This window comes from Telmatherina bonti (assembly GCF_933228915.1).
Source record: "Telmatherina bonti genome assembly, chromosome: 23".
In the NCBI taxonomy this organism is placed as follows: Eukaryota; Metazoa; Chordata; class Actinopteri; order Atheriniformes; family Telmatherinidae; genus Telmatherina; species Telmatherina bonti.
Genome location: NC_136632.1, coordinates 3,507,685 through 3,579,773, shown reverse-complemented (window position 1 = coordinate 3,579,773; position 72,089 = coordinate 3,507,685). Strand labels below are relative to the sequence as shown.

Sequence of the window (72,089 nt, the reverse complement as noted above, 5' to 3'; positions counted from 1 at the left end):
GAGACTAGACGTAGTCAGAGAAACTAGACGTAGTCAGAGAGACTAGACGTAGTCAGAGAAACTAGACGTAGTCAGAGAAACTAGACGTAGTCAGAGAAACTAAACTAGACGTAGTCAGAGAAACTAGACGTAGTCAGAGAAACTAGACGTAGTCAGAGAAACTAGACGTAGTCAGAGAGACTAGGCGTAGTCAGAGAGACTAAACTAGACGTAGTCAGAGAAACTAGGCGTAGTCAGAGAGACTAGGCGTAGTCAGAGAAACTAGACGTAGTCAGAGAAACTAAACTAGACGTAGTCAGAGAAACTAGACGTAGTCAGAGAAACTAAACTAGGCGTCGTCAGAGAAACTAGGCGTCGTCAGAGAAACTAAACTAGACGTAGTCAGAGAAACTAGGCGTAGTCAGAGAGACTAGGCGTAGTCAGAGAAACTAGACGTAGTCAGAGAAACTAAACTAGACGTAGTCAGAGAAACTAGACGTAGTCAGAGAAACTAAACTAGGCGTCGTCAGAGAAACTAGGCGTCGTCAGAGAAACTAGGCGTAGTCAGAGAAACTAGACGTAGTCAGACAAACTAGGCGTAGTCAGAGAAACTAGGCGTAGTCAGAGAAACTAGACGTAGTCAGAAAAACTAGACGTAGTCAGACAAACTAGGCGTAGTCAGAGAAACTAGGCGTAGTCAGAGAAACTAAACTAGACGTAGTCAGAGAAACTAGGCGTAGTCAGAGAGACTAGACGTAGTCAGAGAAACTAGGCGTAGTCAGAGAAACTAGACGTAGTCAGAGAAACTAAACTAGACGTAGTCAGAGAAACTAGACGTAGTCAGAGAAACTAAACTAGGCGTCGTCAGAGAAACTAGGCGTCGTCAGAGAAACTAGGCGTAGTCAGAGAAACTAGACGTAGTCAGACAAACTAGGCGTAGTCAGAGAAACTAGGCGTAGTCAGAGAAACTAGACGTAGTCAGAGAAACTAGACGTAGTCAGACAAACTAGGCGTAGTCAGAGAAACTAGGCGTAGTCAGAGAAACTAGACGTAGTCAGAGAAACTAAACTAGACGTAGTCAGAGAAACTAGGCGTAGTCAGAGAAACTAGGCGTAGTCAGAGAAACTAGACGTAGTCAGAGAGACTAGACGTAGTCAGAGGAACTAGACGTAGTCAGAGAAACTAGGCGTAGTCAGAGAAACTAGGCGTAGTCAGAGAAACTAGACGTAGTCAGAGAGACTAGACGTAGTCAGAGGAACTAGGCGTAGTCAGACAAACTAAACTAGACGTAGTCAGAGAAACTAGGCGTAGTCAGAGAGACTAAACTAGACGTAGTCAGAGAAACTAGGCGTAGTCAGAGAGACTAGGCGTAGTCAGAGAAACTAGACGTAGTCAGAGAAACTAAACTAGACGTAGTCAGAGAAACTAGACGTAGTCAGAGAAACTAAACTAGGCGTCGTCAGAGAAACTAGGCGTCGTCAGAGAAACTAAACTAGACGTAGTCAGAGAAACTAGGCGTAGTCAGAGAGACTAGGCGTAGTCAGAGAAACTAGACGTAGTCAGAGAAACTAAACTAGACGTAGTCAGAGAAACTAGACGTAGTCAGAGAAACTAAACTAGGCGTCGTCAGAGAAACTAGGCGTCGTCAGAGAAACTAGGCGTAGTCAGAGAAACTAGACGTAGTCAGACAAACTAGGCGTAGTCAGAGAAACTAGGCGTAGTCAGAGAAACTAGACGTAGTCAGAAAAACTAGACGTAGTCAGACAAACTAGGCGTAGTCAGAGAAACTAGGCGTAGTCAGAGAAACTAAACTAGACGTAGTCAGAGAAACTAGGCGTAGTCAGAGAGACTAGACGTAGTCAGAGAAACTAGGCGTAGTCAGAGAAACTAGACGTAGTCAGAGAAACTAAACTAGACGTAGTCAGAGAAACTAGACGTAGTCAGAGAAACTAAACTAGGCGTCGTCAGAGAAACTAGGCGTCGTCAGAGAAACTAGGCGTAGTCAGAGAAACTAGACGTAGTCAGACAAACTAGGCGTAGTCAGAGAAACTAGGCGTAGTCAGAGAAACTAGACGTAGTCAGAGAAACTAGACGTAGTCAGACAAACTAGGCGTAGTCAGAGAAACTAGGCGTAGTCAGAGAAACTAGACGTAGTCAGAGAAACTAAACTAGACGTAGTCAGAGAAACTAGGCGTAGTCAGAGAAACTAGGCGTAGTCAGAGAAACTAGACGTAGTCAGAGAGACTAGACGTAGTCAGAGGAACTAGACGTAGTCAGAGAAACTAGGCGTAGTCAGAGAAACTAGGCGTAGTCAGAGAAACTAGACGTAGTCAGAGAGACTAGACGTAGTCAGAGGAACTAGGCGTAGTCAGACAAACTAAACTAGACGTAGTCAGAGAAACTAGGCGTAGTCAGAGAGACTAGACGTAGTCAGAGAAACTAGGCGTAGTCAGAGAAACTAGACGTAGTCAGAGAAACTAAACTAGACGTAGTCAGAGAAACTAGACGTAGTCAGAGAAACTAAACTAGGCGTCGTCAGAGAAACTAGGCGTCGTCAGAGAAACTAGGCGTAGTCAGAGAAACTAGACGTAGTCAGACAAACTAGGCGTAGTCAGAGAAACTAGGCGTAGTCAGAGAAACTAGACGTAGTCAGAGAAACTAGACGTAGTCAGACAAACTAGGCGTAGTCAGAGAGACTAGACGTAGTCAGAGGAACTAGGCGTAGTCAGAGAAACTAGACGTAGTCAGAGAAACTAAACTAGACGTAGTCAGAGAAACTAGGCGTCGTCAGAGAAACTAGGCGTCGTCAGAGAAACTAGGCGTAGTCAGACAAACTAGGCGTAGTCAGAGAAACTAGACATAGTCAGAGAAACTAGGCGTAGTCAGAGAAACTAGGCGTAGTCAGAGAAACTAGACGTAGTCAGAGAAACTAAACTAGACGTAGTCAGAGAAACTAGGCGTAGTCAGAGAAACTAGACGTAGTCAGAGAAACTAAACTAGACGTAGTCAGAGAAACTAGGCGTAGTCAGAGAGACTAGACGTAGTCAGAGAAACTAGACGTAGTCAGAGAAACTAGACGTAGTCAGAGAAACTAGGTGTAGTCAGAGAAACTAGGCGTAGTCAGAGAAACTAAACTAGACGTAGTCAGAGAAACTAGGCGTAGTCAGAGAGACTAGACGTAGTCAGAGAAACTAGACGTAGTCAGAGAAACTAGACGTAGTCAGAGAAACTAGGCGTAGTCAGAGAAACTAGGCGTAGTCAGAGAAACTAAACTAGACGTAGTCAGAGAAACTAGACGTAGACAGAGAGACTAGGCGTAGTCAGAGAAACTAAACTAGACGTAGTCAGAGAAACTAAACTAGACGTACTCAGAGAGACTAGACGTAGTCAGAGAAACTAGGCGTAGTCAGAGAAACTAGACGTAGTCAGAGAAACTAGGCGTAGTCAGAGAAACTAAACTAGACGTAGTCAGAGAAACTAGACGTAGTCAGAGCAACTAGGCGTAGTCAGAGAAACTAAACTAGGCGTAGTCAGAGAAACTAAACTAGACGTAGTCAGAGAAACTAGACGTAGTCAGAGAAACTAGGCGTAGTCAGAGAAACTAAACTAGACGTAGTCAGAGAGACTAGGCGTAGTCAGAGAAACTAGACGTAGTCAGAGAAACTAGGCGTAGTCAGAGAGACTAGACGTAGTCAGAGAAACTAGGCGTAGTCAGAGAAACTAAACTAGACGTAGTCAGAGAAACTAGGCGTAGTCAGAGAGACTAGACGTAGTCAGAGAAACTAGGCATAGTCAGAGAAACTAGACGTAGTCAGAGAGACTAGACGTAGTCAGAGAAACTAGACGTAGTCAGAGAAACTAGGCGTAGCCAGAGAAACTAGACGTAGTCAGAGAAAGTAGACGTTGTCAGAGAAACTAGACGTAGTCAGAGAAACTAGACGTAGTCAGAGAAACTAGGCGTAGTCAGAGAAACTAGACGTAGTCAGAGAAACTAGACGTAGTCAGAGAAACTAGGCGTAGTCAGAGAGACTAGGCGTGATCAGAGAAACTAGGCGTAGTCAGAGAAACTAGACGTAGTCAGAGAAACTAGACGTAGTCAGAGAAACTAGGCGTAGTCAGAGAAACTAAACTAGACGTAGTCAGAGAGACTAGACGTGGTCAGAGAAACTAGGCGTAGTCAGAGAAACTAAACTAGACGTAGTCAGAGAGACTAGACGTGGTCAGAGAAACTAGGCGTAGTCAGAGAAACTAGACGTAGTCAGAGAAACTAGACGTAGTCAGAGAAACTAAACTAGACGTAGTCAGAGAAACTAGGCGTAGTCAGAGAGACTAGACGTAGTCAGATAAACTAGACGTAGTCAGAGAAACTAGACGTAGTCAGAGAGACTAGACGTAGTCAGAGAAACTAGACGTAGTCAGAGAAACTAAACTAGACGTAGTCAGAGAAACTAGACGTAGTCAGAGAAACTAGACGTAGTCAGAGAAACTAGACGTAGTCAGAGAGACTAGGCGTAGTCAGAGAGACTAAACTAGACGTAGTCAGAGAAACTAGGCGTAGTCAGAGAGACTAGGCGTAGTCAGAGAAACTAGACGTAGTCAGAGAAACTAAACTAGACGTAGTCAGAGAAACTAGACGTAGTCAGAGAAACTAAACTAGGCGTCGTCAGAGAAACTAGGCGTCGTCAGAGAAACTAAACTAGACGTAGTCAGAGAAACTAGGCGTAGTCAGAGAGACTAGGCGTAGTCAGAGAAACTAGACGTAGTCAGAGAAACTAAACTAGACGTAGTCAGAGAAACTAGACGTAGTCAGAGAAACTAAACTAGGCGTCGTCAGAGAAACTAGGCGTCGTCAGAGAAACTAGGCGTAGTCAGAGAAACTAGACGTAGTCAGACAAACTAGGCGTAGTCAGAGAAACTAGGCGTAGTCAGAGAAACTAGACGTAGTCAGAAAAACTAGACGTAGTCAGACAAACTAGGCGTAGTCAGAGAAACTAGGCGTAGTCAGAGAAACTAAACTAGACGTAGTCAGAGAAACTAGGCGTAGTCAGAGAGACTAGGCGTAGTCAGAGAAACTAGACGTAGTCAGAGAAACTAAACTAGACGTAGTCAGAGAAACTAGACGTAGTCAGACAAACTAGGCGTAGTCAGAGAAACTAGGCGTAGTCAGAGAAACTAGACGTAGTCAGACAAACTAGGCGTAGTCAGAGAAACTAGGCGTAGTCAGAGAAACTAGACGTAGTCAGAGAAACTAGACGTAGTCAGACAAACTAGGCGTAGTCAGAGAAACTAGGCGTAGTCAGAGAAACTAGACGTAGTCAGAGAAACTAGACGTAGTCAGACAAACTAGGCGTAGTCAGAGAAACTAGGCGTAGTCAGAGAAACTAGACGTAGTCAGAGAAACTAAACTAGACGTAGTCAGACAAACTAGGCGTAGTCAGAGAAACTAGGCGTAGTCAGAGAAACTAGACGTAGTCAGAGAGACTAGACGTAGTCAGAGGAACTAGGCGTAGTCAGAGAAACTAGGCGTAGTCAGAGAAACTAGACGTAGTCAGAGAGACTAGACGTAGTCAGAGGAACTAGGCGTAGTCAGACAAACTAAACTAGACGTAGTCAGAGAAACTAGGCGTAGTCAGAGAGACTAGACGTAGTCAGAGAAACTAGGCGTAGTCAGAGAAACTAAACTAGACGTAGTCAGAGAGACTAGACGTGGTCAGAGAAACTAGGCGTAGTCAGAGAAACTAGACGTAGTCAGAGAAACTAGACGTAGTCAGAGAAACTAGACGTAGTCAGAGAAACTAAACTAGACGTAGTCAGAGAAACTAGGCGTAGTCAGAGAGACTAGACGTAGTCAGAGAAACTAGACGTAGTCAGAGAAACTAGACGTAGTCAGAGAGACTAGACGTAGTCAGAGAAACTAGACGTAGTCAGAGAAACTAGACGTAGTCAGAGAAACTAAACTAGACGTAGTCAGAGAAACTAGACGTAGTCAGAGAAACTAGACGTAGTCAGAGAAACTAGACGTAGTCAGAGAGACTAGGCGTAGTCAGAGAGACTAAACTAGACGTAGTCAGAGAAACTAGGCGTAGTCAGAGAGACTAGGCGTAGTCAGAGAAACTAGACGTAGTCAGAGAAACTAAACTAGACGTAGTCAGAGAAACTAGACGTAGTCAGAGAAACTAAACTAGGCGTCGTCAGAGAAACTAGGCGTCGTCAGAGAAACTAAACTAGACGTAGTCAGAGAAACTAGGCGTAGTCAGAGAGACTAGGCGTAGTCAGAGAAACTAGACGTAGTCAGAGAAACTAAACTAGACGTAGTCAGAGAAACTAGACGTAGTCAGAGAAACTAAACTAGGCGTCGTCAGAGAAACTAGGCGTCGTCAGAGAAACTAGGCGTAGTCAGATAAACTAGACGTAGTCAGACAAACTAGGCGTAGTCAGAGAAACTAGGCGTAGTCAGAGAAACTAGACGTAGTCAGAAAAACTAGACGTAGTCAGACAAACTAGGCGTAGTCAGAGAAACTAGGCGTAGTCAGAGAAACTAAACTAGACGTAGTCAGAGAAACTAGGCGTAGTCAGAGAGACTAGACGTAGTCAGAGAAACTAGGCGTAGTCAGAGAAACTAGACGTAGTCAGAGAAACTAAACTAGACGTAGTCAGAGAAACTAGACGTAGTCAGAGAAACTAAACTAGGCGTCGTCAGAGAAACTAGGCGTCGTCAGAGAAACTAGGCGTAGTCAGAGAAACTAGACGTAGTCAGACAAACTAGGCGTAGTCAGAGAAACTAGGCGTAGTCAGAGAAACTAGACGTAGTCAGAGAAACTAGACGTAGTCAGACAAACTAGGCGTAGTCAGAGAAACTAGGCGTAGTCAGAGAAACTAGACGTAGTCAGAGAAACTAAACTAGACGTAGTCAGAGAAACTAGGCGTAGTCAGAGAAACTAGGCGTAGTCAGAGAAACTAGACGTAGTCAGAGAGACTAGACGTAGTCAGAGGAACTAGACGTAGTCAGAGAAACTAGGCGTAGTCAGAGAAACTAGGCGTAGTCAGAGAAACTAGACGTAGTCAGAGAGACTAGACGTAGTCAGAGGAACTAGGCGTAGTCAGACAAACTAAACTAGACGTAGTCAGAGAAACTAGGCGTAGTCAGAGAGACTAGACGTAGTCAGAGGAACTAGGCGTAGTCAGAGAAACTAGACGTAGTCAGAGAAACTAAACTAGACGTAGTCAGAGAAACTAGGCGTCGTCAGAGAAACTAGGCGTCGTCAGAGAAACTAGGCGTAGTCAGACAAACTAGGCGTAGTCAGAGAAACTAGACATAGTCAGAGAAACTAGGCGTAGTCAGAGAAACTAGGCGTAGTCAGAGAAACTAGACGTAGTCAGAGAAACTAAACTAGACGTAGTCAGAGAAACTAGGCGTAGTCAGAGAAACTAGACGTAGTCAGAGAAACTAAACTAGACGTAGTCAGAGAAACTAGGCGTAGTCAGAGAGACTAGACGTAGTCAGAGAAACTAGACGTAGTCAGAGAAACTAGACGTAGTCAGAGAAACTAGGTGTAGTCAGAGAAACTAGGCGTAGTCAGAGAAACTAAACTAGACGTAGTCAGAGAAACTAGGCGTAGTCAGAGAGACTAGACGTAGTCAGAGAAACTAGACGTAGTCAGACAAACTAGACGTAGTCAGAGAAACTAGGCGTAGTCAGAGAAACTAGGCGTAGTCAGAGAAACTAAACTAGACGTAGTCAGAGAAACTAGACGTAGACAGAGAGACTAGGCGTAGTCAGAGAAACTAAACTAGACGTAGTCAGAGAAACTAAACTAGACGTACTCAGAGAGACTAGACGTAGTCAGAGAAACTAGGCGTAGTCAGAGAAACTAGACGTAGTCAGAGAAACTAGGCGTAGTCAGAGAAACTAAACTAGACGTAGTCAGAGAAACTAGACGTAGTCAGAGCAACTAGGCGTAGTCAGAGAAACTAAACTAGGCGTAGTCAGAGAAACTAAACTAGACGTAGTCAGAGAAACTAGACGTAGTCAGAGAAACTAGGCGTAGTCAGAGAAACTAAACTAGACGTAGTCAGAGAGACTAGGCGTAGTCAGAGAAACTAGACGTAGTCAGAGAAACTAGGCGTAGTCAGAGAGACTAGACGTAGTCAGAGAAACTAGGCGTAGTCAGAGAAACTAAACTAGACGTAGTCAGAGAAACTAGGCGTAGTCAGAGAGACTAGACGTAGTCAGAGAAACTAGGCATAGTCAGAGAAACTAGACGTAGTCAGAGAGACTAGACGTAGTCAGAGAAACTAGACGTAGTCAGAGAAACTAGGCGTAGTCAGAGAAACTAGACGTAGTCAGAGAAACTAGGCGTAGTCAGTGAAACTAGACGTAGTCAGAGAAACTAGGCTTAGTCAGAGAAACTAGACGTAGTCAGAGAAATTAGGCGTAGTCAGAGAAACTAGACGTAGTCAGAGAAACTAGACGTAGTCAGAGAAATTAGGCGTAGTCAGAGAGACTAGACGTAGTCAGAGAAAGTAGACGTAGTCAGAGAAACTAGACGTAGTCAGAGAAACTAGACGTAGTCAGAGAGACTAGACGTAGTCAGAGAAACTAGACGTAGTCAGAGAAACTAGACGTAGTCAGAGAGACTAGACGTAGTCAGAGAAAGTAGACGTAGTCAGAGAAACTAGACGTAGTCAGAGAGACTAGACGTAGTCAGAGAAACTAGGCGTAGTCAGAGAAACTAGACGTAGTCAGAGAAACTAGACGTAGTCAGAGAAAGTAGACGTAGTCAGAGAAACTAGACGTAGTCAGAAAAACTAGGCGTAGTCAGAGAAACTAAACTAGACGTAGTCAGAGAAAGTAGACGTAGTCAGAGAAACTAGACGTAGTCAGAAAAACTAGACGTAGTCAGAGAAACTAGGCGTAGTCAGAGAAACTAAACTAGATGTAGTCAGAGAGACTAGACGTAGTCAGAGAGACTAGACGTAGTCAGAGAAACTAGACGTAGTCATAGAGACTAGACGTAGTCAGAGAAACTAGACGTAGTCAGAGAGACTAGACGTAGTCAGAGAAACTAGGCGTAGTCAGAGAAACTAGGCGTAGTCAGAGAAACTAGACGTAGTCAGAGAAACTAAACTAGACGTAGTCAGAGAAACTAGACGTAGTCAGAGAAACTAAACTAGACGTAGTCAGAGAAACTAGACGTAGTCAGAGAAACTAGGCGTAGTCAGAGAAACTAGGCGTAGTCAGAGAGACTAAACTAGACGTAGTCAGAGAAACTAGGCGTAGTCAGAGAAACTAGACGTAGTCAGAGAAACTAAACTAGACGTAGTCAGAGAAACTAGGCGTAGTCAGAGAGACTAGACGTAGTCAGAGAAACTAGGCGTAGTCAGAGAAACTAAACTAGACGTAGTCAGAGAAACTAGGCGTAGTCAGAGAGACTAGACGTAGTCAGAGAAACTAGGCATAGTCAGAGAAACTAGACGTAGTCAGAGAGACTAGACGTAGTCAGAGAAACTAGACGTAGTCAGAGAAACTAGGCGTAGTCAGAGAAACTAGACGTAGTCAGAGAAACTAGGCGTAGTCAGTGAAACTAGACGTAGTCAGAGAAACTAGGCTTAGTCAGAGAAACTAGACGTAGTCAGAGAAATTAGGCGTAGTCAGAGAAACTAGACGTAGTCAGAGAAACTAGACGTAGTCAGAGAAATTAGGCGTAGTCAGAGAGACTAGACGTAGTCAGAGAAAGTAGACGTAGTCAGAGAAACTAGACGTAGTCAGAGAAACTAGACGTAGTCAGAGAGACTAGACGTAGTCAGAGAAACTAGACGTAGTCAGAGAAACTAGACGTAGTCAGAGAGACTAGACGTAGTCAGAGAAAGTAGACGTAGTCAGAGAAACTAGACGTAGTCAGAGAGACTAGACGTAGTCAGAGAAACTAGGCGTAGTCAGAGAAACTAGACGTAGTCAGAGAAACTAGACGTAGTCAGAGAAAGTAGACGTAGTCAGAGAAACTAGACGTAGTCAGAAAAACTAGGCGTAGTCAGAGAAACTAAACTAGACGTAGTCAGAGAAAGTAGACGTAGTCAGAGAAACTAGACGTAGTCAGAAAAACTAGACGTAGTCAGAGAAACTAGGCGTAGTCAGAGAAACTAAACTAGATGTAGTCAGAGAGACTAGACGTAGTCAGAGAGACTAGACGTAGTCAGAGAAACTAGACGTAGTCATAGAGACTAGACGTAGTCAGAGAAACTAGACGTAGTCAGAGAGACTAGACGTAGTCAGAGAAACTAGGCGTAGTCAGAGAAACTAGGCGTAGTCAGAGAAACTAGACGTAGTCAGAGAAACTAAACTAGACGTAGTCAGAGAAACTAGACGTAGTCAGAGAAACTAAACTAGACGTAGTCAGAGAAACTAGACGTAGTCAGAGAAACTAGGCGTAGTCAGAGAAACTAGGCGTAGTCAGAGAGACTAAACTAGACGTAGTCAGAGAAACTAGGCGTAGTCAGAGAAACTAGACGTAGTCAGAGAAACTAAACTAGACGTAGTCAGAGAAACTAGGCGTAGTCAGAGAGACTAGACGTAGTCAGAGAAACTAGACGTAGTCAGAGAAACTAGACGTAGTCAGAGAAACTAGGCGTAGTCAGAGAAACTAAACTAGACGTAGTCAGAGAAACTAGACGTAGACAGAGAGACTAGGCGTAGTCAGAGAAACTAGGCGTAGTCAGAGAGACTAGACGTAGTCAGAGAAACTAGGCGTAGTCAGAGAAACTAAACTAGACGTAGTCAGAGAAACTAGGCGTAGTCAGAGAGACTAGACGTAGTCAGAGAAACTAGGCATAGTCAGAGAAACTAGACGTAGTCAGAGAGACTAGACGTAGTCAGAGAAACTAGACGTAGTCAGAGAAACTAGGCGTAGTCAGAGAAACTAGACGTAGTCAGAGAAACTAGGCGTAGTCAGTGAAACTAGACGTAGTCAGAGAAACTAGGCTTAGTCAGAGAAACTAGACGTAGTCAGAGAAATTAGGCGTAGTCAGAGAAACTAGACGTAGTCAGAGAAACTAGACGTAGTCAGAGAAATTAGGCGTAGTCAGAGAGACTAGACGTAGTCAGAGAAAGTAGACGTAGTCAGAGAAACTAGACGTAGTCAGAGAGACTAGACGTAGTCAGAGAAACTAGACGTAGTCAGAGAAACTAGACGTAGTCAGAGAGACTAGACGTAGTCAGAGAAAGTAGACGTAGTCAGAGAAACTAGACGTAGTCAGAGAGACTAGACGTAGTCAGAGAAACTAGGCGTAGTCAGAGAAACTAGACGTAGTCAGAGAAACTAGACGTAGTCAGAGAAAGTAGACGTAGTCAGAGAAACTAGACGTAGTCAGAAAAACTAGGCGTAGTCAAAGAAACTAAACTAGACGTAGTCAGAGAGACTAGACGTAGTCAGAGAAACTAGGCGTAGTCAGAGAAACTAAACTAGATGTAGTCAGAGAGACTAGACGTAGTCAGAGAGACTAGACGTAGTCAGAGAAACTAGACGTAGTCATAGAGACTAGACGTAGTCAGAGAAACTAGACGTAGTCAGAGAGACTAGACGTAGTCAGAGAAACTAGGCGTAGTCAGAGAAACTAGGCGTAGTCAGAGAAACTAGACGTAGTCAGAGAAACTAAACTAGACGTAGTCAGAGAAACTAGGCGTAGTCAGAGAGACTAGACGTAGTCAGAGAAACTAGGCGTAGTCAGAGAAACTAGACGTAGTCAGAGAAACTAAACTAGACGTAGTCAGAGAAACTAGACGTAGTCAGAGAAACTAAACTAGGCGTCGTCAGAGAAACTAGGCGTCGTCAGAGAAACTAGGCGTAGTCAGAGAAACTAGACGTAGTCAGACAAACTAGGCGTAGTCAGAGAAACTAGGCGTAGTCAGAGAAACTAGACGTAGTCAGAGAAACTAGACGTAGTCAGACAAACTAGGCGTAGTCAGAGAAACTAGACGTAGTCAGAGAAACTAAACTAGACGTAGTCAGAGAAACTAGGCGTAGTCAGAGAAACTAGGCGTAGTCAGAGAAACTAGACGTAGTCAGAGAGACTAGACGTAGTCAGAGGAACTAGACGTAGTCAGAGAAACTAGGCGTAGTCAGAGAAACTAGGCGTAGTCAGAGAAACTAGACGTAGTCAGAGAGACTAGACGTAGTCAGAGGAACTAGGCGTAGTCAGACAAACTAAACTAGACGTAGTCAGAGAAACTAGGCGTAGTCAGAGAGACTAGACGTAGTCAGAGGAACTAGGCGTAGTCAGAGAAACTAGACGTAGTCAGAGAAACTAAACTAGACGTAGTCAGAGAAACTAGGCGTCGTCAGAGAAACTAGGCGTCGTCAGAGAAACTAGGCGTAGTCAGACAAACTAGGCGTAGTCAGAGAAACTAGACATAGTCAGAGAAACTAGGCGTAGTCAGAGAAACTAGGCGTAGTCAGAGAAACTAGACGTAGTCAGAGAAACTAGGCGTAGTCAGAGAAACTAGGCGTAGTCAGAGAAACTAGACGTAGTCAGAGAAACTAAACTAGACGTAGTCAGAGAAACTAGGCGTAGTCAGAGAAACTAGACGTAGTCAGAGAAACTAAACTAGACGTAGTCAGAGAAACTAGGCGTAGTCAGAGAGACTAGACGTAGTCAGAGAAACTAGACGTAGTCAGAGAAACTAGACGTAGTCAGAGAAACTAGGTGTAGTCAGAGAAACTAGACGTAGTCAGAGAAACTAAACTAGACGTAGTCAGAGAAACTAGGCGTAGTCAGAGAGACTAGACGTAGTCAGAGAAACTAGACGTAGTCAGAGAAACTAGACGTAGTCAGAGAAACTAGACGTAGTCAGAGAGACTAGACGTAGTCAGAGAAACTAGACGTAGTCAGAGAAACTAGACGTAGTCAGAGAAACTAAACTAGACGTAGTCAGAGAAACTAGACGTAGTCAGAGAAACTAGACGTAGTCAGAGAAACTAGACGTAGTCAGAGAGACTAGGCGTAGTCAGAGAGACTAAACTAGACGTAGTCAGAGAAACTAGGCGTAGTCAGAGAGACTAGGCGTAGTCAGAGAAACTAGACGTAGTCAGAGAAACTAAACTAGACGTAGTCAGAGAAACTAGACGTAGTCAGAGAAACTAAACTAGGCGTCGTCAGAGAAACTAGGCGTCGTCAGAGAAACTAAACTAGACGTAGTCAGAGAAACTAGGCGTAGTCAGAGAGACTAGGCGTAGTCAGAGAAACTAGACGTAGTCAGAGAAACTAAACTAGACGTAGTCAGAGAAACTAGACGTAGTCAGAGAAACTAAACTAGGCGTCGTCAGAGAAACTAGGCGTCGTCAGAGAAACTAGGCGTAGTCAGAGAAACTAGACGTAGTCAGACAAACTAGGCGTAGTCAGAGAAACTAGGCGTAGTCAGAGAAACTAGACGTAGTCAGAAAAACTAGACGTAGTCAGACAAACTAGGCGTAGTCAGAGAAACTAGGCGTAGTCAGAGAAACTAAACTAGACGTAGTCAGAGAAACTAGGCGTAGTCAGAGAGACTAGACGTAGTCAGAGAAACTAGGCGTAGTCAGAGAAACTAGACGTAGTCAGAGAAACTAAACTAGACGTAGTCAGAGAAACTAGACGTAGTCAGAGAAACTAAACTAGGCGTCGTCAGAGAAACTAGGCGTCGTCAGAGAAACTAGGCGTAGTCAGAGAAACTAGACGTAGTCAGACAAACTAGGCGTAGTCAGAGAAACTAGGCGTAGTCAGAGAAACTAGACGTAGTCAGAGAAACTAGACGTAGTCAGACAAACTAGGCGTAGTCAGAGAAACTAGGCGTAGTCAGAGAAACTAGACGTAGTCAGAGAAACTAAACTAGACGTAGTCAGAGAAACTAGGCGTAGTCAGAGAAACTAGGCGTAGTCAGAGAAACTAGACGTAGTCAGAGAGACTAGACGTAGTCAGAGGAACTAGACGTAGTCAGAGAAACTAGGCGTAGTCAGAGAAACTAGGCGTAGTCAGAGAAACTAGACGTAGTCAGAGAGACTAGACGTAGTCAGAGGAACTAGGCGTAGTCAGACAAACTAAACTAGACGTAGTCAGAGAAACTAGGCGTAGTCAGAGAGACTAGACGTAGTCAGAGGAACTAGGCGTAGTCAGAGAAACTAGACGTAGTCAGAGAAACTAAACTAGACGTAGTCAGAGAAACTAGGCGTCGTCAGAGAAACTAGGCGTCGTCAGAGAAACTAGGCGTAGTCAGACAAACTAGGCGTAGTCAGAGAAACTAGACATAGTCAGAGAAACTAGGCGTAGTCAGAGAAACTAGGCGTAGTCAGAGAAACTAGACGTAGTCAGAGAAACTAAACTAGACGTAGTCAGAGAAACTAGGCGTAGTCAGAGAAACTAGACGTAGTCAGAGAAACTAAACTAGACGTAGTCAGAGAAACTAGGCGTAGTCAGAGAGACTAGACGTAGTCAGAGAAACTAGACGTAGTCAGAGAAACTAGACGTAGTCAGAGAAACTAGGTGTAGTCAGAGAAACTAGGCGTAGTCAGAGAAACTAAACTAGACGTAGTCAGAGAAACTAGGCGTAGTCAGAGAGACTAGACGTAGTCAGAGAAACTAGACGTAGTCAGAGAAACTAGACGTAGTCAGAGAAACTAGGCGTAGTCAGAGAAACTAGGCGTAGTCAGAGAAACTAGACGTAGTCAGAGAGACTAGACGTAGTCAGAGGAACTAGGCGTAGTCAGACAAACTAAACTAGACGTAGTCAGAGAAACTAGGCGTAGTCAGAGAGACTAGACGTAGTCAGAGGAACTAGGCGTAGTCAGAGAAACTAGACGTAGTCAGAGAAACTAAACTAGACGTAGTCAGAGAAACTAGGCGTCGTCAGAGAAACTAGGCGTCGTCAGAGAAACTAGGCGTAGTCAGACAAACTAGGCGTAGTCAGAGAAACTAGACATAGTCAGAGAAACTAGGCGTAGTCAGAGAAACTAGGCGTAGTCAGAGAAACTAGACGTAGTCAGAGAAACTAAACTAGACGTAGTCAGAGAAACTAGGCGTAGTCAGAGAAACTAGACGTAGTCAGAGAAACTAAACTAGACGTAGTCAGAGAAACTAGGCGTAGTCAGAGAGACTAGACGTAGTCAGAGAAACTAGACGTAGTCAGAGAAACTAGACGTAGTCAGAGAAACTAGGTGTAGTCAGAGAAACTAGGCGTAGTCAGAGAAACTAAACTAGACGTAGTCAGAGAAACTAGGCGTAGTCAGAGAGACTAGACGTAGTCAGAGAAACTAGACGTAGTCAGAGAAACTAGACGTAGTCAGAGAAACTAGGCGTAGTCAGAGAAACTAGGCGTAGTCAGAGAAACTAAACTAGACGTAGTCAGAGAAACTAGACGTAGACAGAGAGACTAGGCGTAGTCAGAGAAACTAAACTAGACGTAGTCAGAGAAACTAAACTAGACGTACTCAGAGAGACTAGACGTAGTCAGAGAAACTAGGCGTAGTCAGAGAAACTAGACGTAGTCAGAGAAACTAGGCGTAGTCAGAGAAACTAAACTAGACGTAGTCAGAGAAACTAGACGTAGTCAGAGCAACTAGGCGTAGTCAGAGAAACTAAACTAGGCGTAGTCAGAGAAACTAAACTAGACGTAGTCAGAGAAACTAGACGTAGTCAGAGAAACTAGGCGTAGTCAGAGAAACTAAACTAGACGTAGTCAGAGAGACTAGGCGTAGTCAGAGAAACTAGACGTAGTCAGAGAAACTAGGCGTAGTCAGAGAGACTAGACGTAGTCAGAGAAACTAGGCGTAGTCAGAGAAACTAAACTAGACGTAGTCAGAGAAACTAGGCGTAGTCAGAGAGACTAGACGTAGTCAGAGAAACTAGGCATAGTCAGAGAAACTAGACGTAGTCAGAGAGACTAGACGTAGTCAGAGAAACTAGACGTAGTCAGAGAAACTAGGCGTAGTCAGAGAAACTAGACGTAGTCAGAGAAACTAGGCGTAGTCAGTGAAACTAGACGTAGTCAGAGAAACTAGGCTTAGTCAGAGAAACTAGACGTAGTCAGAGAAATTAGGCGTAGTCAGAGAAACTAGACGTAGTCAGAGAAACTAGACGTAGTCAGAGAAATTAGGCGTAGTCAGAGAGACTAGACGTAGTCAGAGAAAGTAGACGTAGTCAGAGAAACTAGACGTAGTCAGAGAAACTAGACGTAGTCAGAGAGACTAGACGTAGTCAGAGAAACTAGACGTAGTCAGAGAAACTAGACGTAGTCAGAGAGACTAGACGTAGTCAGAGAAAGTAGACGTAGTCAGAGAAACTAGACGTAGTCAGAGAGACTAGACGTAGTCAGAGAAACTAGGCGTAGTCAGAGAAACTAGACGTAGTCAGAGAAACTAGACGTAGTCAGAGAAAGTAGACGTAGTCAGAGAAACTAGACGTAGTCAGAAAAACTAGGCGTAGTCAGAGAAACTAAACTAGACGTAGTCAGAGAAAGTAGACGTAGTCAGAGAAACTAGACGTAGTCAGAAAAACTAGACGTAGTCAGAGAAACTAGGCGTAGTCAGAGAAACTAAACTAGATGTAGTCAGAGAGACTAGACGTAGTCAGAGAGACTAGACGTAGTCAGAGAAACTAGACGTAGTCATAGAGACTAGACGTAGTCAGAGAAACTAGACGTAGTCAGAGAGACTAGACGTAGTCAGAGAAACTAGGCGTAGTCAGAGAAACTAGGCGTAGTCAGAGAAACTAGACGTAGTCAGAGAAACTAAACTAGACGTAGTCAGAGAAACTAGACGTAGTCAGAGAAACTAAACTAGACGTAGTCAGAGAAACTAGACGTAGTCAGAGAAACTAGGCGTAGTCAGAGAAACTAGGCGTAGTCAGAGAGACTAAACTAGACGTAGTCAGAGAAACTAGGCGTAGTCAGAGAAACTAGACGTAGTCAGAGAAACTAAACTAGACGTAGTCAGAGAAACTAGGCGTAGTCAGAGAGACTAGACGTAGTCAGAGAAACTAGACGTAGTCAGAGAAACTAGACGTAGTCAGAGAAACTAGGCGTAGTCAGAGAAACTAAACTAGACGTAGTCAGAGAAACTAGACGTAGACAGAGAGACTAGGCGTAGTCAGAGAAACTAGGCGTAGTCAGAGAGACTAGACGTAGTCAGAGAAACTAGGCGTAGTCAGAGAAACTAAACTAGACGTAGTCAGAGAAACTAGGCGTAGTCAGAGAGACTAGACGTAGTCAGAGAAACTAGGCATAGTCAGAGAAACTAGACGTAGTCAGAGAGACTAGACGTAGTCAGAGAAACTAGACGTAGTCAGAGAAACTAGGCGTAGTCAGAGAAACTAGACGTAGTCAGAGAAACTAGGCGTAGTCAGTGAAACTAGACGTAGTCAGAGAAACTAGGCTTAGTCAGAGAAACTAGACGTAGTCAGAGAAATTAGGCGTAGTCAGAGAAACTAGACGTAGTCAGAGAAACTAGACGTAGTCAGAGAAATTAGGCGTAGTCAGAGAGACTAGACGTAGTCAGAGAAAGTAGACGTAGTCAGAGAAACTAGACGTAGTCAGAGAGACTAGACGTAGTCAGAGAAACTAGACGTAGTCAGAGAAACTAGACGTAGTCAGAGAGACCAGACGTAGTCAGAGAAAGTAGACGTAGTCAGAGAAACTAGACGTAGTCAGAGAGACTAGACGTAGTCAGAGAAACTAGGCGTAGTCAGAGAAACTAGACGTAGTCAGAGAAACTAGACGTAGTCAGAGAAAGTAGACGTAGTCAGAGAAACTAGACGTAGTCAGAAAAACTAGGCGTAGTCAAAGAAACTAAACTAGACGTAGTCAGAGAGACTAGACGTAGTCAGAGAAACTAGGCGTAGTCAGAGAAACTAAACTAGATGTAGTCAGAGAGACTAGACGTAGTCAGAGAGACTAGACGTAGTCAGAGAAACTAGACGTAGTCATAGAGACTAGACGTAGTCAGAGAAACTAAACGTAGTCAGAGAGACTAGACGTAGTCAGAGAAACTAGGCGTAGTCAGAGAAACTAGGCGTAGTCAGAGAAACTAGACGTAGTCAGAGAAACTAAACTAGACGTAGTCAGAGAAACTAGGCGTAGTCAGAGAGACTAGACGTAGTCAGAGAAACTAGGCGTAGTCAGAGAAACTAGACGTAGTCAGAGAAACTAAACTAGACGTAGTCAGAGAAACTAGACGTAGTCAGAGAAACTAAACTAGGCGTCGTCAGAGAAACTAGGCGTCGTCAGAGAAACTAGGCGTAGTCAGAGAAACTAGACGTAGTCAGACAAACTAGGCGTAGTCAGAGAAACTAGGCGTAGTCAGAGAAACTAGACGTAGTCAGAGAAACTAGACGTAGTCAGAGAAACTAGACGTAGTCAGAGAAACTAAACTAGACGTAGTCAGAGAAACTAGGCGTAGTCAGAGAAACTAGGCGTAGTCAGAGAAACTAGACGTAGTCAGAGAGACTAGACGTAGTCAGAGGAACTAGACGTAGTCAGAGAAACTAGACGTAGTCAGAGAAACTAGGCGTAGTCAGAGAAACTAGACGTAGTCAGAGAGACTAGACGTAGTCAGAGGAACTAGGCGTAGTCAGACAAACTAAACTAGACGTAGTCAGAGAAACTAGGCGTAGTCAGAGAGACTAGACGTAGTCAGAGGAACTAGGCGTAGTCAGAGAAACTAGACGTAGTCAGAGAAACTAAACTAGACGTAGTCAGAGAAACTAGGCGTCGTCAGAGAAACTAGGCGTCGTCAGAGAAACTAGGCGTAGTCAGACAAACTAGGCGTAGTCAGAGAAACTAGACATAGTCAGAGAAACTAGGCGTAGTCAGAGAAACTAGGCGTAGTCAGAGAAACTAGACGTAGTCAGAGAAACTAGGCGTAGTCAGAGAAACTAGGCGTAGTCAGAGAAACTAGACGTAGTCAGAGAAACTAAACTAGACGTAGTCAGAGAAACTAGGCGTAGTCAGAGAAACTAGACGTAGTCAGAGAAACTAAACTAGACGTAGTCAGAGAAACTAGGCGTAGTCAGAGAGACTAGACGTAGTCAGAGAAACTAGACGTAGTCAGAGAAACTAGACGTAGTCAGAGAGACTAGGTGTAGTCAGAGAAACTAGGCGTAGTCAGAGAAACTAAACTAGACGTAGTCAGAGAAACTAGGCGTAGTCAGAGAGACTAGACGTAGTCAGAGAAACTAGACGTAGTCAGAGAAACTAGGCGTAGTCAGAGAAACTAGGCGTAGTCAGAGAAACTAGGCGTAGTCAGAGAAACTAAACTAGACGTAGTCAGAGAAACTAGACGTAGACAGAGAGACTAGGCGTAGTCAGAGAAACTAAACTAGACGTAGTCAGAGAAACTAAACTAGACGTACTCAGAGAGACTAGACGTAGTCAGAGAAACTAGGCGTAGTCAGAGAAACTAGACGTAGTCAGAGAAACTAGGCGTAGTCAGAGAAACTAAACTAGACGTAGTCAGAGAAACTAGACGTAGTCAGAGCAACTAGGCGTAGTCAGAGAAACTAAACTAGGCGTAGTCAGAGAAACTAAACTAGACGTAGTCAGAGAAACTAGACGTAGTCAGAGAAACTAGGCGTAGTCAGAGAAACTAAACTAGACGTAGTCAGAGAGACTAGGCGTAGTCAGAGAAACTAGACGTAGTCAGAGAAACTAGGCGTAGTCAGAGAGACTAGACGTAGTCAGAGAAACTAGGCGTAGTCAGAGAAACTAAACTAGACGTAGTCAGAGAAACTAGGCGTAGTCAGAGAGACTAGACGTAGTCAGAGAAACTAGGCGTAGTCAGAGAAACTAGACGTAGTCAGAGAGACTAGACGTAGTCAGAGAAACTAGACGTAGTCAGAGAAACTAGGCGTAGTCAGAGAAACTAGACGTAGTCAGAGAAACTAGGCGTAGTCAGTGAAACTAGACGTAGTCAGAGAAACTAGGCTTAGTCAGAGAAACTAGACGTAGTCAGAGAAATTAGGCGTAGTCAGAGAAACTAGACGTAGTCAGAGAAACTAGACGTAGTCAGAGAAATTAGGCGTAGTCAGAGAGACTAGACGTAGTCAGAGAAAGTAGACGTAGTCAGAGAAACTAGACGTAGTCAGAGAAACTAGACGTAGTCAGAGAGACTAGACGTAGTCAGAGAAACTAGACGTAGTCAGAGAAACTAGACGTAGTCAGAGAGACTAGACGTAGTCAGAGAAAGTAGACGTAGTCAGAGAAACTAGACGTAGTCAGAGAGACTAGACGTAGTCAGAGAAACTAGGCGTAGTCAGAGAAACTAGACGTAGTCAGAGAAACTAGACGTAGTCAGAGAAAGTAGACGTAGTCAGAGAAACTAGACGTAGTCAGAAAAACTAGGCGTAGTCAGAGAAACTAAACTAGACGTAGTCAGAGAAAGTAGACGTAGTCAGAGAAACTAGATGTAGTCAGAAAAACTAGACGTAGTCAGAGAAACTAGGCGTAGTCAGAGAAACTAAACTAGATGTAGTCAGAGAGACTAGACGTAGTCAGAGAGACTAGACGTAGTCAGAGAAACTAGACGTAGTCATAGAGACTAGACGTAGTCAGAGAAACTAGACGTAGTCAGAGAGACTAGACGTAGTCAGAGAAACTAGGCGTAGTCAGAGAAACTAGGCGTAGTCAGAGAAACTAGACGTAGTCAGAGAAACTAAACTAGACGTAGTCAGAGAAACTAGACGTAGTCAGAGAAACTAAACTAGACGTAGTCAGAGAAACTAGACGTAGTCAGAGAAACTAGGCGTAGTCAGAGAAACTAGGCGTAGTCAGAGAAACTAGGCGTAGTCAGAGAGACTAAACTAGACGTAGTCAGAGAAACTAGGCGTAGTCAGAGAAACTAGACGTAGTCAGAGAAACTAAACTAGACGTAGTCAGAGAAACTAGGCGTAGTCAGAGAGACTAGACGTAGTCAGAGAAACTAGACGTAGTCAGAGAAACTAGACGTAGTCAGAGAAACTAGGCGTAGTCAGAGAAACTAAACTAGACGTAGTCAGACAAACTAGACGTAGACAGAGAGACTAGGCGTAGTCAGAGAAACTAAACTAGACGTAGTCAGAGAAACTAAACTAGACGTACTCAGAGAGACTAGACGTAGTCAGAGAAACTAGGCGTAGTCAGAGAAACTAGACGTAGTCAGAGAAACTAGGCGTAGTCAGAGAAACTAAACTAGACGTAGTCAGAGAAACTAGACGTAGTCAGAGCAACTAGGCGTAGTCAGAGAAACTAAACTAGGCGTAGTCAGAGAAACTAGGCGTAGTCAGAGAAACTAAACTAGACGTAGTCAGAGAGACTAGGCGTAGTCAGAGAAACTAGACGTAGTCAGAGAAACTAGGCGTAGTCAGAGAGACTAGACGTAGTCAGAGAAACTAGGCGTAGTCAGAGAAACTAAACTAGACGTAGTCAGAGACACTAGGCGTAGTCAGAGAGACTAGACGTAGTCAGAGAAACTAGGCATAGTCAGAGAAACTAGACGTAGTCAGAGAGACTAGACGTAGTCAGAGAAACTAGACGTAGTCAGAGAAACTAGGCGTAGTCAGAGAAACTAGACGTAGTCAGAGAAACTAGGCGTAGTCAGTGAAACTAGACGTAGTCAGAGAAACTAGGCTTAGTCAGAGAAACTAGACGTAGTCAGAGAAATTAGGCGTAGTCAGAGAAACTAGACGTAGTCAGAGAAACTAGACGTAGTCAGAGAAATTAGGCGTAGTCAGAGAGACTAGACGTAGTCAGAGAAAGTAGACGTAGTCAGAGAAACTAGACGTAGTCAGAGAGACTAGACGTAGTCAGAGAAACTAGACGTAGTCAGAGAAACTAGACGTAGTCAGAGAGACTAGACGTAGTCAGAGAAAGTAGACGTAGTCAGAGAAACTAGACGTAGTCAGAGAGACTAGACGTAGACAGAGAAACTAGGCGTAGTCAGAGAAACTAGACGTAGTCAGAAAAACTAGACGTAGTCAGAGAAAGTAGACGTAGTCAGAGAAACTAGACGTAGTCAGAAAAACTAGGCGTAGTCAAAGAAACTAAACTAGACGTAGTCAGAGAGACTAGACGTAGTCAGAGAAACTAGGCGTAGTCAGAGAAACTAAACTAGATGTAGTCAGAGAGACTAGACGTAGTCAGAGAGACTAGACGTAGTCAGAGAAACTAGACGTAGTCATAGAGACTAGACGTAGTCAGAGAAACTAGACGTAGTCAGAGAGACTAGACGTAGTCAGAGAAACTAGGCGTAGTCAGAGAAACTAGGCGTAGTCAGAGAAACTAGACGTAGTCAGAGAAACTAAACTAGACGTAGTCAGAGAAACTAGACGTAGTCAGAGAAACTAAACTAGACGTAGTCAGAGAAACTAGACGTAGTCAGAGAAACTAGGCGTAGTCAGAGAAACTAGACGTAGTCAGAGAAACTAGACGTAGTCAGAGAAACTAGACGTAGTCAGACAAACTAGGCGTAGTCAGAGAAACTAAACTAGACGTAGTCAGAGAAACTAGGCGTAGTCAGAGAAACTAGACGTAGTCAGAGAAACTAGGCGTAGTCAGAGAAACTAGACGTAGTCAGAGAAACTAGGCGTAGTCAGAGAAACTAGGCGTAGTCAGAGAGACTAGACGTAGTCAGAGAAACTAGACGTAGTCAGAGAAACTAGACGTAGTCAGAGAAACTAGGCGTAGTCAGAGAAACTAGACGTAGTCAGAGAAACTAGACGTAGTCAGAGAGACTAGGCGTAGTCAGAGAAACTAGACGTAGTCAGAGAAACTAGGCGTAGTCAGAGAAACTAGACGTAGTCAGAGAAACTAGGCGTAGTCAGAGAGACTAGGCGTAGTCAGAGAGACTAGGCGTAGTCAGAGAAACTAGGCGTAGTCAGAGAAACTAGGCGTAGTCAGAGAAACTAAACTAGACGTAGTCAGAGAAACTAGGCGTAGTCAGAGAAACTAGACGTAGGCAGAGAAACTAGACGTAGTCAGAGAAACTAGACGTAGTCAGAGAGACTAGGCGTAGTCAGAGAAACTAGACGTAGGCAGAGAAACTAGACGTAGTCAGAGAGACTAGGCGTAGTCAGAGAAACTAGGCGTAGTCAGAGAGACTAGGCGTAGTCAGAGAAACTAGACGTAGGCAGAGAAACTAGACGTAGTCAGAGAAACTAGACGTAGTCAGAGAAACTAGGCGAAGTCAGAGAAACTAGGCGTAGTCAGAGAAACTAGGCGTAGTCAGAGAAACTAGGCGTAGTCAGAGAAACTAGATGTAGTCAGAGAAACTAGGCGTAGTCAGAGAAACTAGACGTACTCAGAGAAACTAGGCGTAGTCAGAGAAACTAGGCGTAGTCAGAGAAACTAGACGTACTCAGAGAAACTAGGCGTAGTCAGAGAAACTAGGCGTAGTCAGAGAAACTAGGCGTAGTCAGAGAAACTAGATGTAGTCAGAGAAATTAGGCGTAGTCAGAGAAACTAGACGTACTCAGAGAAACTAGGCGTAGTCAGAGAAACTAGGCGTAGTCAGAGAAACTAGGCGTAGTCAGAGACACAAGGCGTAGTCAGAGAGACTAGACGTAGTCAGAGAAACTAGACGTAGTCAGAGAAACTAGACGTAGTCAGAGAGACTAGACGTAGTCAGAGAAACTAGACGTAGTCAGAGAAACTAGACGTAGTCAGAGAGACTAGACGTAGTCAGAGAAACTAGACAGTGTCAGAGAAACTAGGCGTAGTCAGAGAGACTAGACGTAGTCAGAGAAACTAGGCGTAGTCAGAGAAACTAGACGTAGTCAGAGAAACTAAACTAGACGTAGTCAGAGAAACTAGGCGTAGTCAGAGAAACTAGACGTAGTCAGAGAAACTAGGCGTAGCCAGAGAAACTAGACGTAGTCAGAGAAACTAGGCGTAGTCAGAGAAACTAGACGTAGTCAGAGAAACTAGGCGTAGTCAGAGAAACTAAACTAGGCGTAGTCAGAGAAACTAGACGTAGTCAGAGAAACTAAACTAGGCGTAGTCAGAGAAACTAGACGTAGTCAGAGAAACTAGGCGTAGTCAGAGAAACTAGGCATAGTCAGAGAAACTAGGCGTAGTCAGAGAAACTAAACTAGACGTAGTCAGAGAAACTAGGCGTAGTCAGAGAGACTAGACGTAGTCAGAGAAACTAGACGTAGTCAGAGAAACTAGACGTAGTCAGAGAGACTAGACGTAGTCAGAGAAACTAGACGTAGTCAGAGAAACTAGACGTAGTCAGAGAGACTAGACGTAGTCAGAGAAACTAGACAGTGTCAGAGAAACTAGACGTAGTCAGAGAAACTAGACGTAGTCAGAGAAACTAAACTAGACGTAGTCAGAGAAACTAGGCGTAGTCAGAGAAACTAGGCGTAGTCAGAGAAACTAAACTAGACGTAGTCAGAGAAACTAGGCGTAGTCAGAGAAACTAAACTAGGCGTAGTCAGAGAAACTAGACGTAGTCAGAGAAACTAGGCGTAGTCAGAGAAACTAGGCATAGTCAGAGAAACTAGGCGTAGTCAGAGAAACTAAACTAGACGTAGTCAGAGAAACTAGGCGTAGTCAGAGAAACTAGACGTAGTCAGAGAAACTAAACTAGACGTAGTCAGAGAAACTAGGCGTAGTCAGAGAAACTAGACGTAGTCAGAGAGACTAGACGTAGTCAGAGAAACTAGACGTAGTCAGAGAAACTAGACGTAGTCAGAGAAACTAAACTAGACGTAATCAGAGAAACTAGGCGTAGTCAGAGAGACTAGGCGTAGTCAGAGAGACTAAACTAGACGTAGTCAGAGAAACTAGGCGTAGTCAGAGAGACTAGGCGTAGTCAGAGAGACTAGGCGTAGTCAGAGAGACTAAACTAGACGTAGTCAGAGAAACTAGGCGTAGTCAGAGAGACTAGGCGTAGTCAGAGAAACTAGACGTAGTCAGAGAAACTAAACTAGACGTAGTCAGAGAAACTAAACGTAGTCAGAGAAACTAAACTAGGCGTCGTCAGAGAAACTAGGCGTAGTCAGAGAAACTAGACGTAGTCAGAGAAACTAGACGTAGTCAGACAAACTAGGCATAGTCAGAGAAACTAGGCGTAGTCAGAGAAACTAGACGTAGTCAGAGAAACTAAACTAGACGTAGTCAGAGAAACTAGGCGTAGTCAGAGAAACTAGGCGTAGTCAGAGAAACTAGACGTAGTCAGAGAGACTAGACGTAGTCAGAGGAACTAGACGTAGTCAGAGAAACTAGGCGTAGTCAGAGAAACTAGGCGTAGTCAGAGAAACTAGACGTAGTCAGAGAGACTAGACGTAGTCAGAGGAACTAGGCGTAGTCAGACAAACTAAACTAGACGTAGTCAGAGAAACTAGGCGTAGTCAGAGAGACTAGACGTAGTCAGAGGAACTAGGCGTAGTCAGAGAAACTAGACGTAGTCAGAGAAACTAAACTAGGCGTCGTCAGAGAAACTAGGCGTCGTCAGAGAAACTAGGCGTAGTTAGACAAACTAGGCGTAGTCAGAGAAACTAGACATAGTCAGAGAAACTAGGCGTAGTCAGAGAAACTAGGCGTAGTCAGAGAGACTAAACTAGACGTAGTCAGAGAAACTAGGCGTAGTCAGAGAAACTAGACGTAGTCAGAGAAACTAAACTAGACGTAGTCAGAGAAACTAGGCGTAGTCAGAGAAACTAGACGTAGTCAGAGAAACTAGGCGTAGTCAGAGAAACTAGGCGTAGTCAGAGAAACTAAACTAGACGTAGTCAGAGAAACTAGGTGTAGTCAGAGAAACTAGACGTAGACAGAGAGACTAGGCGTAGTCAGAGAAACTAAACTAGACGTAGTCAGAGAAACTAAACTAGACGTACTCAGAGAGACTAGACGTAGTCAGAGAAACTAGGCGTAGTCAGAGAAACTAGACGTAGTCAGAGAAACTAGGCGTAGTCAGAGAAACTAAACTAGACGTAGTCAGAGAAACTAGACGTAGTCAGAGCAACTAGGCGTAGTCAGAGAAACTAAACTAGGCGTAGTCAGAGAAACTAGGCGTAGTCAGAGAAACTAAACTAGACGTAGTCAGAGAGACTAGGCGTAGTCAGAGAAACTAGACGTAGTCAGAGAAACTAGGCGTAGTCAGAGAGACTAGACGTAGTCAGAGAAACTAGGCGTAGTCAGAGAAACTAAACTAGACGTAGTCAGAGAGACTAGGCATAGTCAGAGAAACTAGACGTAGTCAGAGAGACTAGACGTAGTCAGAGAAACTAGGCGTAGTCAGAGAAACTAGACGTAGTCAGAGAAACTAGGCGTAGTCAGTGAAACTAGACGTAGTCAGAGAAACTAGGCGTAGTCAGAGAAACTAGACGTAGTCAGAGAAATTAGGCGTAGTCAGAGAAACTAGACGTAGTCAGAGAAACTAGACGTAGTCAGAGAAACTAAACTAGACGTAGTCAGAGAAACTAGACGTAGTCAGAGAAACTAGACGTAGTCAGAGAAACTAAACTAGACGTAGTCAGAGAAACTAGGCGTAGTCAGAGAAACTAGGCCTAGTCAGAGAAACTAAACTAGACGTAGTCAGAGAAACTAGGCGTAGTCAGAGAAACTAGGCGTAGTCAGAGAAACTAAACTAGACGTAGTCAGAGAAACTAAACTAGACGTAGTCAGAGAAACTAGGCGTAGTCAGAGAGACTAGGCGTAGTCAGAGAGACTAGGCGTAGTCAGAGAAACTAGGCGTAGTCAGAGAGACTAAACTAGACGTAGTCAGAGAAACTAGGCGTAGTCAGAGAAACTAGGCGTAGTCAGAGAAACTAAACTAGACGTAGTCAAACTAAACTAGACGTAGTCAGAGAAACTAGACGTAGTCAGAGAAACTAGACGTAGTCAGAGAAACTAAACTAGACGTAGTCAGAGAAACTAAACTAGACGTAGTCAGAGAAACTAGGCGTAGTCAGAGAAACTAAACTAGACGTAGTCAGAGAAACTAAACTAGACGTAGTCAGAGAAACTAGGCGTAGTCAGAGAAACTAGATGTAGTCAGAGAGACTAGACGTAGTCAGAGAAACTAGGCGTAGTCAGAGAAACTAGACGTAGTCAGAGAAACTAGGCGTAGTCAGTGAAACTAGACGTAGTCAGAGAAACTAGGGTTAGTCAGAGAAACTAGACGTAGTCAGAGAAATTAGGCGTAGTCAGAGAAACTAGACGTAGTCAGAGAAACTAGACGTAGTCAGAAAAATTAGGCGTAGTCAGAGAGACTAGACGTAGTCAGAGAAAGTAGACGTAGTCAGAGAAACTAGACGTAGTCAGAGAGACTAGACGTAGTCAGAGAAACTAGACGTAGTCAGAGAGACTAGACGTAGTCAGAGAAAGTAGACGTAGTCAGAGAAACTAGACGTAGTCAGAGAGACTAGACGTAGTCAGAGAAACTAGGCGTAGTCAGAGAAACTAGACGTAGTCAGAGAAACTAGACGTAGTCAGAGAAAGTAGACGTAGTCAGAGAAACTAGACGTAGTCAGAGAAACTAAACTAGACGTAGTCAGAGAAACTAGACGTAGTCAGAGAAACTAGACGTAGTCAGAGAAACTAAACTAGACGTAGTCAGAGAAACTAGGCGTAGTCAGAGAAACTAGGCCTAGTCAGAGAAACTAAACTAGACGTAGTCAGAGAAACTAGGCGTAGTCAGAGAAACTAGGCGTAGTCAGAGAAACTAAACTAGACGTAGTCAGAGAAAATAAACTAGACGTAGTCAGAGAAACTAGGCGTAGTCAGAGAGACTAGGCGTAGTCAGAGAGACTAGGCGTAGTCAGAGAAACTAGGCGTAGTCAGAGAGACTAAACTAGACGTAGTCAGAGAAACTAGGCGTAGTCAGAGAAACTAGGCGTAGTCAGAGAAACTAAACTAGACGTAGTCAGAGAAACTAAGAGTAGTCAGAGAAACTAGACGTAGTCAGAGAAACTAGGCGTAGTCAGAGAAACTAGACGTAGTCAGAGAAACTAAACTAGACGTAGTCAGAGAAACTAGGCGTAGTCAGAGAAACTAGACGTAGTCAGAGAAACTAGGCGTAGCCAGAGAAACTAGACGTAGTCAGAGAAACTAGGCGTAGTCAGAGAAACTAGACGTAGTCAGAGAAACTAGGCGTAGTCAGAGAAACTAAACTAGGCGTAGTCAGAGAAACTAGACGTAGTCAGAGAAACTAAACTAGGCGTAGTCAGAGAAACTAGACGTAGTCAGAGAAACTAGGCGTAGTCAGAGAAACTAGGCATAGTCAGAGAAACTAGGCGTAGTCAGAGAAACTAAACTAGACGTAGTCAGAGAAACTAGGCGTAGTCAGAGAGACTAGACGTAGTCAGAGAAACTAGACGTAGTCAGAGAAACTAGACGTAGTCAGAGAGACTAGACGTAGTCAGAGAAACTAGACAGTGTCAGAGAAACTAGACGTAGTCAGAGAAACTAGACGTAGTCAGAGAAACTAAACTAGACGTAGTCAGAGAAACTAGGCGTAGTCAGAGAAACTAAACTAGACGTAGTCAGAGAAACTAGGCGTAGTCAGAGAAACTAAACTAGGCGTAGTCAGAGAAACTAGACGTAGTCAGAGAAACTAGGCGTAGTCAGAGAAACTAGGCATAGTCAGAGAAACTAGGCGTAGTCAGAGAAACTAAACTAGACGTAGTCAGAGAAACTAGGCGTAGTCAGAGAAACTAGACGTAGTCAGGGAAACTAAACTAGACGTAGTCAGAGAAACTAGGCGTAGTCAGAGAAACTAGACGTAGTCAGAGAGACTAGACGTAGTCAGAGAAACTAGACGTAGTCAGAGAAACTAGACGTAGTCAGAGAAACTAAACTAGACGTAATCAGAGAAACTAGGCGTAGTCAGAGAGACTAGGCGTAGTCAGAGAGACTAAACTAGACGTAGTCAGAGAAACTAGGCGTAGTCAGAGAGACTAGGCGTAGTCAGAGAGACTAGGCGTAGTCAGAGAGACTAAACTAGACGTAGTCAGAGAAACTAGGCGTAGTCAGAGAGACTAGGCGTAGTCAGAGAAACTAGACGTAGTCAGAGAAACTAAACTAGACGTAGTCACAGAAACTAAACGTAGTCAGAGAAACTAAACTAGGCGTCGTCAGAGAAACTAGGCGTAGTCAGAGAAACTAGACGTAGTCAGAGAAACTAGACGTAGTCAGACAAACTAGGCATAGTCAGACAAACTAGGCGTAGTCAGAGAAACTAGGCGTAGTCAGAGAAACTAGGCGTAGTCAGAGAGACTAGACGTAGTCAGAGAAATTAGGCGTAGTCAGAGAAACTAGACGTAGTCAGAGAAACTAGACGTAGTCAGAGAAACTAAACTAGACGTAGTCAGAGAAACTAGGCGTAGTCAGAGAAACTAGACGTAGTCAGAGAAACTAGGCGTAGTCAGAGAAACTAGGCGTAGTCAGAGAGACTAGACGTAGTCAGAGAAACTAGACGTAGTCAGAGAAACTAGACGTAGTCAGAGAAACTAGGCGTAGTCAGAGAAACTAGACGTAGTCAGAGAAACTAGACGTAGTCAGAGAGACTAGGCGTAGTCAGAGAAACTAGACGTAGTCAGAGAAACTAGGCGTAGTCAGAGAAACTAGACGTAGTCAGAGAAACTAGGCGTAGTCAGAGAGACTAGGCGTAGTCAGAGAGACTAGGCGTAGTCAGAGAAACTAAACTAGACGTAGTCAGAGAAACTAGGCGTAGTCAGAGAAACTAGGCGTAGTCAGAGAAACTAGGCGTAGTCAGAGAAACTAAACTAGACGTAGTCAGAGAAACTAGGCGTAGTCAGAGAAACTAGACGTAGGCAGAGAAACTAGACGTAGTCAGAGAAACTAGACGTAGTCAGAGAGACTAGGCGTAGTCAGAGAAACTAGACGTAGGCAGAGAAACTAGACGTAGTCAGAGAGACTAGGCGTAGTCAGAGAAACTAGGCGTAGTCAGAGAGACTAGGCGTAGTCAGAGAAACTAGACGTAGGCAGAGAAACTAGACGTAGTCAGAGAAACTAGACGTAGTCAGAGAAACTAAACTAGACGTAGTCAGAGAAACTAGACGTAGTCAGAGAAACTAGGCGAAGTCAGAGAAACTAGGCGTAGTCAGAGAAACTAGGCGTAGTCAGAGAAACTAGGCGTAGTCAGAGAAACTAGGCGAAGTCAGAGAAACTAGACGTAGTCAGAGAAACTAGGCGTAGTCAGAGAAACTAGGCGTAGTCAGAGAAACTAGACGTACTCAGAGAAACTAGGCGTAGTCAGAGAAACTAGGCGTAGTCAGAGAAACTAGGCGTAGTCAGAGAAACTAGATGTAGTCAGAGAAATTAGGCGTAGTCAGAGAAACTAGACGTACTCAGAGAAACTAGGCGTAGTCAGAGAAACTAGGCGTAGTCAGAGAAACTAGGCGTAGTCAGAGACACAAGGCGTAGTCAGAGAGACTAGACGTAGTCAGAGAAACTAGACGTAGTCAGAGAAACTAGACGTAGTCAGAGAGACTAGACGTAGTCAGAGAAACTAGACGTAGTCAGAGAAACTAGACGTAGTCAGAGAGACTAGACGTAGTCAGAGAAACTAGACAGTGTCAGAGAAACTAGGCGTAGTCAGAGAGACTAGACGTAGTCAGAGAAACTAGGCGTAGTCAGAGAAACTAGACGTAGTCAGAGAAACTAAACTAGACGTAGTCAGAGAAACTAGGCGTAGTCAGAGAAACTAGACGTAGTCAGAGAAACTAGGCGTAGCCAGAGAAACTAGACGTAGTCAGAGAAACTAGGCGTAGTCAGAGAAACTAGACGTAGTCAGAGAAACTAGGCGTAGTCAGAGAAACTAAACTAGGCGTAGTCAGAGAAACTAGACGTAGTCAGAGAAACTAAACTAGGCGTAGTCAGAGAAACTAGACGTAGTCAGAGAAACTAGGCGTAGTCAGAGAAACTAGGCATAGTCAGAGAAACTAGGCGTAGTCAGAGAAACTAAACTAGACGTAGTCAGAGAAACTAGGCGTAGTCAGAGAGACTAGACGTAGTCAGAGAAACTAGACGTAGTCAGAGAAACTAGACGTAGTCAGAGAGACTAGACGTAGTCAGAGAAACTAGACGTAGTCAGAGAAACTAGACGTAGTCAGAGAGACTAGACGTAGTCAGAGAAACTAGACAGTGTCAGAGAAACTAGACGTAGTCAGAGAAACTAGACGTAGTCAGAGAAACTAAACTAGACGTAGTCAGAGAAACTAGACGTAGTCAGAGAAACTAAACTAGACGTAGTCAGAGAAACTAGGCGTAGTCAGAGAAACTAAACTAGGCGTAGTCAGAGAAACTAGACGTAGTCAGAGAAACTAGGCGTAGTCAGAGAAACTAGGCATAGTCAGAGAAACTAGGCGTAGTCAGAGAAACTAAACTAGACGTAGTCAGAGAAACTAGGCGTAGTCAGAGAAACTAGACGTAGTCAGAGAAACTAAACTAGACGTAGTCAGAGAAACTAGGCGTAGTCAGAGAAACTAGACGTAGTCAGAGAGACTAGACGTAGTCAGAGAAACTAAACTAGACGTAATCAGAGAAACTAGGCGTAGTCAGAGAGACTAGGCGTAGTCAGAGAAACTAAACTAGACGTAGTCAGAGAAACTAGGCGTAGTCAGAGAGACTAGGCGTAGTCAGAGAGACTAGGCGTAGTCAGAGAGACTAAACTAGACGTAGTCAGAGAAACTAGGCGTAGTCAGAGAGACTAGGCGTAGTCAGAGAAACTAGACGTAGTCAGAGAAACTAAACTAGACGTAGTCAGAGAAACTAAACGTAGTCAGAGAAACTAAACTAGGCGTCGTCAGAGAAACTAGGCGTAGTCAGAGAAACTAGACGTAGTCAGAGAAACTAAACTAGGCGTAGTCAGAGAAACTAGGCGTAGTCAGAGAAACTAGACGTAGTCAGAGAAACTAAACTAGACGTAGTCAGAGAAACTAAACGTAGTCAGAGAAACTAAACTAGGCGTCGTCAGAGAAACTAGGCGTAGTCAGAGAAACTAGACGTAGTCAGAGAAACTAGACGTAGTCAGACAAACTAGGCATAGTCAGACAAACTAGGCGTAGTCAGAGAAACTAGACGTAGTCAGAGAAACTAAACTAGACGTAGTCAGAGAAACTAGGCGTAGTCAGAGAAACTAGGCGTAGTCAGAGAAACTAGACGTAGTCAGAGAGACTAGACGTAGTCAGAGGAACTAGACGTAGTCAGAGAAACTAGGCGTAGTCAGAGAAACTAGGCGTAGTCAGAGAAACTAGACGTAGTCAGAGAGACTAGACGTAGTCAGAGGAACTAGGCGTAGTCAGACAAACTAAACTAGACGTAGTCAGAGAAACTAGGCGTAGTCAGAGAGACTAGACGTAGTCAGAGGAACTAGGCGTAGTCAGAGAAACTAGACGTAGTCAGAGAAACTAAACTAGACGTAGTCAGAGAAACTAGGCGTCGTCAGAGAAACTAGGCGTCGTCAGAGAAACTAGGCGTAGTTAGACAAACTAGGCGTAGTCAGAGAAACTAGACATAGTCAGAGAAACTAGGCGTAGTCAGAGAAACTAGGCGTAGTCAGAGAGACTAAACTAGACGTAGTCAGAGAAACTAGGCGTAGTCAGAGAAACTAGACGTAGTCAGAGAAACTAAACTAGACGTAGTCAGAGAAACTAGGCGTAGTCAGAGAGACTAGACGTAGTCAGAGAAACTAGACGTAGTCAGAGAAACTAGGCGTAGTCAGAGAAACTAGGCGTAGTCAGAGAAACTAAACTAGACGTAGTCAGAGAAACTAGGTGTAGTCAGAGAAACTAGACGTAGACAGAGAGACTAGGCGTAGTCAGAGAAACTAAACTAGACGTAGTCAGAGAAACTAAACTAGACGTACTCAGAGAGACTAGACGTAGTCAGAGAAACTAGGCGTAGTCAGAGAAACTAGACGTAGTCAGAGAAACTAGGCGTAGTCAGAGAAACTAAACTAGACGTAGTCAGAGAAACTAGACGTAGTCAGAGCAACTAGGCGTAGTCAGAGAAACTAAACTAGGCGTAGTCAGAGAAACTAGGCGTAGTCAGAGAAACTAAACTAGACGTAGTCAGAGAGACTAGGCGTAGTCAGAGAAACTAGACGTAGTCAGAGAAACTAGGCGTAGTCAGAGAGACTAGACGTAGTCAGAGAAACTAGGCGTAGTCAGAGAAACTAAACTAGACGTAGTCAGAGAAACTAGGCGTAGTCAGAGAAACTAGGCGTAGTCAGAGAAACTAAACTAGACGTAGTCAGAGAAACTAGGTGTAGTCAGAGAAACTAGACGTAGACAGAGAGACTAGGCGTAGTCAGAGAAACTAAACTAGACGTAGTCAGAGAAACTAAACTAGACGTACTCAGAGAGACTAGACGTAGTCAGAGAAACTAGGCGTAGTCAGAGAAACTAGACGTAGTCAGAGAAACTAGGCGTAGTCAGAGAAACTAAACTAGACGTAGTCAGAGAAACTAGACGTAGTCAGAGCAACTAGGCGTAGTCAGAGAAACTAAACTAGGCGTAGTCAGAGAAACTAGGCGTAGTCAGAGAAACTAAACTAGACGTAGTCAGAGAGACTAGGCGTAGTCAGAGAAACTAGACGTAGTCAGAGAAACTAGGCGTAGTCAGAGAGACTAGACGTAGTCAGAGAAACTAGGCGTAGTCAGAGAAACTAAACTAGACGTAGTCAGAGAGACTAGGCATAGTCAGAGAAACTAGACGTAGTCAGAGAGACTAGACGTAGTCAGAGAAACTAGGCGTAGTCAGAGAAACTAGACGTAGTCAGAGAAACTAGGCGTAGTCAGTGAAACTAGACGTAGTCAGAGAGACTAGGCTTAGTCAGAGAAACTAGACGTAGTCAGAGAAATTAGGCGTAGTCAGAGAAACTAGACGTAGTCAGAGAAACTAGACGTAGTCAGAGAAATTAGGCGTAGTCAGAGAGACTAGACGTAGTCAGAGAAACTAGACGTAGTCAGAGAAACTAGACGTAGTCAGAGAGACTAGACGTAGTCAGAGAAACTAGACGTAGTCAGAGAGACTAGACGTAGTCAGAGAAAGTAGACGTAGTCAGAGAAACTAGACGTAGTCAGAGAGACTAGACGTAGTCAGAGAAACTAGGCGTAGTCAGAGAAACTAGACGTAGTCAGAGAAACTAGACGTAGTCAGAGAAAGTAGACGTAGTCAGAGAAACTAGACGTAGTCAGAGAAACTAAACTAGACGTAGTCAGAGAAACTAGACGTAGTCAGAGAAACTAAACTAGACGTAGTCAGAGAAACTAAACTAGACGTAGTCAGAGAAACTAGACGTAGTCAGAGAAACTAGACGTAGTCAGAGAAACTAAACTAGACGTAGTCAGAGAAACTAGGCGTAGTCAGAGAAACTAGGCCTAGTCAGAGAAACTAAACTAGACGTAGTCAGAGAAACTAGGCGTAGTCAGAGAAACTAGGCGTAGTCAGAGAAACTAAACTAGACGTAGTCAGAGAAACTAAACTAGACGTAGTCAGAGAAACTAGGCGTAGTCAGAGAGACTAGGCGTAGTCAGAGAGACTAGGCGTAGTCAGAGAAACTAGGCGTAGTCAGAGAGACTAAACTAGACGTAGTCAGAGAAACTAGGCGTAGTCAGAGAAACTAGGCGTAGTCAGAGAAACTAAACTAGACGTAGTCAGAGAAACTAAGGGTAGTCAGAGAAACTAGACGTAGTCAGAGAAACTAGACGTAGTCAGAGAAACTAAACTAGACGTAGTCAGAGAAACTAGGCGTAGTCAGAGAAACTAAACTAGACGTAGTCAGAGAAACTAAACTAGACGTAGTCAGAGAAACTAGGCGTAGTCAGAGAAACTAGGCGTAGTCAGAGAGACTAGGCGTAGTCAGAGAAACTAGACGTAGGCAGAGAAACTAGACGTAGTCAGAGAAACTAGACGTAGTCAGAGAAACTAAACTAGACGTAGTCAGAGAAACTAGACGTAGTCAGAGAAACTAGGCGTAGTCAGAGAAACTAGGCGTAGTCAGAGAAACTAGGCGTAGTCAGAGAAACTAGACGTAGTCAGAGAAACTAGGCGTAGTCACAGAAACTAGACGTAGTCAGAGAAACTAGACGTAGTCAGAGAGACTAGGCGTAGTCAGAGAAACTAGACGTAGTCAGAGAAACTAGGCGTAGTCAGAGAAACTAGACGTAGTCAGAGAAACTAGACGTAGTCAGAGAAACTAGACGTAGTCAGAGAAACTAGGCGTAGTCAGAGAAACTAGGCGTAGTCAGAGAGACTAGACGTAGTCAGAGAAATTAGGCGTAGTCAGAGAAACTAGACGTAGTCAGAGAAACTAAACTAGACGTAGTCAGAGAAACTAGGCGTAGTCAGAGAAACTAGGCGTAGTCAGAGAAACTAGACGTAGTCAGAGAAACTAGGCGTAGTCAGAGAAACTAGGCGTAGTCAGAGAAACTAGGCGTAGTCAGAGAAACTAGACGTAGTCAGAGAAACTAGACGTAGTCAGAGAAACTAAACTAGACGTAGTCAGAGAAACTAGGCGTAGTCAGAGAAACTAAACTAGACGTAGTCAGAGAAACTAGGCGTAGTCAGAGAAACTAGGCGTAGTCAGAGAAACTAAACTAGACGTAGTCAGAGAAACTAGGCGTAGTCAGAGAAACTAGACGTAGTCAGAGAAACTAAACTAGACGTAGTCAGAGAAACTAGGCGTAGTCAGAGAAACTAAACTAGACGTAGTCAGAGAAACTAGGCGTAGTCAGAGAAACTAGGCGTCGTCAGAGAAACTAGGCGTCGTCAGAGAAACTAGACGTAGTCAGAGAAACTAGGCGTAGTCAGAGAAACTAGACGTAGTCAGAGAAACTAGACGTAGGCAGACATTGCTTTCCAAGGTTAACAGAATGTGTGCTAACCAGATGATATTCAGCCATTTATGAATCATCACTCAGTTGGCAGCCAATGTGCAGCTGTGGCATAGCAATATGTCTCTTATACAAAGTTATATCCACACAACAACATAAATCACCCAAACCACAATAATGATCATGATATAAAACAAAATAGATATCGTCTTCAATTCTCTTCAGTTTTTACAGTCTAATCTGACTATTTAATGTCAAATTAATGAATTAATCATGGCACCATGAAGATGACAGTGATATTAGGCTTGTGTATAACTAAAACATCTGCTAACTTTTGACAAACTGATGCTGGATTTCAACATATTTAATATGTTTATGAGACATCTCAGCAGATATGAAGCTTGTCATCTATCCCCTGCAGTCTGTGGACCCTGCTCCTGGTTGCTTTTCTGGTCCTGGGTTGCCAAAGGAGAGGCTTAGGAGGCCTTATATAGATGTTGTATACGCTTATCAGAGATCAGGAACAGTGTGTGTCGTTCAGAGGAAAGACTTAAGGTGTGAACTATTTGACACGGTCTACTTGTGAGGATTTGTTGGGTCTGCCTGTGTTTCTGAGTCCTACAGTAAAAATCACAAAATGTCATTCCTTCTAAGTCATAATTAGTTCCAACTGAGCCAAGAGCATACATAATTGCATTGTAAAGCTGATACCTACAATTGCCCTTCCTAAGAGCGACCAATTTTTTCGCTGCATTTCTTTTGTTTTGGCTCCTAATGAGGACAACAGCGGGGGAGGTAACACAAATAATGTGAGCAATGATTACCTCTCTGTTTGCAAGTAAACATTCACATAATTATGTGCTGACACTTCATCATGTAGAGCTTCTTAACTTTCCAATTACCTGCTAAAACTGCTGTTCTCATACTTTTAAACGTCTTACTGTGAGGTCTGTCCAAACTCACACGACAAGGAGAAACGTTGTGTATTATCTGCAGGACTTTGTGTCCGTTCTGTGTAACTTGTTGTTGTAACTCCATTATCCAGCTTGTCATCAGTGGACAGTAGAAAAGCCTGCATCTCTGATGGGATGGGGTTGCATTAGTGCCGATGGCGTGGGCAGCTTCCACATCTGGGAAGCTCCATCAATGCTGAAACATCTGCTCCCATCCAGACAACGTCTCTTTCAGGGAAGACCTTGCACCATGCAGGACCACATCCTGATGGTGGAACAGGAGAACTGGTCTGCTGCAGTCCACACCTTTCACCAGTACAAAACATCTGGAGCATCATGGAAGCAGAAATCCAGCAACAAGGTCCAGTAGAGCAGCTGGAATCCTGCATCAGACCAGAACGGGACAACATTCCTCTCCTAAAACTCCAGCAGCTGCTCTCCTCACTTCCCAGATGTTTCCAGATGTTAGAAGAAGAGGAGATGCTAACGATGCTAAACATCATCCTGGAACGACTTTTTACAGATGTGTTGCTGCCTGATGTTTCCCATCAGATGGTGAATGTTTCAGTTTCAACATCTGACATGTTGTTTATGTTCTACTGGGAAGAAGTCGTTACAGCCGCTGCAGGCTAACAGAGGACAGAAATAAAAAAACACACATATCTGCTTTAATGCTGCAAGTAGTTTTATTTAATAATTACTGATGGTATTACATTCCAAGACTGATTAATCATAAAGACATTTCAACAGGCTTCTTCATGGAAAGACAGTGTCCAGTGATTTTATGTTGATTATCAGCTTATTTGAAGTAGTTTGTCCAAGAAAACCATTAAAGTTGCTCAAGTCCTTCTGTCCTTTTATTTTTCCAGTTACTAAATAAAATGATGTCATGTGTTGCTGACTGACTTCCTCTTTATTCATTGAACAAAAACATAATTAATTTATCGAGTCATTCATCATCATTAGCTGTAATCTTGATTCATGGCTAAATAACTTCTGAACCAAATGGGACAAAACAATGTCTACCTGTGAAAGTATCTTTAATGTTTCTGTTCAGTTTAACGTGGAAGGCTTCGACGGGGACACGGCTCTCTGAGGGGTCATGAAAACGGGAAATCTTTAGGGGTTGTAGCAGGTAGGGGTTGAACAGATCCTAATAAAAATGGCCTTGCTTCATGGTGATGTCTTCTGAAGTTTTGTTTTACTCATTCTTCAGTGGACACCATGAAAACTACAGATAAAGAACATTTAGGTTCACACAATGCACATTCCCTGTTCTTCAAGCTTCATGCTAACGTACATCGGTAAATCTGGTTCCAACGCATTCGCATCACAGGAATAATGATGAATGAAACAGCGTTAATTTGTCCAAAATTCCAGTGAAATATAAACAATAAGGACTAAGTACCGTGTGAGCCTTTTGGGCCACATGTATCTATTTTAAATCCACCCACAATGCCACAGGTCATGTCCTTTGCTAAAGCAGCCACGTTTCCACTCAGCTTAGAGTAACATTCGATGCTTGTGACAAACCAAACTGCAGTGTGAGACTTTAAACTGTAAAACACGTTTTTATCTTTTCAAACCGTCTCACTACATCTTTGATACTAACAGGCACACAAATAAATCTTTGTCAACTTGTCTCTGAGACAGCTCCAGGCCTTTAATCACCGCTTGTATTTCTACTTGAGGTGTGACTGATGAATTAACCTGAAGTCCAGCCAGCAGGAGGTCCACAAGTCCATCTCAATCCAGCATATTCTCATTTCCAGCTCATTCACAGCGCTAGCTGGCCTACTTTACACTCATGAGGTACTTCTTTACCATGACTAGGCAGTGAATGACACACTCAGCAGTAGGAAGTCTGTCACTCTGCCGATGATGAGTCTGTGACATTTGTGCAAAATGTTTAACATGTGTATAGAAACACAGTGGCAGTGCAGTATTTCCAGTATGATAGCAGCTGATCACCACTCTGCTGTGCCCACATCATAAAAACGGTTGTGGTTCATTTCCTTCTCCTGGTATCCGTGTTAGACAGCGACATCCTGCATCGCTTCACCTGTGTGTGCTACTCTCAAACTGTTATTGTTTACGTCTTTCTTTTAGTTGCAGTTTTCTGTTCACCTCTGTTTTGGAGGACAAACTAATAAAACTTCAATTAAAAACAGGGAAAAGCAAAACCTTGATGAGCGCCATGTTCCTGCAGTGGTCAAAGATCCCCGTACACCACACTGCCTCCTCTCTTAGTGTTTGGCACGGTGTACATGCTATGTGAGATTAGATCCACTTTATTTATTAAATTAATTTAAATATATTTCTTCAACAAAATGTTCATGTTTTTCTCTGCAGGTGTCTTTCTTTGGGTGGTAAAGCTGATTAGTCCAAGTCAGGGTCGCGGAAGCTGGAGTCTATCCCAGCAATCACTGGGCGAGAAGCAGGTGTGGACCCTGGACCGGTCGCCAGGTCAAGCACCTGCCTCTCGCCAGGAGAGCACCTGTCGAGGACTGACACACACACAGACACACACAAGACTTTATTTGAAGCCATATGTACAAAGCTGAGTGTCCTCAGTAGTTTAATCAAATCAGAAGGTTTAACTCATGATGAGAGTGACCTTGTGCTCTTGTATCTGTAATAAATTATTCTGACTGAATATTGTTTGTCTCTTCACTGAACCAACTCACCATGGAACGTGACATTGACCAGGACATAGTCTCCTCCAGCAGTGGTCCTGCTGATAGAACTGATGATTTGGATCAGTGACAGTGAGGTGAATAAAGGCAGCAGTAGGATGAGCTGCACACTTTGTCACTGTAGTAGAAAGACGCACCTGAATGTTAACTGGGTTGTTGTGCACAGGGATGTGTTACTGATGATTAAAAACTTGTAAAAATCAGTGCAAATAATTCAGGTGACCGAACAAGTTCTCTTCATCTAATGATGACCTTTGAAAGTGAGCTATGCAAATATTCATAAAAGACTGGAATATAACTCTGAGTCCATTTAATCAATTTCACCTTCTTGTACCGGGCTGGACCCCTTTATCCTCAAGAACTGCCTCAAAATTATTAGCATAAATCTAACATGTTGGAAACCTTCCTCTGAGATTTTGCTTCTTGTTTAAGTGAAGTATCACACGGTTGCTGCACTTCACCATGAGAATCTCCCGTTCCACCTCATCATGAGAATCTCCCGTTCCACCTCATCACCATGAGAATCTCCCGTTCCACCTCATCACCATGAGAATCTCCCGTTCCACCTCATCATGAGAATCTCCCGTTCCACCTCATCACCATGAGAATCTCCCGTTCCACCTCATCATGAGAATCTCCCGTTCCACCTCATCACCATGAGAATCTCCCGTTCCACCTCATCATGAGAATCTCCCGTTCCACCTCATCACCATGAGAATCTCCCGTTCCACCTCATCACCATGAGAATCTCCCGTTCCACCTCATCATGATGAGAATCTCCCGTTCCACCTCATCACCATGAGAATCTCCCATTCCACCTCATCATGATGAGAATCTCCCATTCCACCTCATCACCATGAGAATCTCCCGTTCCACCTCATCATGATGAGAATCTCCCGTTCCACCTCATCACCATGAGAATCTCCCGTTCCACCTTATCATGATGAGAATCTCCCGTTCCACCTCATCACCATGAGAATCTCCCGTTCCACCTCATCATGATGAGAATCTCCCGTTCCACCTCATCATGATGACAATCTCCCGTTCCACCTCATCACCATGAGAATCTCCCGTTCCACCTCATCACCATGAAAATCTCCCATTCCACCTCATCATGAGAATCTCCCGTTCCACCTCATCATGATGAGAATCTCCCGTTCCACCTCATCACCATGAGAATCTCCCGTTCCACCTCATCATGATGAGAATCTCCCGTTCCACCTCATCACCATGAGAATCTCCCGTTCCACCTCATCATGATGAGAATCTCCCATTCCACCTCATCACCATGAGAATCTCCCGTTCCACCTCATCACCATGAAAATCTCCCATTCCACCTCATCATGAGAATCTCCCGTTCCACCTCATCATGATGAGAATCTCCCGTTCCACCTCATCACCATGAGAATCTCCCGTTCCACCTCATCATGATGAGAATCTCCCGTTCCACCTCATCACCATGAGAATCTCCCGTTCCACCTCATCATGATGAGAATCTCCCATTCCACCTCATCACCATGAGAATCTCCCGTTCCACCTCATCATGATGAGAATCTCCCATTCCACCTCATCATGATGAGAATCTCCCGTTCCACCTCATCATGATGAGAATCTCCCGTTCCACCTCATCATGATGACAATCTCTCGTTCCACCTCATCACCATGAGAATCTCCCGTTCCACCTCATCACCATGAAAATCTCCCATTCCACCTCATCATGATGAGAATCTCCCGTTCCACCTCATCATGATGACAATCTCTCGTTCCACCTCATCACCATGAGAATCTCCCGTTCCACCTCATCACCATGAAAATCTCCCATTCCACCTCATCATGAGAATCTCCCGTTCCACCTCATCATGATGAGAATCTCCCGTTCCACCTCATCACCATGAGAATCTCCCGTTCCACCTCATCATGATGAGAATCTCCCGTTCCACCTCATCACCATGAGAATCTCCCGTTCCACCTCATCATGAGAATCTCCCGTTCCACCTCATCATGATGAGAATCTCCCGTTCCACCTCATCACCATGAGAATCTCCCGTTCCACCTCATCACCATGAGAATCTCCCGTTCCACCTCATCATGAGAATCTCCCGTTCCACCTCATCATGATGAGAATCTCCCGTTCCACCTCATCACCATGAGAATCTCCCGTTCCACCTCATCATGATGAAAATCTCCCGTTCCACCTCATCACCATGAGAATCTCCCGTTCCACCTCATCATGATGAGAATCTCCCGTTCCACCTCATCATGATGAAAATCTCCCGTTCCACCTCATCACCATGAGAATCTCCCGTTCCACCTCATCATGATGAGAATCTCCCGTTCCACCTCATCACCATGAGAATCTCCCGTTCCACCTCATCATGATGAGAATCTCCCGTTCCACCTCATCATGATGAGAATCTCCCGTTCCACCTCATCACCATGAGAATCTCCCGTTCCACCTCATCACCATGAGAATCTCCCGTTCCACCTCATCATGAGAATCTCCCGTTCCACCTCATCACCATGAGAATCTCCCGTTCCACCTCATCATGAGAATCTCCCGTTCCACCTCATCATGATGAGAATCTCCCGTTCCACCTCATCACCATGAGAATCTCCCATTCCACCTCATCATGGTGAAAATCTCCCGTTCCACATCATCACCATGAGAATCTCCCGTTCCACCTCATCATGATGAGAATCTCCCGTTCCACCTCATCACCATGAGAATCTCCCGTTCCACCTCATCATGATGAGAATCTCCCGTTCCACCTCATCATGATGAGAATCTCCCGTTCCACCTCATCATGATGAGAATCTCCCGTTCCACCTCATCACGATGAGAATCTCCCGTTCCACCTCATCATGATGAGAATCTCCCGTTCCACCTCATCATGATGAAATCTCCCGTTCCACCTCATCATGATGAGAATCTCCCGTTCCACCTCATCATGATGAGAATCTCCCGTTCCACCTCATCACCATGAGAATCTCCCATTCCACCTCATCATGGTGAAAATCTCCCGTTCCACATCATCACCATGAGAATCTCCCGTTCCACCTCATCATGATGAGAATCTCCCGTTCCACCTCATCACCATGAGAATCTCCCGTTCCACCTCATCATGATGAGAATCTCCCGTTCCACCTCATCATGATGAGAATCTCCCGTTCCACCTCATCATGATGAGAATCTCCCGTTCCACCTCATCACGATGAGAATCTCCCGTTCCACCTCATCACGATGAGAATCTCCCGTTCCACCTCATCACGATGAAAATCTCCCGTTCCACCTCATCATGATGAGAATCTCCCGTTCCACCTCATCATGATGAAAATCTCCCGTTCCACCTCATCACGATGAGAATCTCCCGTTCCACCTCATCATGATGAAAATCTCCCGTTCCACCTCATCACCATGAGAATCTCCCGTTCCACCTCATCACCATGAGAATCTCCCGTTCCACCTCATCACCATGAGAATCTCCCGTTCCACCTCATCATGATGAGAATCTCCCGTTCCACCTCATCATGATGAGAATCTCCCGTTCCACCTCATCATGATGAGAATCTCCCGTTCCACCTCATCATGATGAGAATCTCCCGTTCCACCTCATCACCATGAGAATCTCCCGTTCCACCACATCACCATGAGAATCTCCCGTTCCACCACATCATGATGAGAATCTCCCGTTCCACCTCATCACCATGAGAATCTCCCGTTCCACCTCATCATGATGAGAATCTCCCGTTCCACCTCATCATGATGAGAATCTCCCGTTCCACCTCATCACCATGAGAATCTCCCGTTCCACCACATCACCATGAGAATCTCCCGTTCCACCACATCATGATGAGAATCTCCCGTTCCACCTCATCATGATGAGAATCTCCCGTTCCACCTCATCACCATGAGAATCTCTCGTTCCACCTCATCACCATGAGAATCTCCCGTTCCACCTCATCACCATGAGAATCTCTCGTTCCACCACATCACCATGAGAATCTCCCGTTCCGCCACATCCCAAAGCTGCTCTGCTGGATGTAGATCTGGTGACTGTGGAGCCGTTGGAGGACAGTGAACTCATCGTCATGGTGGAGATGATGTGAGCTTTGTGACATGGTGCATCATCCTGCTGGAAGTTTCCATCAGAAGATGCTACACTGTGCTCAGAAAGGGATGGACATGGTCAGCAGCAGGACTCAGGCAGGCTGTGCTGGTTAAACCATGTCATGATGGTAAAAAGGGGACCAAAGCGGGACAAGAAAATCTGATGGCAACCAGTGCTTGCCTGCAACCAGTCTGTCCATTCTCCTCTGACCTCAACCAGACATTCTGGTCCAGACATCTGATGCTCGCTGGATATTTTTTCTTCTTCATACCGTCTCTGGAAAGCGGTGCTCGTGAACCAGCATGTGTTAGAGAACAGGGAACACGGAGGGGTCGCACGTCGCTCGTGGGGAACACTCTAGTAAGAGCAAGAAAAAGTAATCTCGTTACAAATACCAACCAACGAGATTCACAACCAAGCCGACGCGTGATGCTATTGGTCGCTGGGCTCCAGCCCCCCCCAACCCATGCCCAGACTGGCACTGGAGCAGGAAGGCGTGCGTGCAGCCAGTCGCTCTTCTGCGCGCGGGAGACATGGATCAGGACGCAGAGCTCCTTCCTGCAGTCTGCGGTGGACACGCTGCGCCCTGCGGCGCGTAGAGAACACAAGGTGCCCAAATGAACCGCCGCCCCCCCGGCTCCTCCGGCGTACAATGGCTTAACAGGAGAGACATGAGTGTCCGCACGGAGGACAGCATCACTCTGTGCCAAAGGGCTCTCCAGATCGTCACGGAACTTTGTCTAACTGGACACGTAGACCGGGAGAAATGCGCGGATATTTTCCCGTTAGAGAGCAACATACCAGGTAAAGGATACGCAGGTAAATGCAACAAACGTCCTAATAATCCATCCAGTTTGTTAAAGATGAATGAGAAATAACTGCACCTGTTTATGTATGAAAGTGTGTGTGGCTGTGAGGCATCCTGCAGCAGTGAAACAGCAACAGGTGAAAGAGGAAAACATCTTTTCTCTCGCTTTCAGAGCAGATTTTGGGATCAACTCAGCAGCATATGGGGGCTTTGTAGACCCCTCTTGCACAGTCAGCGCTGATGTCTGCTTTTCAGCTGCAACAGACCATCATTTACGTTTGTCTTTAAATAACAACTGTGTTTTCCTGCAGTGAGACAGGTGTGTATGCAGCTTCCTCTGTCTTACAGCTTGTTTTCTCTTCTTTCTTTATTCTCCCTTGCATGTTTGTTTGTCATTTGTCCTTCACCTCCTGTCCTCCCCCCTCTGTCTCCTGCGGTGGGGTCATCAGACATCTCCATCAGTCTCCTTGCGGTGGTGGTGGGTTTCTGTGGCCTAGCTCTGTTGGTAGTCTCTCTCTTTGTCTTTTGGAAGCTGTGTTGGCCCATTTGGAGGAGCAAGGCGCTGTCAGCGCATGCTGAAAATGGCCTCCATGTGGGTTTCCCAGAGCCCCCCACACCCAACTCCCCTCCTGTCACTGAGTGTAAAGCGGTGGAAGTGGAGAAGAAGTATCCTCTGGAGGTAAAGGTGAACGGGCGGAGCTCTGTGAAGCTCCTGGAGGCGGCCATGAAGATCAGTCAGACGTCACCAGACATCCCTGCTGAGGTGCAAACAGCCCTGCGGGAGAAGATCAACCAGCAGCCCACAAAGATCCAGAGGCAGACGACGGAGCCGACCTCCTCCTCCAGGTACGCTCAGGGCCCATCCCAGTCTGTCCAAGCACTGAGAACACACTGTGAAAAGCACAAACACGGCTGGTAAATGAACATTTAACCTCTAGTTTTCTACTTTTTGTTCAGTTTTTTCCTTTTACTTTTCTTTTCTTTTTCTTTTTTCTATCTCTCCAACATTTCTGTCTCTTTTCTTCTATCTTCTTTATTCATCCTTTTCTTCTATTATCTCTTGTACTCTGGTCCGGTCCAGCACTTATAAGATGAAATAACAAACTTATAATACAAATAATAAGATAAAGAATGAAGTTTAAGAATCGAGGGGAGCCTCATATCCATTGGCTCCTCTTGGAAGAGTACATTTGTTCAACACAACACGGCAGCCAGACCATAGAGGATCATCATTTTCCTGCTTTTCTCATCACTTGTTAATCTTTGGCTGCTCCTGATTGGACGTTACCGTCAGTTTAAGCTCTCTGATTGGTGGAAAGTCTGACAGGAAGTGGTTTCTTCAAAATTTCAGGGTAAACTGTTCATCTTTACCAAACAGAGTTACACACTGCTGTTCTAGAGAAAATATTGACCGTAAAAGCGACGGTGCTCATGGGCGATCTGCAGAATTTTAAGGGTTAAACTTAGGTTTCTTTCTGCAGCGCAGCTGAAAAGAAAGTAACACAAAGCTGATGTTCCCTTAGTGCAGGAAATGTTCTGGCAGATCGTGACCACGCTGCCAGTGTCCTCGAGGTGGTTTGCCACATGTCATGTAGATTATCAGTGACTGGCTGCTGACCTTGAAACGCCACTGCACTTAGCAAACAAAAGGAAAAGGTCGGCCTGTGTAGCATATCTGACACATCATCTCACTGCAGTTTGAATCCTATAATCACACGTGCACGTGAGTCAAGCTGCCATGGTAACAGCAGAAAGCAACCCCAGTTATTAAACAATCAGCTTTGGCTTGTCTTTGTTTTCCAGGACTGTGTTTAAAGTAGAGCAGCCATAATTAGCATTGCTGCAGGGTTGGAGCTGTCAGGATGGAAGAGCTGCTTCCTTGTGACACGAGCCGGGCAGCTGTGATCAGTTTCTCAGAGGAAGATGTTATTGACACTTTCTTCGGCTTGTCGTTTGGCTCATTAATTCAATTATATTGCCACCAAGGTCTTCATGAATTATGCACCCAGCAGCCAGGCTGGAAGGCCAGGTTAGAGATCACACACTGCTTTCTCAGGCCTTTCTCCCACTTTATTGACAGTGAGTCTCTCAGGAATGCAAAAGGTTTTGCAGCCTTAAGAAATGCTGAAACCCAAAAGAGTAGAGCAATGTTTAAAAAAAACTAATGACTGGTTAACCATTTTATTCAGGTTGAAACAGTGGTTTGATAAAGGCTTCAGGGACTTTTGATTAACTGTTCAACAAATGAAATGTGATTTGTGCAGGTATGCTCAGTAGTGTTCTAATAAAATGCCTGATTAAAATGACCTGGAGCAAATTCAGCCATTTCTGACCTGAGAAGATTTTACATGGTTGACATTGATGATGCTGCTCATCACATTCACGCATTTCTTTACAGATGTGACTTCATTTGAATGAGGAATAACTGATTCTTCAGTGTTATAAGATTTATTTCCAGAAGCTTCATTACAGCAAAGAAACAATAGACCAAACATTTCAATCCCATCCACTTTATTTTTAAAGCACATTTTAAACAGAATGTCGCCAAAGTCACTTGATTACTTATTGTTCTGTCAGGCTTATATTTAGTTTGAGACTAAACAGGAGAGACGTTAACACTACATCCTGATATACTGTCTCCAAATAAAAACATGTTTTTTTAGTCTCTTTCATGTCATGTAGTTTGGAAGCAGAATTTTTATTAAATCATTGTCCATTGATTTGATCGTATCGCATCAAATTACATTTTTATCATAAAGTATCATCATGTATCATATCGTATCGCATTGCATCTCATCGCATCGTATCGCATCGCATCGTATCACATTGTATCACATTGTATCACATTGTATCACATTGCATTGTATCGCATAGCATTGTATCGCATCACATCGTATCACATCATATCGATTCATATCGCATCCATCCCATTGTATTGCATCCAATCGTATCGTATCGCATCGTATCACATCGCATCGTATCACATCGCATCGCATTGGCTCGCATCGTATCGCATCGCATTGTATCATAGCATATCGTATCGCATCATATCGCATCACATCGTATCACATTGTATCGTATTGCATCGTATCACATCGTATCACATCTTATCGCATCGTATCGCATTGCACCGTATTGCCTCACATCGTATCGCATCGCATTGTATCATATCATATCGTATCGCATCATATCGCATCACATCGTATCACATCGTATCACATTGTATCGTATTGCATCATATCACATCGTATCACATCTTATCGCATCTTTTCGCATTGTATCGCATTGCACCGTATTGCCTCGCATCGTATCGCATAGTATTGTATCACATCATATCGCATCGTATCGCATTGCATCATATCGCATTGCATCATATCGCATCCCATTGCATGGTATCTCATTTCATTGCATCTCATTGCATCGCATTGTTTTGTATCGCATAGTATTGTATCGCATCATATCACATTGCATTGTATCGCATTGCATCGTATCGCATTATATCATATAGCATTGCATTGTATCGTACTGCATAGTATTGTATAGTATCATATCATAGTATTGTATAGCATCCTATCACATTGCACCGTATTGCATTGCATCGTATCCCATTGCATCATATCGCATCCCATTGCATCGCATCGCACCGCACCGTATCGCATCATATCGCGTTGTATCATATTGTATCGCATCGCATCGCATCGCATCATATCACATTGTATGATATCGTATAGTATCGCATTGTTCCGTATCGCATAGTATTGTATCGCATCATATCGCATTGCACCGTTTCGCATTGCACCGTATCGCATAATATTGCATCGCATTGTATCGCATCGTTTCGCATCGTTTCGCATTGTATCATATCGTATGGTATCGCATTGCATCGTATCGCATTGCATCATATTGCATTGCATTTGTATCGCATTGCACCGTATCGTATTGCATCATATCGCATCGTATTGCTTTGCAATGTATCCCATCCCATTGCATGGTATCTCATTGCATCATATCGCATTGCATTGCATCGTATCACATGGTATCGCAATGCATGGTATCGCAATGTATCGTATCACAATGCATCTTATCGCATTGCATCATTTCGCATTGCATCGTTTCACATTGCATCACATCGCATCATATCGATTCGTAACGCATGCCATCCCATCGTATCGCATCCTATCGTATGACATTCTATCGTATTGCACCGTATCACATCGCATCCTATCGCATCGCATTGGGTCATATCATATCGTATCGCATCGTATCGTATCGCATCGTATCGCATTGCATCGTATCACATTGCATCGTATCACATTGTATCGCATTGCATCATATCGCATCCTATCGCATTGCACCGTATTGCATTGCATCGTATCCCATTGCATCACATCACATCTCATTGCATCGCATCGTATCGCATTGTATCGTATCGCATTGTATCACATTGTATCGTATCGCATAGTTTTGTATTGCATCATATCCTATCGCATCGTATCGCATTGTATCGTATCGCATTGTATCACATTGTATCGTATCGCATAGTTTTGTATTGCATCATATCCTATCGCATCGTATCGCATTGTATCGTATCGCATTGTATCACATTGTATCGTATCGCATAGTTTTGTATCGCATCATATCCTTTTGCATCGTATCGCATTGCATCGTATCGCATTGCACCGTATCGTATCGCATCTCATTGCATGGTATCTCATTGGATCGCATCTCATTGCATCACATCTCATTGCATTGCATCGTATCGCATTGCATTGCATCTCATTGCATTGCATCGTATCGCATTGCATTGCATCGTATCGTATCGCATTGCATCGTTTCGCAATGCATCGTTTCGCAATGCATCGTTTCACAATGCATCGTATCGCAATGCATCGTATCGCAATGCATCGTTTCGCATTGCATTGTTTCGCATTGCATCATTTCGCATTGCATCATTTCGCATTGCATCGTTTCGCATTGCATTGAATTGCATTGTATCGCAATGCATAGTATGATATCATGTATCACATCTTCTATTATCATATGGTGATGCATCATATCATATACCGCATTATTTTGTATTGCATAATATTGCATCATATTGCATTGTGATGTTGTACTGTGATGGACGGGCAACCTGTCAAGGTGTACCTGCGTCTCGCCCAGTGATTGCTGGGATAGACTCCAGCCTCCCAGTGATCCTGTGGAATGAATGACAGAATGTATTGCATTGGAGGTATTATATTGTATCCTACCACATTGGATCACATCACTTGATATTGTGCTATAATCAAACTGTGACAGCTGGACGAACCAATGTCATGGAGCCCAGCTGAAGCAACAAGATGCAGTCACTCTTATATATCAACATTTTTGTTCCAATAAATGTTACTCTTTTACATTTTAGTTGCCCTTGATGAAACAACTGATCATAAAGAATGATTTCTGCAGCATTACATTGGTCTCCAAAGTTGTCAGATAATAAGACAAAAAGTCCTCTTAAGGGGAGTATGTCTCCTCCCTGTGGACAAAGTTCTGGGCTCCTCTTCATTATCTTTGTCTTGAGGAGATGGGTGTCTTGCCTTTTCAGTACATAATCTTGTGGACGTGGGTTGAGCATGTGGATTTTAGGAAGATAACATCTTTGCAGTCCAGTCAGTAATGATGAGTTCGCTTGATGTTCTTCTCCCCTTTTGGACGTTTTTCTCAGGTGCTCATATCTGCCGTCCAGCTGTTTATGTTTTCAGTCCACAGCTAAGCTTCTTGAGCCATATCATTTGTGTCACTGTGTGATTGTCTTCCTGTCGGAAAGAAGGAGGGCCAGTTGCTAGGCGACAAGATTGGCCAGTCAAACATTTTTGTCAGGAGATGTCAACCTCATGTAAATCTGCTACATTTAGGTAATTGCCAAATGAGCTCAAATAAGAATGCTGGAAATGTTTGTTTCCTTAGAAAATGGTGAAGGTAAAATTCTGCTTGTTTGACCTGCCAACCAATTGACATTTCAGTGTTAATATTTGCTTTGGCACATTAAGAAATTTCTCTGTGGGATTGGTGTAAACACATCCACATGAGGCTGTAATCTCACGTTAATCTCAGTGAAGACAAAGATTAAATGCTAAATTAAATTAAATTTCAAATGCTAATCACATGGAGACACAGTTTGAGGAAACATGGTTTGAGGATAATGAGAACATTAAAACTGTATTTTTTGAAGATATCGTGTGTCCCTACAGTGGACATAGGAACTCTTTAGATGTGAAATTTTTTTATATTAAGGACATCTTCATATCACTCACGATTTCTACCTGAGGATAAACCATTAACTGCTTGACAAGGAGCAACTTGAATTTAAGCAGCTTTCGGAACAGATGATTGACAGATAGGACAAAAAGCAAAGCTCACATCCCGTCCCCATCGTGTAACAAAGAACTCCTCAAGACAAAGATTATGAAAAAGTTTATTCACAAACAGGGTTTAGATGACAGTCTCACCAAGCTGATGGCGAAGCAGCTTATAAAGAGGTGATCCAGAGGACAGGCAATGGAGCAAAACCAGGAAGACAAGCCGAGGAGCCCATGAGACAAGGAGGGATCAAAACCAGGAAGTCAAGCCACTGAGAATCCAGAGACAGGCAAGGGGTCAAAACCAGAGAATCAATCCAAGAGCGATCTTGTTGGTAAGTGAGTCAGGGCCTGGGAAGGGACAGAGCGAAATAGCTGCAAGGGTACAAGGTCCGACAATGAATGACTGGGGAGCTGGTGTTTATATAGCTGGAGGATTGAATAGATGACAGGTGAGAATGATTAGTAATCAGACGAAAGCTGGCTGGCGTGGCAGAGCCTAGTGTGGATGTAACGCATTGGAGTGTTGGTAGCCTTGTTGGTTTCAGGTCAATCAAATGTTGCTGTTGTGTTCAGTGAGTGGCTCTGACTCCTGAACAACGTTCAGCCTTTCTTAGGGCATCTTCTGCATTTGTTCTGGGGCTCAGTGCCGTTGCTGTTGACAACCTCTTCATGACCGTAAGTTCAGAAGGACTTTGTCTAACCCACCATCTCCAATGCCCAGAAGGGCCTAGCCCAAGGATGGAAAGCACTGGTCCTTGAAGGTAACTGTCCAGTGGGTTTTAGATGTTTCCTGCTCCAACATGCTGGATTTAAATCAGATGGATCCTTGGTGGTTCTGCACAATGACCAGTTAATGGATCAAATGTTTTGAATCAGGAAAACATCTAAAACCTGCAGTACTATGGTCTTTAAGGACCGACGTCACCCAGCCCTGGGCTTTCTCCTTCAGCAGTCTTACACAAACTGGTCCTACGAGAACTGCAGTCCAGCAGGGTTTTCATGCATCCCTCTCCGGCACACTTTAGTGAAATTAATGAACTTTCAAAGCTGTTAGATCCATTTAAAGGGTTGGTCCTGGTCCTGTCCTGCCCTGTTCTTCTGGGAGTACAAAGGTGGACTTGCCTTGGTGGACCAGTAAGTCTAAGGCCCAATCCTATTTCTCTTTTTTACCACCACCCCTCTGTCCTAACAGGAATTGGGAGACTCTACCCCTACACACGAGCGTGCGAAGCAACCGAGGTGTGAAATGGGATTCAGTCTAAGACTGAACCTTCAACCCAGCGGTGTATGGCTGTAAAAATACCAAACAAAATACAGGAAATAACTACTAATGTCCACTGTAAAGGACATTTCTTAAAAACTCAAATAAATCTGGTATATATTATTAAATTAATTGAAAAATTTAATGTGGCCTCATTATATACACATATATTGTGAACACAAAACATAAGTACAAAATTTGTTTATTAAACACGGGTCAGCATTAACTTTCCTTCTTCCCATTAAACATACTTGCAGTGGAGGACATTTTCCTTAAAGGGAAAGAGAGGAACTTCACAAAACTCTACTCCTACAAGTGTGGTATCATTTGAAAGTCCTAAATGTCCTCTTTAGAGAACAGAAAAAGTTACTTTGGTAGCATGCAGAGTCATGAAGATATTCATGTTTACCAACGTCCTGATACTACTGCTAGTCAGGTGTGTATATATATATATATATATATATATATATATATATATATATATATCTTGACTAAAGATGTTTGTAGTTACCAACAGACACAAAGTAGTTCCTGTCCCTTTAATACGACTGAGATCAGTTGAGTACTGAGCCAGAAAGTTCTCCCCAGTCCTCAGTTGGTCTGAACAGACTTGAGATATTTACCAGAGTGTGTTTTTACCTTCTCTACAGGCACAACTCGTTCCGCCGCCACCTGCCTCGTCAGAAGAATGTCACCAGTGTTGACTTCAGCATGGACACAGTTCCTCTTCGACAGTCTTCTATAGTGAGCATTGGAAGAATAAAACCTGAACTCTACAAGCAGAAGTCTGTGGACTCTGAGGGCGAGGTCAAGGAGCCCATTGAGACTTGTGGAAAGCTCAGCTTCTCGCTGCGCTACAACTACGAGGAGCAGGCTTTAGTGGTGAGGATATTAAAGGCCTTGGACCTGCCTGCCAAAGACTTCACGGGCACCTCGGACCCATATGTAAAGATCTACCTGCTGCCTGAACGGAAGAAGAAGTTCCAAACGCGTGTGCACCGCAAGAATCTGAACCCCATGTTCGACGAGACCTTCTGCTTCACCGTGGCATACGATGAGCTGTGCAACCGCAAGCTGCACTTCAGTGTTTACGACTTCGACCGCTTTACGAGCCACGACATGATTGGTGAGGTGGTGGTGGACAACCTCTTTGAACTCTCTGATCTTTCCAGGGAGGCGGTGGTGTGGAAGGATATTCACGCAGCAACCACGGTGAGTTGGCGTTTGCACTAAGGCACTGGCAAGTCCTCACATGTGTGGGTACTGTTGTGCAGGAAATGTGGTTTCTCTGCTGTCACAGTAGAGAGCAAGCTGTGAATGAGTGTTAATGCTGATTTTAGAAAGGTCTGACAAAAAAGGAAAAATTGCATGGATTCATTTATGAGAGCTTCTATTTTATCAACACTGGTCCACATAAGTGCCAGGTGGAATGGATTGTGTAATTCAGACCCTTTGGGAGATGCATTTAATCAGCCAAACACCCACACACATTTTCCAGAAACTGCTGGATATTCTGCTCACATAAATATAGCAACATGGAGTAAGATTATCCAACAGCAGATACCATATATAAACAGTGACTATGAGTTAAAATCATGTTGCAGTTAGTGAATCATCATTAAAGCTATTTTCAAAGAAAAATTGCCCATTTACTCCCACATTAATACTTAATAAATGTGCTCTGCTCTGGATGCATTTATTATGATAGATTCTTAACAGTTTAATTAGATGTGAGAGCGAAGCTGTGAGATTTAGTTTGCAAGCAGTCAACTGGATGTTAAGCCACAAACTACATAAAAGATTAACAGTTAAATGCTGTTTATGACACTGCAACAGCACACATTTTTCCAGCATTTCTGTTTTTAATCGCTGAAAATGGTGTGCCCTTCTTGATAGTTGAATGTTTTATCACTAAATTTGACACATCAGAGAATGGATTTTGTTCTTGAACATACCATGGGATTAAGTTTAAGGGAGATAAAACACTTGCTTCTTTTACCTTGTGCTTGTGAAGGCAGCCAGTTCCATCGCAGTCATGCTTGTTACCAAAAGATTCCACTAGGGGGTGCAGTAGAGAACTCATCATCACTAGCATCACTTAATTGATGGTTGAAGAAATTGCTGAACCTGCTTAATCCAATGGATCATCCCCACCATGTTTCTCTATCATTTTCCTCTGTGCGCAGATATAATGATGCCAGACTTAATTCCTCTCAGTTCCAACTTCCTAAGTAGTGCTGATGTCCTTCAACCTATTGTTATTATCAGAGATGGAGAGGGAAAGAAAGACAGAAGTACAAGAATTAACATTGTGCTGACTTTTACTGGCTGGACAGATCTCAGAAAAGAAGTGCATGCTCAGGATGGGGGATTGGATCGAAGTCATGACTCGTTGCAATCAGTTGGTTTCTATTATAGAATATGTATGAATTGGCTCGAAATGATGTGTATGTTGATTTGTGTATGTAAAGTGCCCTGTGACAACATTGTTGTGAAGTGGCGCTATACAGATAAAGCTGAAAGTAGGGTGCAAGATGGATGCTGTTGGAAATGGAACTTCCCTGTGAGAAATGGGGCTTTAAAAGCAATAATATTTACTGACTAAGCTTGTGTTATTAATTAATGTGTTAGATTATACAAATAACAGCAAAAAACCTCACAAAGTTCTCTTGTTGTTCTACTTTTTAAGCTTACAATTTTCATCACACAATAAATACTTGAATCACTGAAGTTAGCATTACGATTCAACTTTTAGAATTAATTTCTATTCTGCTGTCATCAGCTCTACATGCATGTTCTGCTAGATTTTAATCCTGCTGGACTGTAGAGTTTGCACAAGGCTAGCTCAACGTTAGCAACAGAATACACAACATGAATGTTCAGTGTTGACTGAAAAAAATGTTTAGATTTTTTTCATTTTTTGTTTGTTGTTTTAACAAGTTAATGTTTCTGTAATTAGCTAATTGAAATTAACGCGTTAGAGTCCCACCCCTCATTTTAACTGAAGCGGGTTAATTGAAAGGATGAAGAAGACTGGGGGTTGGTAAAGAGATCCTGGAAAGGCAGTCTGGTCACATGGGGTACTCCAAGCTAGCATTAGTCTGGGATTTGTAAATACTCCCAAGAGATCAAGCATCCAACAGCGTGGTCAAAGAAACAAGCAGTGTCATACGCAGAGAGGTAGACATCAGGATACTTATCCAAGGGGGTAGGCAAGAATCAGTGGTCAATGGTCACAGCAGGAGTTGGCGTCCTAATAATCACAGGGCGAGAAAGATCCATCGTGGGCAAGGCAAGGCAAGGGTAATCCAGGAGATGTGACTTGGTTGGGAACTGGAAAACTGGCACATAGAAACAAAACACTAGATGTCAACTTGGTCCAGTGCTGTTGGCCATCTAGCATTGGACTAAGTTGAAGCAGAGACTGGAGAGAGTTTAGGCCAGAAAGGCACAGGTGAGAAGAGGGAGCAGTCAGGGAAGCCCAGGTAGAACAGATGATAGAGGAAGCAATCAGCACAGCCCTGGCAGAGCATGACACCCTTCTTACATTGTTTCTGTAAGACCCCCAATACCCAAAGTACTTTTACCATTTACAATGTAAGGCATGCGCAACTTTTTGTCTCCCTGGCTGACAACATCTAGTGCAGGATGGATGACAACAGCATCATCTCTGCTGCCGCCGTCGTTAATCCATCAAACTGGCCCTCTGATGAAGATGAGCGCCCTCTACAGTGGTGATAAACGCCTCGTCACACGCAGTTCCTGAAAGAGTTTCATCACCTTAGACGTCACATTCTCGCAAGAGAGAGAATGCAAAACGTTCTAAGCACTGTCTCCGCAGTGTCTACAGCCGAGTTTGAAAGAGGTTTCGGTGTTTCAGAGCAGTCGGTCTGTGTAGCAACCCACAGGCCACTCGATAAACACAAAAGAAAAAAAGAACATTTTTATTGGATATAGAGATTTTATTTAGTGTTATTTGGCACATTACGTTTTATGAATAGAGCAAATATTTCTGCAAATGCAGAGGTTCAGTTCCAGTTTAAAAAATAAAGACCTATGAAGTGAAGTTTACACAAGAAGCAACCATTTTCATAGCTTGTTCTACTATTGCGGCACTGTTGTGGTCATTTTCCCAAATGAAGATATATTCCCCCACCCCCCACAATCTAATTGTTCATTGCAACCATTATTAACAGTGACAATAATATCATCAGTCAGTGACCAAGACCAATGGATGAATAACTGATGGTTACTGTTTTGTCTCTCCATTTTGTCTCACATATTGTGGCCAAATCATTTTAAATGGTCTTAAAAGTATTGTGCTGTGTTTCCTTTGTCCTTGCAGGAGAGTATTGACTTGGGAGAGATTATGTACTCGTTGTGCTACCTCCCCACAGCGGGGAGAATGACCCTGACAGTCATCAAATGCAGAAACCTCAAAGCCATGGACATCACAGGCTCTTCAGGTGACCCCATGATAGATAAGGCTAGCATTTAAGGCAAATAGAGTCATAAATTAAACTTAACCAAAATGAGACAGCACATGGCTTAGAATGGAAACGAAGGGCGGCTGATATCTGGTCAGAAAAGGCAACTTGTTTTTCTGTTGTATCTGCAAACTTAATCCAATCCAGTATGTTGACACAGTGAATTTGTCTCTCCTAGATCCATATGTGAAGGTTTACCTTGTATGTGATGGGCGGAGGTTAAAAAAGCGAAAAACAACCACCAAGAAGAGCACACTTAATCCTGTGTACAACGAGGCCATTATCTTTGACATTCCTCCAGAGAACGTGGAACAAGTCAGTCTGTCCATCATGGTGATGGACTACGATCGGTAAGTCTACCGTTAACATCACGTGGTACAATAGTGCCTGAAAGTTCGCAAAAATGACCCCATTTTCTGTTTGCAAAAAATACATTTTGCCAAAACGACTTCAATGATCACAATAATTCAATAAGAAATTATTTGATTAAAGAAACTGACAGAAATATAAAGCTTACTTATGTGAAAGAGGCAAAATATGAGACGTTAAGGTGCACCCATACCTCGCCTAGCAGCCGTTAGGATGAACTAATGCCTGTCCAGCTCTCCGTATGCGTTAGGAATGCAAAGAAAGCTGATAAAATCTTTTTACAATTAAAAATCAGCAAAGTGCAGAACTTTACAAGGATTTAGGAAGTGAAATGAAAGAGAAGGTCTTTGAAAAGCTGCAGAAAATCCTCTGCAGGAAGTGAAAAACCCTAAAAAAAAACCAGCTGTCAACCTGTCAAAAGTCTCATCTGCAGGATGAGATTTTAACAGAATTACGACTTTTAGAAATTGTAGAAACGTTGCTTTTATTTTGTGAAAACTGTAATGGAAAAACAGCTGTAGTCTCTCCTGTGGGGCCCGCTTTGTGTGGGGAACCTGACATGCTCTTCTCACTGCAGAGGAGCAGCAGGATGACTGAGCTTCCCACCCGGGTTCTAAGACTGTGCAGAGGAAACCCATATGTTTGTATGTGTGTCTTGGCACCTACAGCTTGGGGGGAGGGGGCATATGTGAGAGGAAGAATGTAGATTAACCTTGTGTAAATTTTACTGAACAAACACATGAGAAGTAAAGTTTCAAAGACTTTCATTTTGATCAGAATGGCAACAGTCAGTTCAGAGGTAAAAAGAGCCGGTGCTTTTACATGACAGACTATCAACACAGCAGACAAACAGGAGCCTAAACAGACCAAAGTCCAAATTTCATTATACTTTCGCCCTTCGATCATGTGAGCAATCGCTGCAAAGAGCTGAGCAAATAAAATGCCAGGTAATAAAACACCAGAAATCCATTTTCATCCATCTTCTGCCGCTTATCCGGGGTCGGGTCGCGGGGGCAGCAGCCTAAGCAGGGAAGCCCAGACTTCCCTCTCCCCAGCCACATTTGCCAACTCTGCGGGGGGATCCTGAGGCGTTCCCAGGCCAGCCGAGAGATATAATCCCCCCAGCGTGTCCTGGGTCTTCCCCGGGGTCTCCTCCCAGAGGGACGTGCCTGGAACACCTCACCAGGGAGGTCCAGGAGGCATCCTGACCAGATGTCCGAGCCACCTCAACTGGTTCCTCTCGATGCGGAGGAGCAGCGGCTCTACTCTGATCTCCTCCTGGATGAGCGAGCTCCTCACCCTATCTCTAAGGGAGAGCCCGGCCACCCTGCGGAGGAAACTCATTTCAGCCGCCTGTATACGAGATCTCCTTCTTTCGGTCACGACCCACAGCTCATGACCATAGGTGAGGGTAGGAACGTAGATCGACTGGTAAATCGAGAGCTTCGCCTTCTGGCTCAGCTCCTTCTTCACCACGACAGACCGGCTCAGAGTCCGCATTACTGCAGACGCCGCACCGATCCGTCTGTCGATCTCGCGCTCCATCCTTCCCTCACTCGTGAACAAGACCCCGAGATATTTAAACTCGCTTGAAGAATCGCTGCTATCAAGTTCGTCGCTGAACTCTCCGCTCCTGAACTTCTGATTAGGAGTCAATCTCCCTTCCCAGGTATGTGTGGAATCAGTGTGACATGTGACATCCTTGTGTGTAGAGAGATGGCAGAGCGACAAGCTCAGACAGCAGAAAGATGAGAAAGGTGGGAGCAGATCCAAGTTCTGAGTGAGTGCAGACCGGCCAGTGTGAATGAGAACAACGCAAAGCTGATCATAAAGATCAACATGTAAAGTTCTCTACACCGAAATGATCCTGTAGGAACTCTGCAAGGCCGTTCATCCTGAACCAGAAGGAGTCGTCTTCTGCTTTCGCAGACAGAGAGGAAAGTTATTCAGCAGCGCTTATAGTTCAAACACAGCTTGTTCCAGGACAACTCAAGGACACTAACGGCTCCAGCTATCAGTCAGTCTTTGTCAAATAATGTGATTCAGACATAAATGGAACAGCAAGAACACACGTTCCACTCAAGTCATGTCACAGCTCTCCTCCGTTCATTCATACCATGCTACGTGACCCCCATGTCACATGCGAAAAAAGTGTTTTCATTACACTCTTTTGCATCAACACATCGATCAGCCACCTCATGAGAGTGGAAAAACATTTTAGCGATATTTGAGAGGTTTTTGGAAATGCAGGTGTTGGGTTTTTAAAGAAACACACAACAACAAACTCAGTTTTACGGCTTTGCAAAGGGAAGAGCTCCGATCTGGTTACAGTGCATCACTCTTCCACTTCCAAGAGATTCCTCAGTGCAGATTCTTTTAATCCTTCAAGAGGGTCCAAAAGGGTGCTTACATATGATAGGACCTTGATTGAAGAATAAGGAAGTGATGATTGCTTTAACTCACCCTAGTTAAAGCCAGGGAGTTATAAAAGGGACACACATAAAGTGGTTACTCAACCTGCAGTCACATTTAACATCATTTGACAGAGCATTGTTAAATGATAACGCAATCATTTTCCTATCATTTTTCTCCTGTTCATCACATACAGTCAGAGAGCAGTGATCAACACAGAATTAACATCAGTCAAGCATCACTTATAAAAAAAAAAACAAAACATTTTCAATGCAGACGTCATTCTTCATGTGGCGATTACAGTTCATTTTCAACATCATCATAAGCGTCTTTAAAGCGGCTTTAAAGCGTGGAACAATACATGCAGTAAACATGCAGAATATAATGAGCACAACAACGAGTGGTGTCAGAATCTTCAGTAATCAATGCCACCAGGGACCGCGCAACATCCATGAAAAGAAGTCCCAAGATTGTGGGTGTTCTGTTGAATTGCTGCTTGGATATTTCTGAACGAGGGCCTGACCTGCAGCATGTCCATCACTGAGCTCATCGGGAATGAATGTGCAGCAGGACATGCTGATATCAACACAAACACCTCCCTGTGATGCGGTCAGCAGGTCAAGCACCATGCGGTTTTACAACACCATTTCTTTTATTGCCTTCATCTCTGTTGTGATACAGGTGAAGGTTTTTTCCGTGGCATTGATTTACAAGTGCAGTCGGTAATTCATAGTCTTTTCCAACACTAATCTTCTGACTGTCCTTAGTGTGTTTCATCCAAGTGGCAACCTCCAGGGGTTAAAATTGAAGCCTATGTGGAAGTGCATAAAACTGCAGTTCCCCCTTCATCCACTAGGGGCTGCAAAACAGCGCAAATCTCCATAGACTCCCATGTTAAAAAGACCAACTTCACAGTAGAAATAAACATGTCATAACAGGCACGACCGTACAACCGGGGCACCACTCGGTGGCGGTCTTCAGTCTCTGGTCTTCGGTCTCAGGTCTGGGCGGCTAGTGCCCAGCGGAGCCAGCTTTGCCAGTCTGAGCCCGCTGGGGCCTGTTCCCCCTGACTGCGGGGAACTTCTCTCTCTCTTTATCTCTTTCACTCTCTCTCTGAGGTGTTTTCTCTGTTTTCTCTTCTTTCTCTTTCTTCTATCCTCTCTGGTCTGGTCCAGCAGTGCAAACTCTGCAATACAAACAATAATGTAAAATAAATATAGAAATGAAATAAGAATTCAGAAAATCCAGGGGCTCATAATATCTGTTAAGCTCCCCTTTGCAAAGTAAATTTGCTCAGCAGAACAGCATCCAGCATCATTCTGCTTGCTTAAATGCTGGACAAGACAAGACAAAAATAAGAAATAAACATGTTCACAGCCTGGTTCAAAAATCCATTTTAGGTTTAATAGGTCAGGTTTACCTTCATGACAACTGTGGGGGGGACGGAATTTTTTCTAACTCGCCCCTTTAAAAGTAATTTAATCTCGAAGTTCGACATATTTAGGGGCGTGTCCTTTTGATTGACAGGTACCCGATCTCCCGCTTCAAGTCAGAAGAACGTAGAACAACCGCTGTTTTTAGCCGATTAATGTGACTTAGCTTTAGCCCTCTTACCTCCGTTAGCTGGTTAGCTCACGTTATCTCCGGGTTAGCTCGGTTAGCTCTTAGCTACAGGTAGGTCAGAGTTCACTAGATGTCAATCATCCACCATGACGCTCACAGCCCCCCTCTCAGCTCCACCTCTTTGCCCATATTTGTATTTTCCGAGCGAGACGATGCGCATGCTTCTGCCAAGAGGGCGATGGTAGGAACCGCCCACCGAGCTTCAGTTCAGCTCTTCAGAAACCTACGGGTTATGTCCCATAGGCTCCGTCCATCTTTTTATGTACAGTTCATGGGTTCATAATTAGATAAAAACACAATGATGACCACAAAACATGCGACAGCCACAGCACAACAGAAGGCCCAGCAGAGGCAACGTCTTGGTCCGCGCCCCTGATCAGGTTCCTCCAATATTGCTTAGAAGCAGCGCCACCAGAAGCCTAAGCCGAATGAGTAAGAATCAGCCGTCTTCTTCACCAACGTTGTGACGAACTGCCCTAGAAAACAGAACCTCTGTGAAGTCGATCTTCCCCCTACTCGTGCTCAGGCTCTGGCACGCTCTGCAGCTAACAATGGCTGAGATGTATCAGCGATCCTGACAGCTGTGGGCGTTGTCTGTCTGAGCCTCCTCAGCTGGCTCTACTCTGAGCCCCTCCCAGATGACCAACCATATCTCTAAGACACTGTGCAAAGGAAATTCATATGTGTGGAAATACAATCTGTGCAATCTTGTTTTTAGGCTACAGCTCGTGACATATGCGAGGATAAGAATGAAGATTTACCGTGTTGTGGAAATTTAACTTAACAAAGACATGAGAAGTAAAGTAGGGGAGTCCGGCCACCTGCGGAGGAAACTCTGTTCAACCGCCATATCAAATGATCATAAATGGTAATTATCCCTAAAAGATTGATTTTTTTTTGTTTGTTTTGGGGATTTTTTTTACATATTGCTACAGGGACAAACCCACTAAAATCGGTCCTGAAAGTCTACTTTGATGGGGGACAATGAAAATTGGCACACATATGTAACACCCTAACTCATTCATTCATTCATTCATTTTCCAAACCGCTTATTCCAATTCAGGGTCGCGGGGAAGCTGGAGCCTATCCCAGCCGGCTTTGGGCGACAGGCAGGGTACACCCTGGACAGCTCGCCAGTCCATCGCAGGGCCACACACAGAGAGATGAATAACCACACTCACACTCACTCCTAGGGACAATTTAGAGTGACCAATTAACCTATGCATGTCTTTGGATGGTGGGAGGAAGCCGGAGTACCCGGGGAGAACCCACGCATACACGGGGAGAACATGCAAACTCCACACAGAAAGGCCACTGACCAAACCAGCCAAGGATCGAACCAGTGACCTTCTTGCTGTGAGGCCACAGTGCTAACGTGCAGCCCACACCCTAACTCAAGCAAAAAAAAGTCAATCATATACCTGTTGCTATAGCAACGGGGCGTCCGCCATCTAGAAGTTTTCGCCCATTTAATAGCCCATTTTTTCCCTTCACGCGTATTGTATTTGAACAAGCTAGTCTGAGGTGATTCATTCAATTGACTCCAAATTCGGCAAGAAGCTTCGTGACAACTTGGGGACCAAACACTGTTCAAATTGTTCTAACAGAAGAAACTGTGTTACCATGGCAACCCAGGACAAACAGGCTTCTTGCTATGAAATACGGTTTACTCATTTCTACAGAATTACATGTGATCTGCACCAAAATTACCAGCTTCCATATTTGTCAGGTCCTTAACACATTGCACACTGTGTGTTGGTGGGGAGGGGGGTATGAGACTCGGATCTGATGAATACCGCTTAAATTTCTTCTTGTTTTTTAAATGTTCCTCTAAGTGTTTATTTAATTATTTATTGATTGTTGAGGCAGATGTCAGAGGATGCTTTATGTTCACTCAGTTTAACTCAGACCTGAGTTTGTTTTACATAAAACAAAAACAGCATGCATGTTTAAGCAGTACTGACTTCTTTCTCTGCTTGTCTTCAGTGTTTGACAGTGTTGTCCTGAAGAGACATCTAATCTACTAATGACACATGACAGCAGATTAATAACAATTAAAATGATTTCATTATGACAAATGGATGTGAATGCAAAGAACCCCAAAAACCTTCCATGTGTCGTGTTATGGTTCACACACGAGGGCGTTTAGCTAAGCTATCAAGGCTGGGATATACTGTTAGCAACATGTCCAGGTACGTATCATGGCTTCCACACGTTCCTAGCATGTTTGGTACGTAGCCTGTCCATGTTGAGGTAAAGTAACGTGTTGCGTGCATGAGTTTTAATATTAATTTTATCACTGGAGACACTCGTGCAAACAAGAGCATAAACACAAGGTCAAAAATGAACACGATGTTTTCCTTCCTGTTGTACAGACACCAACACTTCTGCAATAACAGCACTAGACTGATAAACTGTTGTTTGTAAAAATGCCTCGTGACATAAACAGCGCAACTCGCAGATTGGCCTTTTTGCCAATTCAAGTGTACTCCCTAGCGGTGACCTCCACATTACGTACGGACTCTTACGTGTCCGTTCGTAACGGCACATAGGAACACTGGTGTTGTCACATAGGCACTAATGTTGTACACCTGCAGAACAATATAAAAAGACTGATTATGTAACAATACGTTGTGTAACATGATAAATTCAGTGTAAAGTTATACATTATAAAACAGCAAAGACTGCAGAATCTTGCGCAACACTGCATATGTAACGTGAAATGCAAGAAAGGAGGTAAAAAAGTTTTCATTAAAGCGAGCATGTGCATGAATGAGTGTGTGTTTCTAAACACACTCGTGTGCCTAAGGCCTGGGATGTACATACATAACATGGCGCCCATGTGTTCTCAGCGTACCTCTCAGCGCACCTAGACTGCATGCATTAATGCGAGGAAACGTGTTAAAGACGCAATATTGACTTTGAGCGCGAGAAGCATTCGTACAAACAAGAGCATAAATACGAGAACGGAGGTAAATACAATGGCGGATAGTTTTGAAGAGCGCCTCCTAGTGGTGACCTCCAGTGCCTGCAGCTTGCTTGCGTTGTTTGCAACAAGGTGCAACTGTACACAGCGATATGTTCTTTGTTTTCTACTATTTACTTTTTACACATGAAATATGTAGAAATTGTTTTGCTTGCATGGTTTTACAACAAGTCATTATCTGTTATGTGAAATCAGAATAGTCTTAACCGTGTCGCGTGGTCACATGACTGCTTATACATCTCAGAGTCTGGGATTAGTCTGATGGCATCTCTATGATCGTTTCACCACAGCGATATTCTGTCTCTGGTCAGTAGAACTGGGGGGTTTACATCTTCTCAGGCCTCCCAGAACCCTCCTTTCCGCGTGCAGGTGCCAAACTCAGTTTGTAGAAGATGGTAGTGATAGATTTGCCTGTTTTTATATCACTGCGTCTCTGCTGACTTTATCTAAACAAACGAGCTGAATGGAGATCCAGATTTACAGCCAGGTGTGATCTTGAGACAAGGTGTCTCGACAGAGATGAATCCATCAATAGTTATCTCACAGTGTGTGTGAGTGTGTATCTGCTTCTGAAATGAGGTGTAAATGTTTTCTCTCAATGGTCTGATGGTGCTAAAATCTTCAGATTCGTGAAGCATTACGAAGCAGACAAAACATTTTCTCTGGCTGATCAGATTCTTTTACAGCCCGTGTGTTTTCTTGTAAAAGATGAAAAGTGATTAGGGAACACCACTGACTAGTTTAGATTGAAATGATGTGAACATTCAGAAGTCAAACTGTATGACAGTCCCCCGTTAACGAGGGACGAAAGTTATGTTCAGGGGGTTACGTTCTGAAAACAGCCCACAATAAATGAAATCCATTATTCATTTTTCACAATTCCAATGCATTTTCAGGCTTATTTATCTCTCCTCAGAGTGTTTGTACACCTTTCCCCAACTCTAATGAACATTTTCAACATTCTCACACACTTTATACACTCTGAAAAACCTACATATATTTAACAACGTGAATTTCTAAGTAATTACTCACCTCGTAAAGCTTCACTGTTGGCGCTGCATCCCAACCCTCGTCTGTGACATCGTTTTACACATAAATAAAGCACATTGATGTTTACCAATTCATTAAGAAACAAAGCACAGTGGGCAGATTCCTGCAGTAACATTTGGACATAGAAAAGTGGAAATAGGATTTACATACAAAAAAACCTGCTAAACAGCGAGACCGCAGAAGATGAACCAAAGTGTGGCGAGGGACCCTTTGGTTGGTTAAACACACGTACACATCCTGTCACATGCCTCCACGAGAAGCAGGAACTTTCTGTTCTCGAGGCCCCGAGAAGAAAATTACGTCATTTAGTTCTGGCGAGCATGTTTGAAGACAGTTCTCGACACATCAAACTGACAGAAGTTTTTTCTTTCGGGGCACCGAGAAGTATCATGTGATTGGTCGGACATTTGAGGTGGGCGTGGCTTACAAGGAAAAGCATGAAGCGGAGTTCCACGTTTTTGCTGTTGCAGGTAAAAGAGATTGTTTTGATAAAACAGCTGATCGAGGTGGTGAGAACATAAAAACACACGGGTGCAGCCGCGTGCACAACCTGCCGCGGACGAAGTTTCTCGTTAAATATTAAATAACCGGGTTTATTGCACATAAAGCAGACATCACGGCCTGTAGTGACCCCTCCTCGCTGCAGATCAAGCTTCTCCTGGAGAATGAACGGACCTGATGGAAAAGAATTTTTTCACTTGTTCTTGCGGCCTCGAGAGTAACAACAAAGGTCTCGTTTCTCGTGGAGGACGTAACAAGCTTTACTCTGCTGTGGGATGCAACCCATCCATGTGCCATAAAGTAGACGTCCTGCCATGTTTTTACATCTACCTGTGCATTCAGAACAGGTGTTTTCACCAACAGGCTCGTCTACATGCAGTGGAGCTGAGCTGATTACATCCAGCTGGTTCAGTGCTGGTTGGAACAGCTGCCGGACACGACTTCTGCTTCATGGCACCTGGATTATACACCTCTGGATGCAACATGGCCACCAGCGGGGATGTTCTGGCTAGCACATGCACACAGGAGCGGTCTTTCTAACAAGGCCGCTCCATTAATTGCAATGAATCCTTGAAAGACCACGAGAAAGGAATCCCTGTCAACTGATGTCAGGACGAACAGCTCTAGTTTTAGGTGTTCGAAAAGCAGACCCCACCTCTTCTCATTTTGGTGTCCCAGTTTGATCCGGAATGGGTCGACACAGTCTAGCCAGAAGAGCCGTTGTCAGGGTGGTGGACGTCCGTCATTTTCTGGCAGACAGATCTCCATTTATGTATCAGACATCTCTGATGTCTGCAAACAGCCTCTCTGCCCCTAAGTATCCAAAATTATCTCTGCAAACACTCGCTCTGGTCCTGGATGGCGCAGGCGGGCATCATGGTCCTTTATGATTAGGGATCCAGGAATAGAGGATGTCTGCATCAAGATATTTGGTGAGTCTTCACCGGCTTCCGATTTGGCTGAGGTAGCTAGACTTTTCAAACTCAGGAGAGGGGCAGAGTGATCGGTCTTCTTTGGAACCCTCCATCTGGACTCTGTAGCAATGCACTTGCCAGGTGAGGGTTGAACATTTAGGCCATGTTCCTCCTGAGGTGGTACAGTCTAGCCTTACATCGATGTCTGGGTGTCATAGGTTAACTGAGGATCCTGCTTTTCTGATGTGGAAAGAGGGATGTTTTTGCCAGAGACAGTGCTGCTGGTGATATTGGAAGAGAAGAGTTGTGTTGGTGTGGTAACTGGGGTGGCTTCTGTCTTGGATTGATCCACACCTCCACGTTCTCCAGGCAAGTGGTCAGAATAGATGTTTGCAGATTAATTTTGTGTCATCAGCATAGCAATGGTAGAGTTTCCCATGCCAGCTAATGAGATTGCCTGGGGGGGGGGCTAAGTACAGGGAGAAGAGGACGGGGCCCAACACCAGACCCTGAGGGACACCGCAGGTGAGGTTGTGGTGTGCGACTTTACTTCAACCAGGACAATGTACTCGGTTCTGTCGGCCAAATAGGAGGTGAACCAGCTGGGCACATTTTCTAAGTGCCCAGTGATGCATTTCAGGCAAGGAGAAGGATGTTGTGATCAGCTGTGTCAAAAGCAGCTGTTACATCCTGAGTGGACATGGAAAACCAGTATCTGCTGCCAGTTGGTGGTAACCCTGACTAAGACTGTTTCTGAGCTATGGAGCAGGTTGTCATACTTGAGGGGATCCTGAAGTTGTGCTGCAACCAGTGGTGTAGTCCTTGGTATACGTGAGTATAGGGAGTATACACACTTCTTTTACAGTCAGCATTGAGTATACCCACTTCTGAACCCCCTGTGATGCTGCTTTTACAGTTACAAACATCTCTACACATGTAGCTACATCTCCCAGCAGCTCAGATAAGGTTAGCTATGCTACACTGGTGCAGTTAGTCATCAGCTGCGTTAACTTTAGCTTGAACATAGACATAATAAAGATACATGTATATATGTCTATGAGCCTGTCTCTCACCAGTCTGTGTGCCAGTACTGGTTTAATCAGTAACTCTTCTTTCCTGAAACCAAAGAACAGAAAACGTGACAAAGAGCAAATATAAAAGGGTGAAAAACTGAGAGTATATCTACTTCTTGAGCGACCACTACACCACTGGCTACAGCTGTTTCAGACAGAAAGGACTTCTGGATCCAGAATTGGGTTTTTCAGTCGTGGTGTGATGACGCAGGTGGAATCCAAGAGGGAGTGATTTATGGTGATGGAAGGACAGGTGGCAAACAGGCTGGCCTTCAGCAGGGATGAAGGAAAAGGTCCAGAGGGATGGAGGTTGGCTTCATTTTTCTTTAAATATTCTCAAGTTTTATTTTATAAAATTTTCAGAAATAGATATTACGTACGCTACTTTAATGTTTGCTTTGAACCAGTGGTTCTGCTGCTTTTACAGAAATAATTTATGTGAAGAATGTCTGAAGATTTCATGTTGTTTTAAGAATAATGCCTGTTAAAAGACACACTACAGAATTTTTACCATTTTCCCGTTCATCCTACCTGACCTGTTAGCTCTCTCCAGCCAGCAGAAGACCATCTTACAATAACTCTTGTTTTTCTCTATTTTAATTTTCTTGCTGAATCAACAACATTGTGTGTTCAAACAGCCAGGTCCTTATTATACCATGAAACAAAACTCTGCTGCCACGTCATGCAGCGTCCCAGATGTAAACGTTGGATAGCATTGCAGCGGCTCTAAAACTGCACATGATAAATGTCACTATGTCATGGAACACGACTGGGACGCGGAGTTTTAAGGTCAGAAAGTTACGTAATGCACCTTTAAAGGATCAACTCATCTATTTTATTTGATGAAAAACAAGCAAGGCTAAGTAAATAAAAATTAATTTAGTTTTCAAATAAGTAGAATCCATTTCTGTGTTTTAAGTCAGACCTTTAAACTTAAAAGGTGAATGTTTAATCCTAAACATAAAAAACATCATGGAAACGTTTAGAAACTGTTTTATCTTCACTTTATTAGTTGACTAGAAGACTTAGGTAAGTAAAACTAATAGAAATTAGATGGGATTATAAGTAAAACTGAACAGCAATTTAGTCCAAAGACTATCCCTAGAAATAAAAGAGTTTGCTGTCAAAGATCAGAGTTTAACAGCAAAGTAAATGAGAGCGGGAAGCGGGCGGGAAGCGGTTAAAGCTCCACAGTCCAGCGGTCTGAATCATCCTGCCAGGTCACTTTGGTTTATTAGCTCTGACAAACTGCATCTTCTCGCCATAGTTTTCCTGTTTTAAACATATTTTTATGTTCTAGTTTTAGCAGAGTCTTTTTTTTCTGTAAATGTTGCATGTTAATGTGAATATCTTTACTGAAACAGGGTTGGACACAATGAAGTGATCGGTGTGTGCCAGGCCGGTCCAGATGCCGTGGGTCTTGGAAGGGATCACTGGAACGAAATGTTGGCTTACCCGCGGAAACCCATCACCCACTGGCATGCACTGGGAGAGGTACCGGAAATTATTTTCATTATTTTAGCTTTCCTTTAGGCCTCTTATGCACCGCACCGACATGCAGAACCAGCCCAGATGAGAAACCCCTGCTGGATCTCCTGATGTCCACAGCATGGTGGACGCTCATCAGTGAGGTCCAATAGTGACGTGAAGCGGTTCACAGATGTTCTCAACTTGCCTGTAGGCCGATTGTCGGCTGATGTTTACTGAGCTCGTACTTCTGGAACAGATGGAAACCAAACATGGCTGTTTATGTGCATGTAGAACTCATATTTTTATTATTTAGAAGTTTGAGGGACCAAAAGATGCAGAAGTAACATCACATAGAAGAGGAATAGACTTTTCTAGGAATACATTTTAGGAAAAATCCTTTTCTGTGAGAATCTAAAAAGCAGAAAAACCGAGATGAAAAAGGAGAAAAGAGTTCGACTTATTCACCGTCATGTCTTTTCTATTAAAACCTGTTGGCTTGTTGTTTAAAACAGAGAAAGTATTTGTCTGATTTACATTGTAGACAATGTCTGAAAATCAGCGTTTTATTTTGTTAAAGGCCATTTGTTTGAATAAAGTTTACTGTAATTCACTTTTACATGTTATCAATTCTTTCCTCTTTTGCACCACCAACTCTCCATCTGATGATTAGGAAAATTCAGGTGATTACATATTTTCAGTGGTCAAACTACTTTATAGTATTGTTTTAAAAACTGTGATCATAGGCAAAAAGTAAAAACTGCAGACTTAATGGGATTTAAATATTAATAAACAAACAGAAAATCAGCAGTTTGCCTTAAAACACACGTACAATATTTAGTTTGGTGACTGTTTTATTGTAGATCAATATCCATGATCATCTGTTTTACAAACAAGAGCAGATCAACAGCTTTTTACGTGTTTCAGGTTATATTTTTCATGTCTGATAAAGGAAAATAAAAGATGTGTCAATAGCTGTGTTTCCATTCCACCTAGACCTGCGAAAAAACTAAATATCACAATGAAAAAAGTCTCAAATATTGCTAAAAGGTTTTTATGTTCTCATGAGGTGTTTTTTTTTTCAGAGGTTTTGGTACAAAATTAATTTGCAAAAGTGTAAAGAAAACACTTAATTGGCATTCCCGTCCCCGGACGTGGTGTGGGAGGCGTGACCAGTTGGTTTCTGGTAAAGATGGCGTGGTGTGGAACAAACAGCGAATTTTAGAGTTTTAAAAAAGAAAATTAAGGAAAAAAAGCTTGCAGCAAATAGAAAACCCCAAAGTAACGCTACGTGGCTGCCTTGCATAAGCCGAAATTCTCGTAAAAGAAAGACATTGCAGTAAAGTCCAGCTGCACTCGGCATCGATGCGATCATACGACCCCGTGTTCTTCTACACGCCCTTCCTTCCACGTATGCACGTGTCATAAAAACATCATTTCAGTGTGGGGGTGAGACCCCTGTCGCCACACGACCCTCCAGTCTGTGTTGGACAGCTGTACGTCTGTGCTGTAAAGCCTTCGTCAGCTGTACCTCCTTAAATAAACCAAGTCATTTCTCATTTATTTAAACATTTTATGTGTTTTCAACTCCATTCACTTCGGCTTTATTTGTAAAGCAAAACTTCCCATCAGCGTCACCTCAGGTATATATATATATATATATATATATATATATATATATATATATATATAAGGTACTATGAAGGTTCCACTTGTATTGTGAATGCAGCTGCAAAGTTTTATGCAATTAAATTGCATGTGAAGCCCAGAAATCACATGATCATGGCAGCCTATCAGATGTCATGATGATGGCGGTACCGATGATGTTTCATTCAAGTCATTGCGCATGCTGCTATATTTATCATATTACTCGTGATATTTTTAGTTTCCATTTCATACATGCCTAAATTTTATATCAATCTGTAGTTGAATTATTTTTAACATTTTAAAATGATTTATTTTCTCTTATTTTTGTTCAATTTGATCATCTGCATATTTTCTCAATGTTTTAAAAGCATCTTCTGGAAGTTTATTTATCTTCCATATTGCCCTTGCATTAAAGATATTAATGTGCATTGTACAACTATGATATCATTTTAAAGGGCACAAACTGTATTGATTCAACAGGCATATTGTTGGTATTGGTATTGACCATATCTAATTATATATTATAATTTTCTTTATAATGTTACATTCATATAAATATATATATATATATATATATATATATATATATATATATATATATATATATATATATATATATATATATATATATATATATATATATATATATATATATATATATATATGTATGTATATATATATATATATATATATATATATATATATATATATATATATATATATGTATGTATGTATATATATATATATATATATATATGTATGTATGTATATATATATATATATATATATATGTATGTATATATATATATATATATATATATATATATATATATATATATATATATATATATATATATATATATATATATACATACATACATACATACATACATATATGTATGTATGTATGTATGTATGTATATATATATGTATATATATATATATATATATATATATATGTATGTATATATATATATATATATATATGTATATATATATATATATATATATATATATATATATATATATATATATATGTAAAACCATCTAAATCATCGTTTTACTTTTATTTCAGTTTGTAGTTGTGAATAATTAGCTGAAGATGAGGTTTACTTCTGTCCGCCCCTCAGCTCTAGCGTGAGTCTACCAGTGTTTCTTCACACGATCATATCTTGACAAACTGTCTGTTTAGGGCTCCATTTGCCTATGATCACAGTGTGCTCTCAGGATTAGAGAAATATCTGTTAAGTTGCCAAAACCACGTGGCTTGCTTCTATAAAGTTGTGTATTTTCTGATATTTTGCCTTGCAGTGGCCTGGAAGAGCTGCAAGCTTTGAGAGTCAAGGTTCGTGTTCCTCACCCAAACCTCCTCAGACACCCTGACGGCCGTAGAGTGGTGATATCGCCTGCTCTGACAAACCCGACGACGGGGTCTGAAAAACATGTGATGTAAACTGAATTTCATTCTGATTAGTTTTTTCCACAGTTGTTATAAAGCTTCTGCGCTCCGAGTGTCACAAGGTTTTACGGCCACACTTTAACACAGACGACATGAATGAAAGGCCTCGCTTCACAGAGTCTTTCCTGATTCCTACAACTGCTTTAACATCTTCAA

General features: G+C 43.4%; 1 protein-coding gene across 2 annotated transcripts; it reads left to right on the top strand.

The window, feature by feature from the left end:
• Positions 1-44,149: 44,149 nt before the first annotated feature.
• syt10 (synaptotagmin X) lies at positions 44,150-71,857 on the top strand (the record flags this gene model as incomplete). 2 transcript variants are annotated; one of them, XM_079263218.1, is made up of 7 exons in its annotated part: positions 44,150-44,336; positions 44,790-45,186; positions 52,596-53,157; positions 56,291-56,411; positions 56,611-56,782; positions 68,725-68,854; positions 71,786-71,857. In XM_079263218.1, the coding sequence occupies 7 exons, from the start codon at positions 44,150-44,152 to the stop codon at positions 71,855-71,857; spliced, it is 1,641 nt and encodes a 546-aa protein (XP_079119344.1). The 2 variants fall into 2 exon arrangements, with proteins under 2 accessions (XP_079119344.1, XP_079119343.1); XM_079263217.1 differs by having other exon boundaries at positions 44,150-44,351.
• Between the last annotated feature and the right edge of the window lie 232 nt (positions 71,858-72,089).